This window comes from Salmo trutta, chromosome 28 (assembly GCF_901001165.1).
Source record: "Salmo trutta chromosome 28, fSalTru1.1, whole genome shotgun sequence".
Lineage (NCBI taxonomy): Eukaryota > Metazoa > Chordata > Actinopteri > Salmoniformes > Salmonidae > Salmo > Salmo trutta.
This window is the reverse complement of record NC_042984.1, coordinates 36,033,815-36,105,903: the sequence shown is the minus strand read 5'-3', so window position 1 is coordinate 36,105,903 and position 72,089 is coordinate 36,033,815. Positions and strand designations below refer to the sequence as shown.

The 72,089-nt window shown below is 41.9% G+C and overlaps 1 long non-coding RNA gene and 1 pseudogene across 1 annotated transcript; both read left to right on the top strand.

Annotated features, from left to right (window-relative positions):
* Positions 1-2,524: 2,524 nt before the first annotated feature.
* On the top strand, positions 2,525-3,647 carry LOC115166123 (uncharacterized). The gene is made up of 3 exons (XR_003870276.1): positions 2,525-2,966; positions 3,167-3,307; positions 3,583-3,647. It is a non-coding gene; the product is annotated as an uncharacterized LOC115166123 (long non-coding RNA).
* A 34,346-nt stretch (positions 3,648-37,993) lies between these two features.
* LOC115166375 (TBC1 domain family member 25-like) lies at positions 37,994-53,391 on the top strand (annotated as a pseudogene).
* Positions 53,392-72,089: the final 18,698 nt, after the last annotated feature.

Below are 72,089 nucleotides of genomic sequence, written 5' to 3'. Positions count from 1 at the left end.
TTTAGGCATGTCCAGAATGTCGCTAGTTCGGCATGACCGGAGTCACTGTTTTTGTGTCACGACAATGAAAAAAAAAATCTGAGCTTATTTGTGAAAAATGTTCTAAAATATATTTTTTAGGCCTGTCCAGAATGTCGCTATTTCGGCATGATCGGAGTCATCGTTTTTGGTGACAAAAATAGAAATCTGCAATTTTTTGTGAAAATGGTTTTAAAATGTGTTTTTAGGCCTGTCCAGAATGTCGCTATTTCGGCATGACCGGAGTCACTGTTTTTGTGTCACGAAAATGAAAAAAAAAATCTGCAAATTTTTGTGAAAATGGTTTTAAAATATTTTTTTAGGCCTGTCCAGAATGTCGCAATTTCGGCATGATCGGAGTCATCGTTTTTGGTGACAAAATTAGAAATCTGCAATTTTTTGTGAAAATGGTTTTAAAATGTTTTTTTTTAGGCCTGTCCAGAATGTAGCTAGTTCGGCATGATCGGAGTCATCGTTTTTGGTGACAAAAATAGAAATCTGCAATTTTTTGTGAAAATGGTTTTAAAATGTTTTTTTAGACCTGTCCAGAATGTCGCTAGTTCGGCACAATGGGAGTCATTGTTTTTGGTGAGAAAAATAGAAATCTGCAATTTTTTTGTGAAAATGGTTTTAAAATGTTTTTTTAAACCTGTCCAGAATGTCGCTAGTTCGGCATAATCGGAGTCATTGTTTTTGGTGAGAAAAATAGAAATCTGCAATTTTTTTGTGAAAATGGTTTTAAAATGTTTTTTTTAAGCCTGTCCAGATTGTCGCTAGTTCGGCATGACCGGAGTCACTGTTTTTGTGTGACGAAAATGAAAAAAAAAATCAGCAATTATTGGTGAAAATGGTTTTAATCAACCTGAATCAGATGTCCCTAGTCTGAGTAATGCTGGTCATACAAAGATGGCCTTTGACGTCTACGCAAAGATGTTAGTCTTGTCCTTGAAGTTAGATCCCTGTTGTAGCTGAAAATGGATCAAGTTTAGTGAAAAGTTGATTATATTTTGATGCTGTGACATGTATTGCCTCTAGGGTTGCAAATGGAGGCTATATTACTGGACAATAACAAAGTTTACCTGTAAACTACCAGAATTTGGGTGACACTTAAGTTTTTATTTGTTTTTTTATCAGATTATATCTTGTGTGGCCTTTTTGGGTACTTCAGATTATCTGTAATTATCTCTCGCCCTCTGTGTGGTCTTGTCACATGTAAATATAAAATAACCAAATAAGATGATTTTAAACTAAACATTTGAATGACATAACTGTAAAGCATTATCCTAAATATAAACTATCAACTTAGTGAATACCATTGGTGTTTTAATGAGGGTTTCAGCATGAAATATCCTTAATTTTTTACACACATTTATTTTACTATGTCAATATGTCTTTGTTGTAAATGTTTTTGCACCAAACTGGTGGCAGTTGGGAAAAAAGTAAATAGTTCCTCTTGAACCATATGGTCTATCCACTAGAAACACATGGACACAGATTAAAAAAATGTATACTATATATGAACACTTTTTTGTTGTTCAAGTATAAATTACTGAAGTTACCATAGATTGACATAGATTACCTGTTAATTCTGTTAACTTTGGTAAATTACCAGTAGCTTTGCAACCCTAATTGCCACAGTAGGACATGGTAACCATGCAGTACTTTTCCTCTCTCCCTAAGAGCACTGCCAACATCATTGGCAGATTGACCCAGTCAAGGCCAATAGTTGTCCGCTGCTAAGGCCTCAGCAGAATTTGATGGAAGACCACATCTTTATATTAATTGTCATTAGTCATTAGTTCTGCCAATCCAGTGTCTTTTTTTTGCCTTATTTCCTCCTCTGTTTTTACTTCAAGCATTACAACTTAAAGGCCCAGTGTAGTCAAAAATGTGTGTTTCATATACACTGAGTGTACAAAACATTTTAAGGACACCTTCCTAATATTGAGTTCCACCCTTTTGCCCTCAGAACAGCCTCATTTTGTCAGGGCATGGACTCTACAAGGTGTTGAAAGCGTTCCACAGGGATGCTGGTCCATATTGATTGCAATGCTTCCCACAGTTGTGTCAAGTTGGCTGGATGTCTTTTGGGTGGTGGACCATTCTTGATACACACAAAACTGTTAATTATGAATAACACAGCACAAACCAGTGCACCTGGCACCAACTACCATACCCGTTCAAAGGCACTTAAATCTTTTGTCTTGCCCATTCACCCACTGAATGGCACACATACACAATCCATGTCTCAATTGTCTCAAGGATTAACAATCCTTTAACCTGTCTCCTCCCCTTCATCTACACTGATATAAGTTGATTTAACAAGTGACATCAATAAGGGATCATAGCTTTCACCTGGATTCACTTGGTCAGTCTGTCATCGATAGAGAAGGTGTCCTTAATGTTTTTTTGCACTCAGTGTATATGTCCACACTATGAGATTGGAATAATATTATGATAATAATGCCCTTTTAGTGTAAGAGCTGTCTGAAAAGACCACCTGAAATTGTTGCCTGTTTTTGGTGGGATGGGGTTTTGGCCTGCCTGGTAGGCCAGGCGATTAAATTAGTTCATAGACCAATTAGAATGTGTTCCAAACCTTTCTGCCAATACGTAATTTTTTTTCTCGTTTTCCCCTCCCCACTCAGGACTGTCTCGGAGTGGTCAATCTAAATTCTTGCTTGAGAAATTGCTCTTTGCTAAAAAGCAATTTTTTTTTTTTACAATTTTTATTTTTTAACAATCACAGAAAGGTACTTAATTGCTACCCAGAAATGATTTGATATTGAGATCAAAACGGCTGCATTGGACCTTTAATCATCTTTCCTAGTGACATTTATTATGCTGTCTCCTTGTTGTAGGGCAACCTGTTTGACTTTCTCAGGCTCACAGGATGGAGGGGATCCAAGGTGCTCTACTTTGGAGATCATCTGTACAGTGACTTGGCAGTGAGTCATACTATATTATGTCAGAATTTTTGGTTACTGATACAGGCAGTGTAAATGTGGTTTCAGAACACAAGAAATGCACACATGAATTGATTTTGTTTTAAGGACTGTGCCTCGCATTGTTGTGCTTACAATGTAATAACTTGTGGCATGCTGTGGCTAATCGTTGTACTGGGCTGACTACTCATGCTCTCCTGCAGGACCTGATGCTGCGTCACGGCTGGCGGACGGGGGCCATAGTACCAGAGCTGGAGATGGAGACCAGGGTGGTGAATACGGAGCAGTATGCACAAAGCCTCACCTGGCTGCAGGCACTCACCGGTCTGCTGGAACGCATGCAGGTACACTAATGGGCATTTTACCACATAGAACTCAGCGAACTGTGAGATCAAAGCAATAGGTTAAGTTACACGTCTTGCATTTACCATGACGGGTCCCTTGCCTTTATGGGATGTATTCCCAATCAATTGTACCCACGCAAAAAAAATGACTACAACAAACTAATATTATGATTTTGCTACCCACCAGCCATGCAATTGAGAATGGAGACACTTGACACCATGTTTTTCTTGAATGTTGAGATGAAAGTAAAACATTTTTTATTGAACCTGTGCAGATGCATCGAGATCCAAAGTCAAAGGAAGTTCTACAGGATTGGTTGAAGGAAAGAGAAGAGCTTCGGTGAGTCTAGTTATAGTAGATAAATTAAGTATAATTTATCAAAACTGTCGGACAGCTAGTCAGACCTTAAGGATTCAGTGTAATTTTGACTTGGCAAGCTTCGTACAGACCTATGAACTTCCTTCGGCCCATTCTTTCATTTTCCCCCTCAGAGCTGTGAACAAGAACCTGTTCAACCCTCACTTTGGCAGCATTTTCCGCACCTGCCACAACCCCACCTTCTTCTCCCGTCGCCTGTGTCGCTTCTCTGACCTCTACATGGCATCCATCAGCTGTCTGCTCAACTACGACCTCTCCTACACTTTCTACCCTCGTCGCACCCCCCTGCAGCACGAGGCGCCCCTGTGGATGGACCAGCTTTGCACTGGCTGCATGAAGACTCCCTTTCTGGAGGAGATGGCTCACATCCGCTGAGGGCCACTCCGAGGTTTCACAAACCTCAAACTTGATATAAAGGGGCAGGAACTGAAGCTATGCCGGGAGTAAGGAGAATTGGGGCATGGTGCACAGATCATGAGTGCCACCTCCTGGGTTGTTGTATGCCAGTAGGTAAAGTGAAAAGGAAGGGAAAAGGGGATACCTAGTCAGTCACACAACTGAATGCATTCAACCCGAAATGTGTCTTCCGTATTTAACCCAACCCCTCTGAACCAGCATACAGTAATAGTAAAATAACTGAATATCTGGCTATTCAAGTTACCCAATATAGTTTAGTTACTTAGTTACTTTTTAGGTTAGTTAAGTTGAGGTTGCAACTTGTAATTAAAACCAAAACAATTTGAACAATAACTGTTTGTATATGGTGTGGATATCTGTTACTTGATTACTCTTTTTTTTTCTCTCCTTTTAGCCATGTAGCCTCTTCACTGTAACAGACTGATCTTAGGACCTCATCAGTTTGAGTTATGAGTAATGGATCTTAAGTTTATTGGTGTATAGTCTTGGCTGTTATTGTATTTGAGTATGACCATTCACACTGCAGTATGGTTCAGGGCAAGCTAAGTTGTTGCAGTCACTAGACATCTATTTTGGGTCATTCTTGAATCAGTGGCATTTTTGTAACCATGAGTTAACACTTTAAAATGGCAAATAGTTACACATGTTTTTGTTTGTCAATAATCCAATATAGGCTAATGCAAGTCCTTTATACTGCAAAACTTTAAGTCTCAAATGAAATATCACATCTTTTGTTGCTTAAAAGCTTAATTATCCATTTGTGTCACTTCAAAGTAATAAACAAGTTAAGAGTACCAAATATGACTGCTGAAACACCCTATTTTTATTGTTGTATCTCCCTCTTATGAACGAGAGTTAAGTGATACGAAATAAAAGTGTAATTTAGCTGACAAATGTGTGGTAATGGTTTATATATTTGCTCCTGGCTGTCAGTCTGTCTGTCTCTGTGGGACAGCCAGTGGCGACCCGTCATTCAGGGCAGGTGAGAGCCCCACCTGTTTAAGCCCCACCCTTTTTGCATGTTATTTTGATAATACGTGTCACATCACTTTGCAAACATTGTAAAAAAAAATATATATATAATAATCATTGAGTTAATAAAGCTGCATACAAACATGGTCTATTATTTGCTTTCTTGAGTAAGGCAGCTCCAAAATGCAGGTGTTTTATCATAGTGCTTTCTGTGGTGGTGGGGCAGCCAGTGGAAAATACGGAGCGTAGGGGTTGGTAATGTTCTCGAGTTGCGCCGTGATTGGGTAATGTTTTCTAGTTGCGCCGTGATTGGCTCAGTGTTCTGCCATATCTAATGATGGAGCTTGAAAATTCAAGCCCCTTAGGTGCTGCCATAGTTACATTAGAAGTGCCCATCCAAGAAGGCTCAAGGGCTCCCGAGTGGCGCAGCGGTCTAAGGCACTGCATCACTATAGACCCCGGTTCGATTCCAGGCTGTATCACAAGAGTCGGCCTTCATTGTAAATAAGATTTTTTTTCTTAACTGACTTGCATAGTTAAATAAAATAGATCATTGGCCACAGATAAAATTACATCAAATCACGTTATATCTACAGTAACTTTGATTGGACTGATCATGTCAACATCATACTTTTGAAAATCTTAGCTAGCAGTCATTATGAATCAATTCAACAATCTAATGGCAAAAGCTCTTTAATCCTTGTCATATGAAAATAAATAATAGAATGTGTTGGTGCTCATCGGCCATTGGACATAAACATTACACAAGTTGGAAATCGCAAATTCAACAATGAGTGGTTTGGAAGGAATCAGTGGCGAACTGCAAGCATTGCAAATCAATCACTAGTCTGCTATTCAGTGGAGTGGGTGTGTGGTCACAAGTTTGGGTTTAAGGGTCACTTTTCCAAGCTTAAAAGGATAAACATTCAACATTGGCCGTGCTGACTTCTGCTGCGCTCAAAACTTGAAACTCGGAACTGGGAAATCTAACTTCAGTGAGTTCAAGACAACTGGGAACTTGAGCTCTGACTGGGAAAATACGTTTTGAACGGTCATCCAACTCTGAATTTTTTCAACCTTGTTTTTGTGTCTTGAAAGCACCATAAATCCAGAGAATGCTAGACTTTCATGACAAATTTTGATGACAAAATTTCCCCACGAAGGACTGCTGCTCCACCTTCCTGTTCAAATGAGCACAGCACAAGGTGAGTCCAAAAAAATGTATTGTATGCTGCTGCACAAATTATGTAATAATAAGATGTGTATACTGTAGCTAAGAAAGTAATACTAAGTGAATGTTCTGTAGCAAGCTGTTAGTAGCCCAGGTGCCTCACCGTAATAACTTTACCTACTGTTCTGACTTAGTACCACCTAGGTTGCACATTTCGGGGAATATTCAGAGGTGGAAACTTTCCGTGGGACTTAACGGGAATATATGCAAATTATTATTAATAGCATTTAAATGTAGATGTTTTTTGCATTGGATATATTTATCATATATGGAGACAAACGTAAACCTTTTACCTTATCAGTAGACATAATTGCAAGTGATTAAATCCTAACAATAGAAATAAAAAAAAACTTTAGGTACGAATTGAACTTTAATTAAAATGAGTTGACTCTTCACATGGGATGATTTCACTGAACAACAAAAGGGAATATTGAATGATCCATCGCATCTCCCAAAAATGTTTTCAACATACATCTATAAAATGATAGTCTAGAAACTAAAGCTTTGGTTGTCTTCCTCTCAGGCTTCCATGTCTTCTCCCTGGACCTCTTCAATGTCCACCTCTTAAACATCAGACTCTGAGGCCTCATCTTCACTGTCACTTTCCAACCTTGTTGAGGATGGCTCATTGTCAGGCTCAAGAAATGTATTTTTTTGCCCAGATGGCCACCAATTTTTCAACCCTTGTATTGGTCAGCCTGTTGCGTGTTTTGATGTGTGTGTTCCCAAACAAGGACCAGTTGCGCTCTGAGGCGGCTGATGTTGGTGGGATTTGGAGGATGATGGAGGCAACAGGGGAAAGAGCCTCAGATCCACAAAGTCCCTTCCACCAGATGAGATATGTTGGCATGACTGCCATATTGCATCTCCATCCCAAAGCCCTTGCTTGGAAGTGTACTTCGCCAGACTGCCAAGAACCTTGCATTCATCCAGGCCAAGGTGGTGGGACACAGAAGTGATGACACCATAGGCCTTGTTGATCTCTGCACCAGACAGGATGCTCTTGCCAGCATACTTGGGGTCCAACATGTACGCTGTGGCGTGTATGGGCTTCAGGCAGAATTCTTCACACTTTTTGATGTATTTCAGAACTGCAGTTTCCTCTGCTTGGAGCAACAGTGAAGTTGGCAGGGCAGTATGGATTTATTCTCTTACATCTACAAACAGAGTCTGAACATCAGACAGGATGGCATTGTCTTCCTCAATCCATGCAATGGCTACTGCTATAGGTTTCAGGAGTTTCAGGCTGCTTACCACTCTCTCCCAAAATACATTATCCAGGAGGATCCTCTTGATATGTCCATTTCTTGGAGCGACTCCTTCCCCTCCAGGAGACTGTCAAACATGATGACAACACCACCCCAACGGGTGTTGCTGGGCAGCTTCAATGTGGTGCTCTTATTCTTCTCACTTTGCTTGGTGAGGTAGATTGCTGCTATAACTTGATGACCCTTCACATACCTAACCATTTCCTTGTCTCTCTTGTAGAGTGTTTTCATTGTTTTCAGTGCCATGATGTCCTCGAGGAGCAGATTCAATGCATGAGCAGCACAGCCAATGGGTGTGATGTGAGGGTAGGACTCCAGTTTAGACCAAGCTGTCACCAGACAATGCAAATACCTTCTGTGGTTCAAGGTCATTGATGACTGCCTTCAGAGTAGGTGTGTCCAAACTTTTGACTGGTACTGTATGTGTTGTGATAATTGAGTTGTTTGCGCTAAGTTAGTTCATATGCATTGCGACCCTGATCAATAGGCCTAAGGCAGAGACAATAAGAAGACACAGTGGCAGAATAAATTGAACCACACCGTTGTTTCATACAAAACCGGAGAGCAACCTATGTCCAGTGAAGTCCACAAAGCATATTGCATGTAACAAACCGTTACATAACCTACAGCATGGTCAAGCAAGTTAATGTTTCCGACATTTTCAGACCACTAAACTATTGATTTAGAACCACAGAGAGTTACTGCAAGTCGCATCGAAAACAGGAGCTGCCTCCACTATTCTAGCACCATTTCAACTTAAACATTTCAATATCATCAAATCACCTATGCTTAGTCTAATACAATGACAACTAAAAGATACCAAAAACAATTTACTCCAGTCAATGTAAGCTAAATATGATGTGGCTGTCCATGGTTCTGATTTGTGTGTGTGTGTGTGAGCGTGCAAGTAGAAAAAAAACATGTTGACTCATGCTACTTGTAGGGAAATGTCAATGCCATCCTCCTCTTTCATGTTGACAAAAGAGTATATCACTCTGTCATACAGTACACACTTTTTTTGTTGTCCTAAACTACCTGGCTAAAATGCTTGCTCACTAGCCTACCTTCCTTTCAAGGGAAACATTAGCTAGCATGAGCCTTCTAGCCTACATCTAGCTACATATTGAACTTCCATCCTCTCTCAGGCCAGGGGCACAATGTATGAATTCATGGTTGGATCAGAATCGCTGTTATAATCATTGGCCAGTACGGAGAATTAAGTAAAACTACAAGTCCAAATCCCCATCGCCATTCATGGCTAATTTAGGAAAGGGACAATTTTAGCTAGCTAACCACCGGAGGACAACAACACAACGAGATGCATAATGAATTTCTATCAGTGACGTATACAATCTATGTGATGTGATTGGAGTGAAGCCAAATCAAAACTGGCTTCCCTTGACACTTTTTTTGGGTGCGCCAGACCATTCAAAGTTGAGCTAACTCAGTTTAGCTCAACACTGATTAAAAAAATAGTAGCCAAAGTTTTTTTTTATCAAGGGAGGCCAAATGCTTAGAGGCTTCCCTTGCATTCAATGCTATGGGCGGCAACAATCTAATACTATTTTGGACCAGACAGCATTAGATAGAAGGCCAACACATACAGAGACGAGTAGAGCTGTTTTGCTCTCTTGGATGCTTTCTCTGGTGACATTCATTCAGCCTTTTGCGAATTTAAGGGAAATGTTGAAACAGGCAAAAAGATGTTATATTTAAACACACACACACACACACACACACCACACACACACACACACACCCACTGCCTTTGGCACGTATTTAGACCTCGTATTTAGACCACGTATTTAGACTTTTTCCACATTTTGTTAGGTTACAGCCCTATTCTAAAAATCTTTTTTTTTTTAATCCCTCATCAATCTATGCACAATACCCCATAATGACAAAGGAAAAATTGTTTTTTGAGAAATGTTTGCACATTTTTTTTTATTAAAAAAAGGAATATTACATTTACATAAGTATTCAGACCTTTTACTCACTACTTTGTTGAAGCACCTTTGGCAGCGATTACAGCAGAGTCTTCTTGGGTATGACGCTACCAGCTTGGCACACCTTTATTTGGGGAGTTTCTCCCATTCTTCTCTGCAGATCCTCTCAAGCTCTGTCAAGTTGGACTTGTCCTGAAGCCACTCCTACATTGTCTTGCCTGTGTGCTTAGGGTCGTTGTCCTGTTGGAAGGTGAACCGTCACCGCGGTCTGAGGTCCTGAGAGCTGTGGAGCAGGTTTTCATCAAGGATCTCTCTGTAATTTGCTCCATTCATCTTTCCCTCGATCCTGACTAGTCTCCCAATCCCTGCTCCTGAAAAACATCCCCACAGCATGATTCTGCCACCACCATGCTTCAACGTAAGGATGGTGCCATGTTTCCTTCAGACGTGACGCTTGGCATTCAGGCCAAAGAGTTCAATCTTGGTTTCATCAGACCAGAGAATCTTGTTTCTCATGGTCTGAGAGTCCTTTAGGTGCCTTTTGGCAAACTCATGTGCCTTTTACTGAGGAGTGGCTTCTGTCTGGCCACTCTACCATAAAGGTCTGATTGTGGGGGGCTGGAGAGATGGTTGTTCTTCTGGAAGGTTCTCCACAGAGGAACTCCAGAGCTCTGTCAGAGTGACCATCGGTGTCTTGGTCACCTCCCTGATCAAGGCCCTTCTCCCCCGATAGCTCAGTTTGGCCGGGCGACCAGCTGTAGGAAGAGTCTTGGTGGTACCAATCCTCTTCCATTTAAGAATGATGGAGGCCTTTGTGTTCATGGGGACCTTCAATGCTGCAGACATTTTTTGGTACCCTTCCACAGATCTGTGCCTTGACACAATCCTGTCTCAGTGCTCTACGGACAGTTCCTTTGACCTCATGGCTTAGTTTTAGCTCTGACATGCACTGTCAATTGTATTTGTTTTTACATTTTATACATTTGCAAAAATTTCTATAAACCTGTTTTCACTTTGTCATTATGGGGTATTGTGTGTTGATTCCTGAGTTTTTTATTTATTTAATCCATTTTAGAATAAGGCTGTAACATAACAAAATGTGGAAAAAGTTAAGGGGTCTGAATACTTTCCGAAGGCATTGTATATATATATATATTTTTTTTTTCTTGGTACATTTTTTTAGAGAAGCTTGGTTTCACTTAGCATCCATGAATACATGCCACTGTCCATCAACCATTCTTATATGTTACTAATTACAATTCATATTATATGTTACAAATTTGCAAAATGTACAATATGTTCCGAATTTGAAAAATGTACAAATTCTAGCTAGGTGGCTAACGTTAGCTCGGCTAGGGGTTAAGGTTAGAGAAGGGGAAGGGTTAGCTAAAAGGGTTAGGGTTAGGTGAAGGGTCAGCTGAAAGGGTTAGCTAACACGCTAAGCAGTTCCGAGGTAGCTAAAAAGTAGTAAGTACTTGAAAAGTTTCTAATTAGCTAAAATGCTAAAGTTGTCAGTGATAAAATGTATCATTAAATTTAGTTCAATGGCAATAAAGTTTATTTTGCAAGCGATGTCATTTCGTCAGGTAAAAAAAATCATATTTGAACTCACATTTTACGATCTGAAATAATGGTAGGCAACTTTTTAGGCTTTACATCAGAAATGTAATATTTTTCATGTTTTTTTCCCCATAAATGTTGAAGCACTACTGAAAGAACAGCTGTGTGGGAGCCATATAAATGTCTCTTTGTAGGTGAACAGAGCCAAAAGACCTCGGGAATGCCCATCACAGCTCCTACTTTATGACATAAGCAATATAGTCCACAGGCCAGCAGAAAAATGTGTCCTCTTTGAGGTGGCAAAGGTTTGATGGTATTAAATTGTTCCACACAAGCCCCTGATAGGAAGCTGCTTTTTTTTGGAGAGGCTATCTGTTCCACCCCTTTATACAGTTGAAGTCAGAAGTTTACATACATATAAACTCAGTTTTTCACAATTCCTGACATTTAAGCCTAGTAAGGATTCCCTGTCTTAAATCAGTTAGGATCACCACTTTATTTTAAGAATGTGAAATGTCAGAATAATAGTAGAGAGTGATTTATTTCAGCTTTTATTTCTTTCATCACATTCCCAGTGGGTCAGAAGTTTACATACACTCAATTAGTATTTGGTAGCATTTCCTTTAAATTGTTTAACATGGTTCAAATGTTTCAGGTAGCCTTCCACAAGCTTCCCACAATAAGTTGGGTGAATTTTGGCCCATTCAATATATCCACATAATTTTCCTTCTGATGATGCGATCTATTTTGTGAAGTGCACCAGTCCCTCCTGCAGCAAAGCACCCCCACAACATGATGCTGCCATCCCCGTAATTCATGGTTGGGATGGTGTTCTTCGGCTTGCAAGCCTCCCGCTTTTTCCTCCAAACATAACGATGGTCATTATGGCTAAACAGTTCTATTTTTGTTTCATCAGAGGACATTTCTCCAAAAAGTACGTTCTTTGTCCCCATGTGTAGTTGCAAACCGTAGTCTGGATTTTCAATGGCGGTTTTGGAGCAGTGGCTTCTTCCTTGCTGAGTTGCCTTTCAGGTTATGTCGATATAGGACTTGTTTTACTGTGGATATAGATACTTTTGTACCTGTTTCCTCCAGCATCTTCACAAGGTCCTTTGCTGTTGTTCTGGGATTGACTTGCACTTTTTACACCAAAGCGCGTTCATCTCTAGGAGACAGAACGCGTCTCCTTCCTGAGCGGTAGGATGGCTGCGTGGTCCCATGGTGTTTATACTTGCGTACTATTGTTTGTACAGATGAACGTGGTACCTTCAGGTGTTTGAAAATTGTTCCCAAGGATGAAGCAGACTTGTGGAGCTCTACAAAACATTTTCCGAGGTCTTGGCTGATTTCTTTTGATTTTCCCATGTCAAGTAAAGAGGCACTGAGTTGGAAGGTAGGCCTTGAAATACATCCACAGGAACACCTCCAATTGACTCAAATTATGTCAATTCGCCTACCAGAAGCTTCTAAAGCCATGACATTTTCTGGAATTTTCGAAGCTGTTTAAAAGGCACAGTCAACTTTGTGTACGTAAACTTCTGACCCACTGGAATTGTGAGATAGTGAATGATAAGTGAAATAATTTGTCTGTAAACAATTGTTGGAAAAATTACTTGTGTCATGCACAAAGTAGATGTCCTAACTGACTTGCCAAAACTATAGTTTGTTAACAAGATATTTGTGGAGTGGTTGAAAACAAGTTTTAATTACTCCAACCTAAGTGTATGTAAACTTCCGACTTCAAATGTACCTAGACTGACTCATCATTGAAACAAGAATGTTCCATAGCAAAACTACATATTTGTTTTACTGAAATTTGAGATGCTAATTTAGTAGCATATTGGTTTTATAGTTGCCACCTGTAATAGTCTGTTGTGTAGTAATACTCAGCATGCTAAAATGAAAGGTATGCTCTGTCTTGTTGAATTGTCACAGCAAGTTAACACAAATATTTAGGTAAACCCAAATGATCTCTAAAAAGGAACATTGATGATTATAATCTATTCTGACCATGATCTTAATTTAACCTTTATTGAGACCATGCTCACTGGGCACCAGTGTCAGTTCACTGTCTAGTTTGAATTCACATTTGGTTGAATTGTCAAGTAACATGAATTGTTCAACGTGAAATAAAATAGAAATTCACCCTGTCATTGGATTTAGGTTAAAAGTTGGGGTGAAAAAAGACAACACGCCCTTGCATTGATTACCGTAAATTCCGGACTATAAGCCGCAACTTTTTTCCCAGGCTTTGAACCTCGCGGCTTAAACAATGACGCGGCTAATATATGGATATTTCCCGCGTTCAATTTTTTTTTTCCGAAAAAACACATTCTGTGACGTGCTCAGTTTTTTGGCGGCAATGAAAATGCCGAACGGGTTAAGGTCAAACAACTTTTTAGTTTACTGTTTAGATTAAATCGAGCGCTCTCAAACTTCCCATCATTCTGATTACGGTAGTCATGTTGTCACCCTCATCATGGCAAAGACACGGAGAAATGCATATGATGCAGCTTTCAAGTTGAAGGCGATTGATCTGGCTGTTGGAAAAGGAAATAGAGCTGCTGCACGGGAGCTTGGTCTTAATGAGTCGATGATAAGACGTTGGAAACAGCAGCGTGAGGAATTGACTCAGTGCAAAAAGACAACTAAAGCTTACTGCTAATTTATTTTTTTTGTTACAAGCCGTGTTTCATTAAAGCCTATTTATTTTTGTTACAAGCCATGTTTCGTTAAAGCCTATTTATTTTTGTTACAAGCCGTGTTTCGTTAAAGCCTGTGTAAAGTTAATTTGTTTCAATGTACCGGTAGGCACCTGCGGCTTCTAGACATGTGCGGCTTATTTATGTTCAAAATAATATTTTTTTTTAAAATTCTGTGTGTGCGGCTTATATTCAGGTGTGCTTAATAGTCTGGAAATTACGGTACTTTTTGCAAATACAATTAGTTTTTCCACGTTGATTCAACGTCATCATCACTTATCACCTATATCTATTCAAGATGGCATAGCAGTCAGACGTCCTTTGTCCTCCTCTTGTCGTGTCCCGTGTATATATATTTACATATTTTCTTCGCATATCTTTTTACATATTTTCTTTTATAAAAACTCAACCTCAAAACACTCTCCTGCAACCCGCCTCACCAATTAAAAAAATAAGTATTATTTACCTCAAATCTGAAATCCACAACAGAAGCTAGCCAGAGGTTGGCCAGTTCACTGGCTAACGTTGGAGTTCAGCTAGCCATGGTTAGCGGTCATCAGCTATCCATTAGCTCGAAAAGCTATCGCCAGTTTTGTACAGCGCGACTCAGACCAGAGCATACTGGACCTATTCTCTCTCCATATCCCCGGATTTCTACCACAGGCTCTGGACATTTATACCTGGATCTTGCTAGCTAGCTGCTACCTGAGTGACTATTGGCAAACGTCGGTCCCGGAGCTAACATAAATTATTCCGGAGCTAGCCAGCTGAAGAGTTCCATCATACACTCCAGGGCTACAATCACCTATCCGGACCCGTTTTACTGCCGATGCGGAGCCCCATCGGGCCTTCACGACTGGACTACCGACGTTATCTGCCCGAGGGAGTTATCCAACTGGCCCCTCCGTCGTGACGTAACGTGAACGCCCATCTGCGGCCTGCTAATCGTTAGCTGTCTTATCGGCTGATATCTGATTAGGTCTATCGGATAATTTTCTTGGGCCACTATAACGATCTTGCCAATTGGACAGGTCCCCCCTACCACACGGAACCCCACTGTTTTTAGCACGAGGTGGCTAAAAACAGACCTCCCTCCATCTTCTACCAGCTTGCTACCTATGGCTCGGCTAGCTGTCTAATTCTCACTGGACCCTTTGATCACTCGGCTAAGCATGTCAATATTAATGTCAATATGCCTTGTCCATTGCTGTTCTGGTTAGTGTTTATTGGCTTATTTCACTGTAGAGCCTCTAGCCCTGCTCATTATACCTTATCCAACCTTTCAGTTCCTCCACCCACACATGCTATGACATATTCTGGTTTCAATGATGTTTCTAGAGACAATATCTCTCTCATCATCACTCAATGCCTAGGTTTACCTCCACTGTATTCACATCCTACCATATCTTTGTCTGTACATTATACCTTGAAGCTATTTTATCGCCCCCAGAAACCTGCTCCTTTTACTCTCTATTCCAGACGTCACAGATGACCAATCCTCATAGCTTTTAGCCGTACCCTTATCCTCCTCCTCCTCTTTTACTCTGGTGATGTAGAGGTGAATCCAGGCCCTGCAGTGCCTAGCTCCACTCCTATTCCCCAGGCGCTCTCTTTTGGTTTCATGCATGTTAACATTAGAAGCCTCCTCTTTGAGTTTGTTTTATTCACTGCTTTAGCACACTCTGCCAACCCGGATGTCCTAGCCGTGTCTGAATCCTGGCTTAGGAAGTCCACCAAAAACTCTAAAATCTTCATCCCTAACTACAACATTTTCAGACAAGATAGAACGACCAAAGGGGGCGATGTTGCAATCTACTGCAGAGATAGCCTGCAGAGTTCTGTCCTACTATCCAGGTACCCAAACAATTTGAACTTCTACTTTTAAAAATCCATCTCTCTAAAAACAAGTCTCTCACAGTTGCCGCCTGCTATAGACCACCCTCGGCCCCCAGCTGTGCTATGGACACCATTTGTGAACCACCCTCGGCCCCCCATCTATCTTCAGAGCTCGTGCTGCTAGGTGACCTAAACTGGGACATGCTTAACACCCCAGCCATCCTACAATCCAAGCTTGATGCCCTCAATCTCACACAAATTATTAATGAACCCACCAGGTACCACCCCAAAGCCGTAAACACGGGCACCCTCATAGATATCATCCTAACCAACTTGCCCTCTAAATACACCTCTGCTGTTTTCAACCAAGATCTCAGCGATCACTGCCTCATTGCCTGCATCTGTAATGGGTCAGCGGTCAAACGACCTCCACTCATCACTGTCAAGCGCTCCCTGAAACATTTCAGCGAGCAAGCCTTTCTAATCAACCTGGCCTGGGTATCCTGGAAGGATATTGACCTCATCCCGTCAGTAGAGGATGCCTGGTTATTTTTTTTAAATGCCTTCCTCTCCATCTTAAATAAGCATGCCCTACAAATCAGCCGGGCTAGACAATCTGGACCCTTTCTTTCTAAAATTATCTGCCGAAATTGTTGCAACCCCTATTACTAGCCTGTTCAACCTCTCGTGTCGTCTGAGATTCCCAAAGATTGGAAAGCAGCTGCGGTCATCCCCCTCTTCAAAGGGGGGACACACTCTTGAACCAAACTGCTACAGACCTATGTCTATCCTACCCTGCCTTTCTAAGGTCTTCGAAAGCCAAGTCAACAAACAGATTACCGACCATTTTGAATCCCACTGCACCTTCTCCGCTATGCAATCTGGTTTCAGAGCTGGTCATGGGTGCACCTCAGCCACGATCAAGGTACTAAATGATATCGTAACCGCCATCGATAAGAAACAATACTGTGCTGCCGTATTCATTGACCTGGCCAAAGCCTTCGAATCTGTCAATCACCACATCCTCATCGGCAGACTCAATAGCCTTGGTTTCTCAAATGATTGCCTCGCCTGGTTCACCAACTACTTCTCTGATAGAGTTCAGTGTGTCAAATCGGAGGGCCTGTTGTCCAGACCTCTGGCAGTCTATGGGGGTGCCACAGGGTTCAATTCTTGGGCCAACTCTTTTCTCTGTATACATCAATGATGTCACTCTTGCTGCTGGTGAGTCTCTGATCCACCTCTACGCAGACGACACCATTCTGTATACTTCTGGCCCTTCTTAGGACACTGTGTTAACTACCCTCCAGACGAGCTTCAATGCCATACAACTCTCCTTCCGTGGCCTCCAACTGCTCTTAAATACAAGTAAAACTAAATGCATGCTCTTCAACCGATCACTGCCTGCACCTGCCCGCCTGTCCAGCATCACTACTCTGGATGGCTCTGACTTAGAATATGTGGACAACTACAAATACCTAGGTGTCTGGTTAGACTGTAAACTCTCCTTCCAGACTCACATCAAACATCTCCAATCCAAAGTTAAATCTAGAATTGGCTTCCTATTTCGCAACAAAGCGTCCTTCACTCATGCTGCCAAACATACCCTCGTAAAACTGACCATCCTACCGATCCTCGACTTCGGCGATGTCATTTACAAAATAGCCTCCAATACCCTACTCAACAAACTGGATGCAGTCTATCACAGTGCCATCCATTTTGTCACCAAAGCCCCATATACTACCCAACACTGCGACCTGTACGCTCTCGTTGGCTGGCCCTCGCTTCATACTTGTCGCCAAACCCACTGGCTCCAGGTCATCTACAAGACCCTGCTAGGTAAAGTCCCCCCTTATCTCCGCTCACTGGTCACCATAGCAGCACCCACCTGTAGCACGCGCTCCAGCAGGAATATCTCTCTGGTCACTCTCTGGTCACCCCCAAAGCCAATTCCTCCTTTGGCCGTCTCTCCTTCCAGTTCTCAGCTGCCAATGACTGGAACGAACTACAAAAATCTCTAAAACTGGAAACACTTATCTCCCTCACTAGCTTTAAGCACCAGCTGTCAGAGCAGCTCACAGATCTCTGCACCTGTACATAGCCCATCTTTAATTGAGCCCAAACTACTACCTTTTCCCCTACTGTATTTATTTATTTTATTTATTTTGCTCCTTTGCACCATATTATTTATATTTTAACTTTTAACTTTCTTCAAACTACAAATCTACCTTTCCAGTGTTTTTCTTGCCATACTTTATTTACTCTGCCACCATGGCATTTTTTTGCCTTTACCTCCATTATCTCACATCATTTGCTCACATTGTATATAGTCTTGTTTTTTTTTTCTTGTTTTTTTTTTCTACTGCATCATTGATTGTATGTTGTTTTACTCCATGTGTAACTCTGTGTTTTTGTATGTTGTCGAACTGCTTTGCTTTATCTTGGCCAGGTCACAATTGTAAATGAGAACTTGTTCTCAACTTGCCTACCTGGTTAAATAAAGGTGAAATAAAATAAATAAATAAAAAATAAATAAAAAATATTCACAGCAATACATGAAAAGCAAAACACAATCATAGAAAACAAACACATTCTTCAGTAAAAAAGGTCCTCAATCAGCCTTTTGAATTGCCTTAGAGGCACCAATTCATCATACTTTATGCTCTCTAACCTTCAACCTTACAAGTTATTTAATATGTTATCTAATAATTTTGTAGCCATTAGTTCACTGGCTGGTTGACACATTTTATAGAAACTATGCAATTTGTTATTAGAAGACATCTAGCTTTTTAGCAATATGACCATTGCAGATGCACACTACATCGACCACCCTCAGCAGCCACTAACCAATACATATTTCAGTAGGCCCTATAGGCCTACTACAATATACAATTTTTTACATAAATAGTGTAAATAGACAATCTATAAAGGCTGTAAACGTAATGCTTTAATACTTCATTCGGCTATGTAAGTTGGTGCCATCATCAGGCAGTTTGTTAGAATGTTTGTTGGTTTGTTGGAATGCAGTGTATATGATAGGATTCAAGACATAGATTTTATATTTAGTAGTATGGCAATATTGTATATCATTATAACCACTACAAGCCAGTAAAATATCCTTTTAGGGATATTATGGATACATTTTTAATTGTTTAAAAATAAAATATAGAAATTAAGGATGCAAACACTGACCAAAAACGGTTATATTTATAGTATTTTTCTCATATGTTTTGAACAATTTTGCTAATATACTGTATTACAAAGATTAGATTTTTATTTTGCAAACAATTTGGCTAATTTGATCTACATAACTATAATATTTTTTTCATTATGATTGGGCATATTCCACCTATTACTGAAAGAGTTGTGGCAATGTTAGAGCAATCCTTTTAATACCAATGGAGCAGGTTGGCAGGCATTTGGGAACATATGTACCCTTAAATCAGCAATAGCTAGGCATCATTGTTTAGACTTTCCAAGCTTCATGTAAAGTTATGTACTCATTATGAAGGCATTTTGCAAAAATGGCTTACCTATAGCTATTTGCTCGTTGTAACACATTCCTATGTGATTTCATATAGGGTGCAATGTACGGGGCAGGTTTCCTTGTTCTGTATGAACTTTGAAGTAGCTATCATCTAGGGTACCATGTGGTAATAGAGCACATCCCAATACTGTCCATTATGTCCATTCTACACTGCTAAACACGTATATGTCAAATCAAATTTACAGTGAAATGCTTACTTACAAGCCCTTAACCAACAATGCAGTTAAGAAAATACCAACAACAAAAAAAGTAACGGATAAGAATAACAAATAATTAAAGAGCAGACGTAAATAAGAATAGTGGGGCTATATACAGGGGGTACCGGTACAGAGTCAATGAAAATAAGAATTTGTTCTTAACTGACTTAGTTAAATAAAGGTAAAAAAATAAATAATAATGTGCGGGGGCACCGGTGTCGAGGTAATATGTACATGTAGGTAGAGTTATTAAAATGGCTATGCATAGATAATAACAGAGAGTAGCAGCAGTGTAGTAGAGTCTGAGGGGCTCCGGTACCGCTTGCTGTACGGTAGCAGAGAGAACAGTCTATGACTAGGGTGGCTGGAGTCTTTGACATCTTTTAGGGCCTTCCTCTGACACCGCCTGGTATAGAGGTCCTGGATGGCAGGAAGCTTTGCCCCGGTGATGTACTGGGCCGTATTCACTACCATCTGTAGTGCCTTGCGGTCGGAGGCCGAGCAGTTGCCATACCAGGCAATGATGCAACAAGTCAAGATGCTCTCGATGGTGCAGCTGTAAAACCTTCTGAGGATTTGAGGACTGAGGGGGAATAGGTTGTCATGCCCTCTTCACGACTGTCTTGGTGTGCTTGGACCATGTTAGTTTGTTGGTGATGTGGACACCAAGGAACTTGAAGCTCTCAACCTGCTATGCAACAGCCCCATCGATGAGAATGGGGGCGTGCTCGGTCCTCCTTTTCCTGTAGTCCACGATCATCACCTTTGTCTTGATCACGTTGAGGGAGAGGTTGTTGTCCTTGCACCACACGGTCAGGTCTCTGACCTCCTCCCTATAGGCTGTCTTACTGTTGTCAGTGATCAGGCCTACCACTGTTGTGTCATCAGCATACTTAATGATAGTGTTGGAGTCGTGCCTAGCCGTGCACTCATGAGTGAACAGGGAGTACAATAGGGGACTGAGGACGCACCCAAGGGGACCCCGTGTTGAGGATCAGCGTGGCGGATGTGTTGTTACCTACCCTTACCACCTGGGGGGCGGCCCGTCAGGAAGTCCAGGATCCAGTTGCAGAGGGAGGTGTTTAGTCCCAGGGTCCTTAGCTTAGTGACGAACTTTGGGGGCACTATGGTGTTGAACGCTGAGCTGTAGTCAAAGAATAGCATTTTCACATTGGTGTTCCTTTTGTCCAGGTGTGACAGGGCAGTGTGGAGTGCAATAGAGATTGCATCATCTGTGGATATGTTGGTGCGGTATGCAAATTGGAGTGGGCCTAGGGTTCCTGGGATAATGGTGTTGATGTGAGCCATGACCAGCCTTTCAAAGCATTTCATGGCTACAGACGTGAGTGCTACGGGTCGGTAGTCATTTAGGCAGGTTACCTTAGTGTTCTTGGGCACAGGGACTATGCTGCTCTGCTTGAAACATGTTGGTATTACAGACTCAGACAGGGAGACGATGAAAATGTCAGTGAAGACACTTGCCAGTTGGTCAGCGCATGCTCGGAGTATACGTCCTGGTAACCCGTCTGGCCCTGGGGCCTTGTGAATGTTGACCTGTTTAACGGTCTTACTCACATCTGCTGCGGAGAGCGTGATCACAGTCGTCCGGAACAGCTGATGCTCTCATGCATAGAAGTTATTTAGCTCGTCTGATAGGCTCGTGTCACTGGGCAGCTCTCGGCTGTGCTTCCCTTTGTAGTTTGTAATAGTTTGCAAGCCCTGCCACATCCAATGAGCGTCGGAGCTGGTGTAGTACGATTCGATCTTAGTCCTGTATTGACGCTTTGCCTGTTTGATGATTCGTCGGAGGGCATTGAGGGATTTGTTATAATCTTCCAGGTTAGAGTCCCACTCCTTGAAAGCGATAGCTCAGTGTGAATGTTGCCTGTAATCCATGGCTTCTGGTTGGGGTATGTACGTACAGTCACTGTGGGGACAACATCCTCAATGCACTTATTGATAAAGCCAGTGACTGATGTGGTGTACTCATCAATGCCATCGGAAGAATCCCGGAACATATTCCAGTCTATGCTAGCAAAACAGTCCTGTAGTTTAGCATCTGCTTCACCTGACCACTTTTTTATTATAAGGGCACAGGGCGAGACCCAGATGCAGACATGGGAGGCAGATGGTTGAAGTTGCTGATATTTATTATGATCCAAGGGGTAGGCAAGAGAATGGTCGTGGACAGGCAAAAGATCATAAACAAGGTCGGAGTCCAGGATGGACAGAGTGGCAGGCAGGCTCGAGGTCAGGGCAAGCAGTATGGTCTGACCAGTATGATCAAGGCAGGCAAAGGGTCAAAACCGGGAGGACAAGCAAAAGAGAGATAAAAAAAAACAGTAGCATGGAAAAACACACTGGTTGACAAGACAACACGAACCGGAAACAAACAAACAGGGAACACCGGAATAAATACCCAGGGACGAATGGGGAAAACGGGTGACACCTGGAGGTGGGTGGAGACAACCACAAAGACAGGTGAAACAGATCAGGGGGTGGCATTTATAGACCGAGTCACTGGTGCTTCCTGCTTTAATTTTTGCTTGTAAGCAGGAATCAGTTGGATAGAATTATGGTCAGGTTTGGTCAAATGGAGGGCGAGGGAGAGCTTTGTATGGGAGTAAAGGTGGTATAGAGTTTTTTTCCCTCTGGTTTCACATATAACATGCTGATGTTAATTAGGTAAAACTGATTTAAGTTTCCCTGCATTAAAGTCCCTGGCCACTAGGAGCGCCACCTCTGGATGAGCGTTTTCCTGTTTGCTTATGGCGGTATACAGCTCATTGAGCGTGGTTTTAGTGCCAGCATCGGTCTGTGGTGGTATGTGGACAGCTACGAAAAATACAGATGAAAATTCTCTAGGTAGATAGTGAGGTCTACAGCTTATGAGATACTCTACCTCAGGCGAGCAAAACCTCGAGACTTGCTTAGATATTGTGCACCAGCTGTTTACATATATGCATAGGCCCCCGTCCCCTGTCTTACCAGAGGCTGCAGTTCTATCCTGCCATGTATAAGCCACCAGCTGTATGTTCCTAATGTCGTCGTTCAGCCACGACTCTGTGAAACATAAGATATTACAGTTAATGTCCCGTTGGTAGGATATACATGCTTTCAGTTCGTCCCATTTATTTCCAAGCGATTGAACGTTAGCTAGCAGGACGGAAGGCAGATTAGCCACTCGTCGCCTGATCCTCACAATGCACCCTGATCTTTTTCCACAAATTCTGTTTCCTTCTCCAGCAAATGACGGGGATCTGGGCCCGGTCGTGTGTCTGCAGTATATCCCTCCCATTGATGAAAAACTCTTCGTCTAATCTGAGGTGAGTAATCACAGTTCTGATGTCCAGAAGCTCTTTTCGGTCATAAGATACGGTAGCAGCAACAAAATAGCATGGTTGGTTAAGAGTCGATTAGACGGCAGCCATCCCCTCCAGCGCCATAGAGATATTATTATTTGGAATTCTAATAGGTAAACAAAAGTATTTAATATATTGTATAGATCAATAAAAACAAAGAAGGCTATTAAAATATTATTTTTTCCTTTTTTTCCAAACATAATTTATGTCCCTATGTTTTATGTCATTGTTGTTAACGCCTTGAAATTCACTAATTACAAAGATGTACATGGATCTTGAACATTCGCAAACTGTTATCAGGGACGGGTCTATATTAAAGAAAATGATTGTATGTGACCAATAAAATTTGATTTGAGAGGTCATTACAGGTCTTCCCTGTGGCTCAGTTGGTAGAGCATGGTGTTTGCAATGCCAACATGGTGTGTGCAATGCGAGGGTTGTGGGTTCGATTCCCACGGGGGGGGCAGTACAAAAAAAAATGCATGAATAGTATGTATTCACTTCTATAAGTCGCTCTGGATAAGAGCGTCTGCTAAATGACTAAAATGTAAAATGTAAAAAAATTTACCATTCCTACTGTTTCAAACCTTAATGTGTTGTATTATGAAGTTAATAACATATCAAATTGCCTTAGTTTGAGAAGATTGTTCCCTAATAATACAACATTACATTTCATACACTCAATCCTGTTAGCCCAACTAAACCCATAGGGGTCATCACATATAATGCAGTGATAACCACATTTATCCAACTCCGATACGTGGCAATCATACAAAAATATAACTCAGACATGGACCTTAATTAAAATCATATAATTAAACTTTCAAATCAAATGTTATTGGTGACATACACATGGTTAGCAGATGTCAATGTGAGTGTAGCGAAATGCTTGCCACCCCAAAGGGGTCAAATTATGTGAAATTTGGCCTGCTGGCCCAATGACTAATATAGCCTATTTAGACTTCAGCTGGGATGCTACTTGCTAGCCAGCTAACAGCCTTCGGTGGATCATTGCAACCTGGGAGGTGAAATGCTCTGGGAGTCTTCGTATCAAAGACAGTACGACGTTAGCTAGCATAGTTATGTAGTGATATGTGTTTTGTCCTATATTTATATATTTTTTTATTTTTAATCCCAGCCCCCGTCCCCGCAGGAGGCCTTTAGCCTTTTGGTAGGCCGTCATTGTAAATAAGAATTCATTCTTAACTGACTTGCCACACGTCATCGGGTCTAACGGTCGTGTCGCCCAAACTGCGCATGTGCAGGCCATTAAACGAAAGGCACTCTTTTGATATAAAGTCGTTTTTGACAAAATAAAAAATGTGTCAGTTTGTCACGTTCACAAGGTTGTAGTAATGACAGGTTCAGCTGCTTAAGACATTGGCTCGAATCTATGTTTTGCCTTTAGAATTTGCGAAAATGAACAACTAAGGACGAAGGATTTCTCCCATTGACTTGCCAAAGCCCGGTCTGTTGAGTCTGCTTCGCGAAGCGACTAAAAATAAGAACCGTGAAGTATGACTAACAAAAACGATAAAACATCCAAATGTGTATCAAATCGTACTGTAGTGAATATATACTAACAGCGTAATAACTGGTTTTATAGTGGTTGAATTTTCCTAGCCCTACGTCACTGTCAATGACGTGTCACACAACCATTGGTTGATGCATATAACGTCTGAGCAGGGCAACAGCGACTTGGCTTTTAAGTACTTCATTAAGACAAGCCAATTGCCTTGTCCCGGTAGTGTTGAGTAGAGATGTCGTGACATGTTCTTAGGATTTAGAGATGTCTATTTATTATTTTGAATTCTATAAGGTAAACAAAAGTATAATATATTGTATAAGTCAATAAAAACAAAGAAGGCTATTAAAATACCGTATTTTTTTTTTTTACAAACATAATTTGTCCTTAGGTTTTATGTCATTGGTGTTACCGTCTTGAAATTCACAAATTAAAAGGATATACACGGATCTTAAACATTCCCTTGAGTGGCAAACTGTTATCGGGGAAGGGTCTATATTAAAGAAAAGGATTAGCTAATTACACCCTTTTAGTATATCATACATTTGATGATTGATGACATTTTAAATGTCATCACAGACACCTTAAAAAAATGTAGGAGCGTGGATCAGAAAAAAAGTCAGTATCTGGTGTGACCATCATGCCTCATGCAGCGCAACACATCTCCTTTGCATAGAGTTGATCAGGCGGTTTGATTGTGGCCTGTTGTCCCACTCCTCTTCAATGGCTGTGCGAAGTTGCTGGATATTGGCAGGAACTGGAACACGCTGTCGTACACCTCATTCCAGGGCATACCAAACGTGCTTAATGGGTGACATGTCTGGTGAGTATGCAGGCCATGGAAAAACTGGGACATTTGGCGGATGCTAGGAGAATGCTACCTGCCCCAATGCATAGTGCCAACTGTACAGTTTGGTGGAGGCGGAATAATGGTCTGGGGCTGTTTTTCATGGTTAGGGCTTGGCCCTTTAGTTCCAGTGAAGGGAAATCATAATGCTTCAGCATACAATGACATTCTAGACAATTCAGTGCTTCCAACTTCGTGGCAACAGTTTGGGGGAGGCCCTTTCCTGTTTCAGCATGACAATGCCCAGTGCACAAAGCGAGGTCCATACAGAAATGGTTTGTTGAGATCGGTGTGGAAGAACTTGACTGGCCTGCACAGAGCCCTGACCTCAAACCCATCGAGCCTCTTTGTGATAAATTGGAAAGCTGACAGTGAGCCAGGCCTAATCGCCTAACGTCAGTACCTGACCTCACTAATGCTCTTGTGGCTGAATGGAAGCAAGTCCCCGCAGAAATGTTCCAACATAGTGGAAAGCCTTCCCAGAAGAGTGGAGGCTGTTATAGCAGCAAATGGGGTGACCAACTCCATATTAATGTCCATGATTTTGAAATGAGATATTCGACGAGCCATGTAGTGTATTTTTGTTCAGTTTAGTTGATGTAGAATGGGAAGATGTACCAAAACACATTAAAATAAAACATCTGGAGAATGTATTTTTTCCAAAATGCCATGCCCAAATGCCACCATAAATCAAGCATGGCTCTTTTAACAAAAGGTGTTGTTTTGTAGTGACTCAGAGCTATTGAATAAGTTTATGGATAGCACACTCACCACTCCCTATGGAAGAGGCCCTACGTAGGTATGTAAGGTGAATTCAAGAATTGGAAAACCCTCATTAAAAATAAATGGTTGTTTTCAATTATTGTTTTCCAATCTAATTTAAAATGTAATTGATCGCAACCATGTCACACTAACCGTGACCATATAATAATGATCATTTGTAGATTCCAGCTAAGTAAAATACTGGTGATTTAACGTTCCTCGGCATGCAACCACAACCACAAAAAAAGATTCTGAAGCGTCACTCAATGATGTAATATGTATGAGCGTCATATCCTGATTTCCATTCGTAAAAGTTGAAACTTCAATACTTTTTGGCCAATATTAAAAGTCCTCATTTGTTACCAAGAAAAGTATTTTGACAAATGTTTTAGTAAATCTGTACATTATATCTGTTTTCTGGTACTCAAAACATGTTAACGGAAATAAGAATTGATAATTTGACAAATTAGCTTCGGTGAAGTTCAGTATGGTGTACAGTATGGTGTTTTGAAGACAAGAAGGAACTGGGGGGTTGTCAAATCTTGACGTCAGTGATCTTCAGGTTGGAAAGTCGGAGCTCAAGAACGATGCACGAGTGTCCGACATAGACTTCCGAATTGTATGAATGTTCAAAATATTTTTCCTGTCCAGCTCGTTTTTTCCCCCGAGTTCCCGGTTGTCTTGAACGCGTTGAAGTCGGAATTCAAAGATTTCCAAGTTACCAGCTGTTTTGAACGCGGCATTGTTCTAACGTAATCAACCAACCCTCTTGGATATTCTGACTATAAAAAGTAAATAATTGATTTAAGAAAAATAACGCTAGCTAAACAGATTAGGAATATTCGGTGATTGACAATGGGCTTACTTGCTGATGTGATGCGTTGTGGTCATGCACTAGGAAAATAATAGAAAGCAGAATTGTGAGTCAACCGAGTTTAGCAAGTCTTGACAGTTAGCTAGTAGGCTAATTGTGTTATTCCAAATAATTAATTCAGTGATTCAGAGACAAAACCCCACAGTAACGTGGCAGGATGATATAACTTTAGCTATATGTTTTTTTGGTACAAGTAATTTAGTAAACATCACCACTCCAGAGGTGTATTCATTACGCCGATTCTGTTTTCAAAAAGTTTAGTCTGTTGCGAAAGTTTTGCAACAAACCGTTTTCAAAACGGAAAACGCAAACGAGAGTTAGGTTTTGCAACAGATTCGGCTTAATGTATTCATTATTCGGTTTCCATTGCAAAATGTTTTGTCTGTTACAAAACTTTTTGCAACGGAAGCCGTTTACTCCAAAGTGTAATCGTTTTGCAACGAAAACGAGTTACTTTTATTAGACAAATTGATCCTTTTGTCCCGGTGGGAAAGGGCAGTGTGGAGTGCGATTCATTAGACAAGAGTGTCTTGTCTATGTCTGGCTTTATTTACTCTCAGATTCGAATGCTAATTAGCATCAAAGTAGACATCATGCAAAGCTAAAAATCCCTGAAAGCTCCTGCACATCATCTCTAGCTGACACCTTTGTTAACAGGTATTGTCAATTTAAAACTTGCACAAGACTGTTCACAGTATGGTCAATTTAAAGAAATGTAGCCAATTTAGCACTGCCACCCAGGCAGTGGCAGTGCTGGCAACACTAGCTGTAGTAACCAATGGGGAGGGGGTCACACTCGGACATTCAGAGAGGGGGTATATTATTGTGGCCCTGGTGGCACAAAATCAAACGTCTGACTGCATGGAGATGCTTGGGAATATGGTCAATACGGGGGACCGTGTTGTGGGTGTTTCAGGGAAAAGGGGTACATTTGACCGCCATCTAGGACGTGACAATGGTTAATAAAATCTCCCCATTTCTGCCCATTTTTTTTGCACAGTCTTGCAGGCCTTCTCATACAGCTGCAACTGTATATGCATTTGTAAATCAAGACCTTTCTTGAGTTGGGCTCTGGGATGGTGCAACTGAGAATGTGAGCCTATGGTTGTGTGGGGGAAAAGGGTTGAGTGTGTGTGTGGGTGTATATGCGTATCCCACAACTGTTGCGAAGGAGTAAAAGATTTTAGGGACAATATTGGATGATTCACAATAATTGTTTGCTAATATAATAATTGCTTGCAATAATGTAATTTTGGTAATGTTGAGACTGGTGAGAGGTAAAATACTTTGCATAAATTGCCTACATTACTACAAATATTAATAGCTAATTATTGAAAATAAGAAACAGGATTTTTTTAAATATATTTTTGATGACTAAATACACTGCTCAAAAAAATAAAGGGAACACCTAAACAACACAATGTAACTCCAAGTCAATCACACTTCTGTGAAATCAAACTGTCCACTTAGGAAGCAACACTGATTGACAATAAATGTCACATGCTGTTGCGCAAATGGAATAGACAACAGGTGGAAATTATAGGCAATTAGCTAGACACCACCAATAAAGGAGTGGTTCTGCAGGTGGGGACCACAGACCACTTCTCAGTTCCTATGCTTCCGGGCTGATGTTTTGGTCACTTTTGAATGCTGGCGGTGCTTTCACTCTAGTGGTAGCATGAGACCGAGTCTACAACCCACACAAGTGGCTCAGGTAGTGCAGCTCATCCAGGATGGCACATCAATGCGAGCTGTGGCAAGAAGGTTTGCTGTGTCTGTCAGCGTAGTGTCCAGAGCATGGAGGCGCTACCAGGAGACAGGCCAGTACATCAGGAGATGTGGAGGAGGCCGTAGGAGGGCAACAACCCAGCAGCAGGACCGCTACCTCCGCCTTTGTGCAAGGAGGAGCAGGCCCTGCAAAATGACCTCCAGCAGGCCACAAATGTGCATGTGTCTGCTCAAACGGTCAGAAACAGACTCCATGAGGGTGGTATGAGGGCCCGACGTCCACAGGTGGGGGTTGTGCTTACAGCCCAACACCGTGCAGGACATTTGGCATTTGCCAGAGAACACCAAAATTGGCAAATTCGCCACTGGCGCCCTGTGCTCTTCACAGATGAAAGCAGGTTCACACTGAGCACGTGACAGAGTCTGGAGACGCCGTGGAGAACGTTCTGCTGCCTGCAACATCCTCCAGCATGACCGGTTTGGCGGTGGGTCAGTCATGGTGTGGGGTGGCATTTCTTTGGGGGGCCGCACAGCCCTCCATGTGCTCGATGAGATCCTCAGACCCCTTGTGAGACCATATGCTGGTGCGGTTGGCCCTGGGTTCCTCCTAATGCAAGACAATGCAAGACAATGCTAGACCTCATGTGGCTGGAGTGTGTCAGCAGTTCCTGCAAGAGGAAGGCATTGATGCTATGGACTGGCCCGCCCGTTCCCCAGACCTGAATCCAATTGAGCACATCTGGGACATCATGTCTCGCTCCATCCACCAACGCCACGTTGCACCACAGACTGTCCAGGAGTTGGCGGATGCTTTAGTCCAGGTCTGGGATGCCCAGGCGTTGTAGGGAGGTCATACAGGCACGTGGAGGCCACACACACTACTGAGCCTCATTTTGACTTGTTTTAAGGACATTTCATCAAAGTTGGATCAGCCTGTAGTGTGGTTTTCCACTTTAATTTTGAGTGTGACTCCAAATACAGACCTCCATGGGTTGATAAATTGGATTTCCATTGATTATTTTTGTGTGATTTTGTTGTCAGCACATTCAACTATGTAAAGAAAAAAGTATTTAATAAGATTATTTATTTCATTCAGATCTAGGATGTGTTGTTTAAGTGTTCCCTTTATTTTTTTGAGCAGTATATAATACAAATCGAGGTGAGGGCGATGGAAATGCATTTGGCGGTTGATCTACTTCTGTTCTGTAAATGGCACTGTGTGTTCTTTTCCAAGGATGGATCCCAGTCCCTTCAGGGCTATGGGATACAGGGGGTTGGGGGTGGTCTGCCGGGCATTGGGATGACAACCCAACTCGGGATGAGGAGGGCTTTTAGCGGGTGGAATAGTGTGGACAAATTGGACGTTTACTTAGTAGCAATACAAATATCATGGTACAGCTATATAGACACTCAATCATCATGTTACTTTTTAATGGTACGTTTACAAACATATATATTTTGATAAATAGAGTTGAAAGTTGTCTCATTATGGTAAGTGGTGAAATAAGTATAGCCAGTTATAATTGCAATGGCTTAGCAGATAATAAGAAAAGACGATCAGTATTTACCTGGCTAAAAGAGAAGGAATATAATATATATTGTTTACAGGAAACTCATTCAACAATTTTAGATGAAGTTTTGTGGAAAAAGGACTGGGGGGGCGAAATATATTTCTCCCATGGGCAAAGAAATTCTAAAGGGGTGATGGTATTAATTAACAGTAATTTTGATCCAAATGTGCAAATTGTCCAAATAGATCATCAAGGTAGATGGATTATGTTAAATATGTTATTGGACAATAAACAGATATGGCTTATTAACCTATACGGTTCAAATAATGATCCAAGCTTTTTTGAAAATATATATAATAATTTATCAACTCTATAAGCAACACTAGACTATTTATTATAATTATTTTGGTGGGAGATTTTAATATGGTCTTAAATACCTCTATGGACCGGAAAGGAAATCACACTACAAACTATCACCCTCAGGCACATAAGGAAATCATGAATGTCATGGATATATTGGAATTAGTGGATCTATGGAGGCTTAAATACCCTGACCTTGTGAGATATACATGGCGGAGGCTTAATCAAGCTAGTCGTCTTGACTACTTTCTTATGCCATTCTCTGGCACCAAAAATTAAAGTGTTGATAGCAGACAGAATGCGGTCGGATCATCAAATAATTGTAATATATATTACTCTTACAGAATTTTCACGTGGGCGAGGATATTGGAAATTTAATCAAAGCATACTCGATGATAAATTGTTAAAAACTAGGACAGAATAATTTATAACTGACTTTCAGACATAACATCCCTCTATTGTATGGGACACTTTTAAATGTGCCTTTAGAGGGCATGCAATTCAGTACTCATCTATAAAACAAAAGAAATTTAGATCAAGAGTCCATATTAACAAAGGAAATTGAAGGACTAACACTACAGTTAGATAGCAATAAAAACTGTACCATAGAAGCACAGAATAAGTTAGAGGAAAAACAAAAAGAAATGGAGGAACTTATTCAAGAAAGATCCAGTGTAATATATTATAAAAATAAAGCGAACTGGATGGAATATGGGGAAAAATGCACCAAATTCTTTTTCATTCTTCAATATAGAAATGCTACCAAAAAAATGTATTATTGAAACTTGTTACAAATGATGGAGTCACGCATGATTCACCAAATTATATTTTGAAAGAGGAAGTAAAGTACTTTAAGAATATGTTTTTGTTTGTCTCCTCCATCTCTACTAACCAAAGCTAATTGTATGGATTTTTTCCCTAATAATAATGTAAAATTAACATCTGTACAGAGACTCATGTGAAGACCAAATTACAGAGGAGGAACTTCTTGATGCAATTAAAGCCTTTAAGGCTGGGAAAACTCCAGGGTTGGATGGCATACCAGTGGAAGTATACCAAACTTTTTGTTGATATACTCAGAGGACCGTTATTAGCATGTTTTAACCACTCCTATATAAACGGTAGATTATCAGACACGCAACAAGAAGGTCTGATATCATTATTACTGAAACAGGACCCAAGTGGTGTGTGTGTGTTGTGTTAACACAACACACACACACACACAAGATTCAGTCCATTTAAAAAAATTGGAGGCCTCTTACACTTCAGTGTTGTGATGCAAAAATCCGAGCAAAATGCTTGGTGCATAGAATTAAAAAAAGTTTTGTCAGATATTATTCATCCTAATCAGGCAGGTTTTTTACATGGACAATACATTGGAGATAATATAAGACAAGTACTGGAAACAATAGAATACTATGAAATATCAGGGACACCAGGCCTGGTTTTCATAGCTGATTTTTAAAAGGCTTTTGATAAAGTACGACTGGAGTTTATATATAAATGCCTGGAATATTTCAATTTTGGAGAATCTCATATAAAATGGGATAAAGTTATGTTTAGTAACCCTAGGTGTAAAATAGTGAATAATAGCTACATCTCAAAGTTTTCAACTCAAATATACTAATTGATAAAAAAATACGTATTGTTCGAAGAAATGTTTAAAAAAAGGTATAATTTTAGTGAATGATATCATAAATAGGACTGGTGGAGTTATGTCACACATGCAGCTAACACAGACATATGGAAATGTTTGCGCTGCCCAACTAATTGCAGCATTACCACAAAAAATGGAAGAGGCAAGTAGAAGGGGAAAAAAGTAAGGAACTTGTATGTTGGCCCTGCATTAAAGAACACAAATGGTTAAAGAAAAGTGTGATAAATTAAAACATATACCAATTTCATTTAAGGACCAAAAAACTGACAGCTGTGCCATATAAATTGCAAAAGAGTTGGGAAGAGTCATGGTTTATGAATTAATTGGTTTATGAATTGATACGCAAAACAACGCCAGATTCAAAACTTCAAATTTTTCAATTTAAATTACTATACAAAATTCTTGCAACCAATAGAATGTATCCCCCATATATATAAAAATCTTCCCAGCTCTGCAGATTTTGCTGTGAGGAGGCAGTCATTAGATCATTTATTTTGGTATTGTCCATATGTAGCTCGTTTTTGGTCACAGGTACAGGAATGGCTGAAGAATTACAATATTTGCCTAGAACTAACGCTGCAGATAGCAATACTGGGTGATTTGAAAAGTCATAGTCAATCAATAATATAATTATTTTAGCAAAAATGTTTAATTTTTAATTTACAATCTGCAGAAGCTATGAGAATAGAAAGGTTCAGTACTTTTGTGAAGCATCACAGTACAGTTGAAAAATATATGGCAAATAGAAATCCAAAATGGATGGTGTTAAGAGATAGATTGGAGGGGTTGAATGGAGCTGAAGGGTGGGACTAAACAACAAGATAACCAATGTAAAACATACAGGATCTGTAAAATGTATATTTCAGAAATTTTGTGAAATATCACAGTTACAAATAGAAATCAAACTGGATGGACATCAGAAATAGAGGAAGGACTAAAAACAAACAAAATATAACTATTGTAAAATAGATTGTGTTGTAAGATGTGTAAACTGAAGGTAGAAGCCTAAGTGTTATTGTTTATTAGTTTACTCCAATTAGGGGAAGGGTGGTAGGGTTTGCAGGGGATAATAAAGGTATATTCTAAAAAAAAGTATGTGTGTGTATGTATGCATATGTATATGCATATATTCACCAAAAAAAAGAAGAGCTCTTCACTAGATACCAAAACATTCAAAGGCCATTTTCTCAAAAGTGAGTTTACAAGTTTATCAACTTTCAAAGCAGAATTACTTTCCCATTGTTCCTCAAAGATGCAGTATGATATACCATTTTGTAGCTCTGAGTCTCTACTTTTATCCAATGTAAAAAAAACACCATTTCAAATTTTACTACATAAGACTGAACATACTGTGGTGCTCTATATACAGTTGAAGTTGGAAGTTTACATAGACTTAGGTTGGAGTCATTAAAACTTGTTTTTCAAGCACTCTACAAATTTCTTGTTAACAAACTATAGTTTTGGCAAGTCTGTTAGGACATCTACTTTGTGAATGACACAAGTCATTTTTCCAACAACTGTTTACAGACAGATTATTTCACTTATAATTAGACCTCTACAAGTCTGGTTCATCCTTGGGAGCAATTTCCAAATGCCTGAAGGTACCACGTTCATTTGTACAAACAATAGTACTGTCATGACGTTGGACTGTGGGTAAGGTTTATGACCCCCCCCCCCCCCCCCATAAATAACTTTCTCCCTTCCCCTCTCTTACTGACCCTACTGAAGGACTGCTGTCCTGTTAAATATAGAGAGTCTGGGAACATCAAACAAATGGGGAAAGGAACCATATTTTGGTAATAAAACCAGTTGGAAATATGCTTTGGAACGTAATGAGTATGGATGTCAGTTCAGTTGTCATCTGAGACATTATGACTGATGACAGGACGACATAAACTGTACCTGGGAAAGTATCCACCCTCTAGTTATCAGAGTCACATGGAATTGTTATGCAATTGAAATGTTTGATATTGAAATTGTTTGTTAGGAGATTAAATGTAATTTTAGCTTCCAAATGAGAGATTTAGGTTTTCATAAGGAAAGTGCCCTGCTTGATCAGTGGCCCACCCCTGTGAAGAGGAGGGGTTATAAACAATGAAACACATCCTTCCCCCCTCTCCACTATATAAGCCTTTGACGAAAAGATAACCACGTTGTTCCAGTACGTGAGGTCTGCAGCCTCTACGTTAGAAGGACACACATGTCAAGTACAGAACTAAGCCAACCTCGGCGTGAGCTTTGGTGGCGAATGGTATGAACTTTGAGCGTATTCACTACAGAAGTGATACTTCCTAGCCGTTGAGTTAGCAGCGGCCGCTGTAGACGTGGGCTAGGAAAGGATGGACGACGGATCCAGTCTAACAAACCGACGAAGATACCACCACGTATCCAATGTACCACCAGAGACATTCTTCCGAGGACAGGAAGATCTGTTGGCCAACCCGGCCAGCATCTACGACCAATCTACCGAAGCGCAGCTCAGAGTAAATATTTATTGCATTTTCCTTTTCCAAATGGGCGGTAATTTAGAATGCATAAGATAATGTATTTACGATAGCATAGCTGCTGTTTGTTTGTTCCTAAGTCTTCCCGCTCTTTCATTCAAGCCCAACCCCCTTTCCTTTGTGTAACCAGCCGTCATATCTGTTCCGTCCCCCGGGACGTTTTCTGTATGACATCATTTGTATTCTGTGTATTTGTAATTCTGTGTGATTAGTTAGGTGTTTAGTAAATAAATAATTAAACCCAATTTTGTATTGCTGATTCAACTTGTTAGCCAGGGTTCGTGAAGATAGCCAAGAATTTACAACTTTCATTATGAGACTGAAAATAAGATAAGGGTTAATATTGACTGCTATTGATGTAAAATATTATTAAGTATTTTAAGAGTTTATTCGGAAGATAACGGCTCTATAAACGTTCTTCCGTGGTGCCCCGACTTTCTAGTTAATTACATTTTACATGATTAGCTTAATCAGGTAATATTAATTACAGAGAAAGAATTTTATAGGTTAGCATGTCATATCACTTAATCCGGCATAGCCAAAGACACGACAGTACGTAAGTATAAACACCATGGGACCACGCAGCCGTCATTCCGCTCAGGAAGGAGACGCGTTCTGTCTCCTAGAGATGAACGTACTTTGGTGCGAAAAGTGCAAATCAATCCCAGAACAACAGCAAAGGACCTTGTGAAGATGCTGGAGGAAACAGGTACAAAAGTATCTATATCCACAGTAAAATAAGTCCTATATCGACATAACCTGAAAGGCCGCTCAGCAAGGAAGAAGCCAATGCTCCAAAACCGCCATAAAAATGCCAGACTACAGTTTGCAACTGCACATGGGGACAAAGATTGTACTTTTTGGAGTAATGTCCTCTGGTCTGATGAAACAAAAATAGAACTGTTTGGCCATAATGACCATTGTTATGTTTGGAGGAAAAAGGGGGAGGCTTGCAAGCAAACGCGCACCATCCCAACCGTGAAGCACGGGGGTGGCAGTATCGTGTTGTGGGGGTCCTTTGCTGCAGGAGGTACTGGTGCATTTCACATAATAGATGGCATCATGAGGGAGGACAATTAAGTGGATATATTGAAGCAACATCTCAAGACATCAGTCAGGAAGTTAAAGCTTGGTCGCAAATGGGTCTTCCAAATGGACAATGACCCCAAGCATACTTCCAAAGTTGTGGCAAAATGGCTCAAGGTCAACAAAGTCAAGGTATTGGAGTGGTCATCATAAAGCCCTGACCTCAATCCCATAGAAAATGTGTAGGAAGAACTGAAAAAGCGTGTGCGAGCGAGGAGGCCTACAAACCTGACTCAGCTACACCAGCTCTGTCAGGAGGAATGGGCCAAAATTCACCCAACTTATTGTGGGAAGCTTGTGGAAGGCTACCCAAAACGTTTGACCCAAGTTAAATTTAAAGGCAATGCTACCAAATACTAATTGAGTGTATGTAAACGTCTCACCCACTGGGAATGTGATGAAAGAAATAAAAGCTGAAATAAATCATTCTCTACTATTATTCTGACATTTCACATTCTTAAAATAAAGTGTTGATCTTAAGACAGGGAATTTTTACTAGGATTAAATGTCAGGAATTGTGAGAAACTGAGTTTAAATGTATTTGACTAAGGTGTATGTAAACCTCCGACTTCAACTGTACAGCTCAATGGAGTTGAGTTGCGAAGCGTTTTGGCGGAGTGTAGGCCTACTTCCGAATACAACAGCCGATACTTGTAAAAATGTCCATTCTTTAATGCATTCCTCTTACCTATGTTTGTCCTGTGTATCTGCGTTCGTTTCTTTGGGTGCTGCAATCAATAGTTTTTGACTGAAAAATGATTTTACGCGGCCTCCACCAAAGGAGCTGTTTGTTAACGGAGAGGTAGCAGCCCGTTATTGCACGGCAAGTTTCTGTTTCGGTAAGGGGTGCGTAGAATGCAATTCTTTAAATAAAAAAACTATGCATTCCAACTCCCACTGACAACTCTATGACAAGGACAGGTACGCAGTAAGCCGTAAATAATTATTTCTAAATGTATCGAGTGGTAATGCAGGTTTGGAAGTCGCTAACTTTGTACTCTGTAGGAAAACAGTGGATTAGCCGGTGCAATTTGACAGAGATCACATAGAATAACGTTTTTATCAAACTACGGATTGCAGCACCCAAAGAAAAGACAACAGGTTACCGACTCGATGTAGGCCTAGTCGGAGGTATACTCCGCCAAAATTCATCGCAATTCGACTCCATTGAGAACTCCATGTTGTAAGCTAGTGACACGTCAGCTAGTAAGTTAAAAGTGGGTGTTTCTGCTGTCTTGTGGCACACACAGCCTACGACTTATTTGGTATTCAACCCATTCATTGTACAAAATAAAAAGATTGTAAAAGGTCAGTCTGCCATGCATTAAATTCACATTTTGTTGTTGCCTTTTGGTTCTAGATTGGTAGCCTGGGTTCTAAACTGAGAATTTAGTTACAATACATTTCTAAACTATCACTCTGAAACCCAGGTTAGCCTTTTCATTGGAAAGGAAGAATGACATTGATTCAGTCACATGATTTTGGAGATGATTTGTGGACTACAGGAAAAAGAGGACCGAGCACGCCCCCATTCTCATCGGCGGGCTGCAGTGGAGCAGGTTGAGAGCTTCAAGTTCCTTGGTGTCCACATCACCAACAAACTAACATGGTTCAAGCACACCAAGACAGTCGTGAAGATGACACGACAAAACCTCAGAGGACTGAAAAGATTTGGCATGGGTCCTCAATTCCTCAAAAGGTTCTACAGCTGCACCTTCGAGAGCATCCTGACTGGTTGCATCACTGCCTGGTATGGCAGCTGCTCGGCCTCCGACCATAAGGCACTACAGAGGGAAGTGCAATCGGCCCAGTACATCACTGGGGCCAAGATTCCTGCCATCCAGGACCTCTGACACCGCCTGGTATAGAGGAAGGCCCTAAAAATTGAGACTCCAGCCACCCTAGTCATAAACTGTTCTCTCTGCTACCACACGGCAAGCAGTACCGGAGCACCAAGTCTAGTTCCAAGAGGCTTCTAAACAGCTTCTACCCCCAAGCCATAAGACTCCTGAACATCTAATCAAATGGCTACCTAGACTATTTGCATTGCCCCCTCCTCCTTTACACCACAGCTACTCTCTGTTGTCATCTATACATAGTCACTTTAATAACTCTACCTACATGTACATACATACTACCTCAACTAACCGGTGCCCCCGCACATTGACTCTGTATCAGTACCCCCCGTATATAGTCTCGCTATTGTTTTTTACTGCTGCTCTTTAATTACTTGTTACTTTTCTCTTATTCTTATCCATATTTTTGGGGGGAACTGCATTGTTGGTTAGGGGCTCATAAGTAAGCATTTCACTGTAAGGTCTACACCTGTTGTATTCGGCCCATGTGACTAATAACATTTGATTTGATGATTTACAGATGTTATAAAATGGGCCTACAATTAATGGTTACAATTACATGATTGTTTCTCACCTTCCTCAGAAGTGGGAGGGGATGCTGCCAGTGGAGCTTCGCTCGTTTGCTGTGGATCCTCAGATAACATCACTAGAGGTGCTACAGCACATCCTCATCCGAGCCTTTGAGTTAAATGGGTGAGGAGCATCAACATCATAATGTCTACAGTGTTGTTGATTGACATGGAAAGCAGAATATCGGAGGTGCATAAAAGTGGGCAGCCCCAGGCATCAGTGCTAGCTGCGTTACTACAGATCATGATTCAATACCGAGCTGTGTCGCAGCCGGCTGCGACCGGGAGACCCATGAGGCGACGCACAATTGCCCCAGCGCCGTCCGGGTTAGGGGAGGGTTTGGCCGGCCGTGATGTCCTTGTCCCTAGGGCTGGGCGATATGGCCAAAATATTATATCACAGTATTTGAAAAAAATTGGACGGTATGATGGTATTTGACGGTATTTTTTGTTTTTTAATAATTAAAAGTTCTACATTTGCTTTGAGTAGTGAGTGATCGTAGGATGGCAACACATACATTCTAAGTGATTTCAATGAGTCTTTCTCCATTCTGATTGTTTTATACTGTTCAATTCAACTTCAACCAAACAAATTTCAGCACTTATCATTTCAGCATTTCCTGCACTCAATTACAGTGGTGGAAAAAGTACCCAATTTGTCGTACTTGTGAAGATACCATAATAGAAAATGACTCAAGTGAAAGTCACCCAGTAAAATACTACTTGAGTAAAAGTATTTGGTTTTAAATATACTTAAGTATCAAAAGTAAATGTAATTGATAAAATGTACTTAATTATCAAAAGTATAAATAATTTCAAATTCCTTATATTAAGCAAACCAGATGGCACCATTTAAAAAATATATATATATATTTTTTTTATTAATTTACAGATAGCCAGGGGCACACTCCAACACTCAGACATAATTTACAAACAAAGCATTTGTTTGTAAAGATCAGAGGCAGTAGGCTCAGTTGGTAGAGCATGGTGTTTGCAATGCCAGGGTTGTGGGTTCGATTCCCACGGGGGACCAGTACAGGAAAAACATTTATGAAATGTATGCATTCACTACTGTAAGTTGCTCTGGATAAGAGCGTCTGCTAAATGACTAAAATGTAAATGTAAAAAAATGACCAGGGATGTTCTCTTGACAAGTGCATGAATTGGACCATTTGCCTGGTCTGCTAAGCATTCAAAATGTAACAAGTAATTTTAGGTGTCAGGGAAAATGTATGGAGTAAAAAGTATTTTCTTTAGGAATGTAGTGAAGTACAGCTGTCAAAAAAACTTAAGTAGTACTTGAAAGTATTTCTACTTAAGTACTTTACACCACTGCTCAATTGAGATAATTTCCACACTGCCACGTAGGGCTGCATGATATGGGCAAATAATCAAGGACTTATTTTTAACCAAATGTTGTAATTACGATTTGACTTGCGAATTAGAGCAAAACTGTTGGAATCATAGAAATTGAATGACTTCTATAGTTAGAACATAATAGTGGGCACTTTGATTACATTGTTTGAGATGACAACGAATTAAAATGCCAGGGAGGAGTTATTGTGACAGGGTAGGAACTTAAGTGTTTTCTAGGGGACCCTATAAGCTTTGGCTACATTGGATGTTTTCTCTTAGCTACTTCATGTAGCTAACATATTCTTGCTTTGCATATTCCTCTTTGATTTAGAAGATACTGTTGCACAAACAAGCTGATTTAGTTCTACACAATCACTGGTATTATCAGGATGTATTAACTAGCTATGTTTGCTCTTACTCAGTTAATTTATAAGCTATTAGCGGCTAACAATTAGGGTCTAATTAGCGCTAGTGGATTTATAATAAGAAGTAAAGTGAAAACAGCATTGTTGTCAACAACATTGTTGCATGTGCTGCATTGACCATGCAGACTGAACGCAAGTGTCTCTTGGTTGAAGAACATCAAATGCACTCCTTGAGTGATGGGGGCGTGGCTAGGTCTGTGTGGAAAGTGGCACTGAGACAAAGAGCGGAGAGAGATGACTCAAGTAGCGAAGTTGACATTACATGTGGCGTGTGACATTTAACAAACCAAACATTCAAATACCGGTATAGAAGGTAAAGTAAAAATACAAACCGACCTTGCATGAATTCCGGTATATCATAAAATACGGTATCCCGCCCAGCCCTACTTGTCCCATCGCGATCTAGCAACTCCTGTGGCGGGCCGGGCGCATGCATGCTGACGCGGTTGCCAGGTGTACAATGTTTTCTCCGACACATTGGTTCACCCTTTTGTATATTGTTCTCAGTTACTCTTTTTTTGTGTTGGCATTAGTTAGGGCTGTGACTTTCATGGAATTTTGGATGATGGTATTTGGCCAGCCACATTTTATTTATGTTTTTGACGCACATTTTCTCCTTTCCTCCGCTCCTGACTGCATGTGCTGCCATAGAAATAGAATTGGCGTCCCCGTTCAAGTCAATGATGGCATAATGGATGGACTGGCGGCCATCGCTAGTGTACCCATAGGAACAAGACAGGAAGTAAAAGCAGGAAGTAAAAACCATCAATATGTGCTGTGATTTGTTGATTCAACTCAACTGTCTTTACAAACAATACATCCCATTGCGTGAGCCACATCAGTCATTTGAATCAGAGGTTCTCTTAACTTACAGTATTCTAATTCCTTATTTTAATTAACATTCTACATTACCACTTTTAGGTTCTAAATGAACTAGGGATGCACGATATTTCGGTGAACATATTGGAATCGGCCGACATTAGCTAAAAATGCCAACATCGGTATCGGCCCGATGTCTAGTTTATAACGCCCATGTGCAAAACCGATGTCAAAACTGACAAGCGCTACATATGCAACACATCCATCCTAACCTAGCCTACAATGTCTGCTGTGTGGATCGAACAGTCAACAAGTCGAGCAGTCATTTGAAAGACATTTTCAGCGAGACAACTCAAAGGCAAAATCCATTAACGCCAAGATAATGGAATTCATTGCCCTTGATAATCAACTGTTCTCTGTCGTGGGTGATGTTGGCTTTTGCCAACTGGTCGTGTACCGGTACACATGTTGCCCTACCGGAGTTGCACAGTAATAGTGTCAGTGCTATTAGCTTCACAACATGCTATGGAATACCGTTTGGGTCTTTGCGTGGCAAAAAATAATACGTCAAATATCACTATTTGACACGTCAAATAAGTTTTTAATTTGACACGTCAATTAACACAGTTCTATTATAGAATGTTGTGTTCTGAATTTGCACGTGCAAGCATGGAAAGCCGCCCCTACTATCAGTAGCACTGTCAAAGCTGTACAAAGAAGTACAGCTTTGAAGAAGTACGATGTGTTTTACAATACCGCGTTGGTAATAAAGCATTATTTGTTCGACCGCAACTTCTGGGGTAGCTAGCTTTAGCTTGGTACTTAGCTAGCACCAATACAACCAGCCTGAAAACAATGACCAGTAGAAACTGCAGTCAATTTCGTTATTCTTAGCAATGATTTAGGAATCCTTGTGAGTACGTATTGTTGTCCGCCTATTGAAATTGAACTTTAGTTCATGAAAATAAATGGCTAGCCAGCTACTTAACCCTGTTGCCTAAAGCTAACGCCATAAGCAGCCAGCTAGCTTCATCTGGCTAGTGATGCTCGACCGGACCGGGTTATGTGTTGTGAAGCTAGCCACAATAAGGATTAGACACAATACTGGAATTTGCGGTTTGCCTTCAAAATAAAAGTTTATCTTTTGAACGTGATGCAGAAGATTACAATTGGTGGAATCACGCCATATTCAGACCAGATAATGTTAAACAAGGTTGAAATGTGATGCAATGAAATGGTGTATCAGTCTTCTCAGTGACACCCACAGAACACAACTGTGAAGAGTTGCAAATATTTGCATTGTAGCTCTTATCTCGTGACTGTGTGAAATCACCTCCAATTTTGACTCATCAGTCCAGAGCACCTGGAAATTTTTCTTCCCCCCAGTTCCTGTGTTTCCGTATATAGTTAAGTCGCTTGGCCTTGTTTCCACGTTGGAGGTATGGCTTTTTGGCTGCAAGTCTTCCATAACGGCCACTTCTGACCAGACTTCTCCAGACAGTAGATGGGTGTACCAGTGTCCCACTATTTTCTGCCAATTCTGAGCTGATGGTACTGCTGGACATCTTCCGATTGCCAAGGGAAGTAAGCATGATGTGTCTTTCATCTGCTGCAGTAAGTTTCCTTGGCTGACCACTGCGTCTACGGTCCTCAACGTTGCCCGTTTCTTTGTGCTTCTTCAAGAGCTTGGACAGCACATCTGGAAACCCCTGTCTGCCTTGACATTTCTGCCTGGGAGAGACCTTACTGATGCAGTGTAACTACCTTGTGTCTTGTTGCTGTCTTCAGTCTTGCCATGGTATATGATTTGACAGTAAACTGTCTTCAGCAACCTCACCTTGTTAGCTGAGTTTGGCTGTTCCTCACCCAGTTTTATTCCTCCTACACAGCTGTTTCGGATTCAGTTAATGATTGTGTTTCAACCTCCATATTGATGATCATTAGCACCTGTTTGGTATAATTGTTCAATCATACACCTGACTACATGCCTACAAAATCTCAGACTTTGTGCAAGTGTGCCTACAAGAATTGAATTGACAACGACCCCAAAACAAACAGCGAAAGTCATTAAGAACTATCTTCAGCAGAAGAAGGAGTCCTGGAAGTGAACGTATGGCCCCCACAGAACCCTGATCTCAACAGCGAGTCTGTCTGAGATTACATGAAGAGAGAGAAGCACCTGAGGCTGCTTAAATCCACAGAAGAACTGTGGTTAGTTCTCCAAGATGTTTGGGCGAAGCTATCTGCAGAGTTCCTTCAAAAACTGTGTGCAAGTGTACCTAGAAGAATTTGATGCTGTTTTGAAGGCAGAGTGGTCACACCAAATATTGATTTGATGTAGATTTTTCTTCTGTTCACTCACTTTTCATTTAGTAAATTGATAAATATAATCTATTAACGTGTCTTTTTGAAATCATTCTTACTTTCCAGCATTTTTTCACACCTGCCTAAAACGTATGCACAGTACTGAATGTAAATGCCAACAAAATAACTTGGTGTGTGTAACCTTAACTTGGCAAGTCAGGTAAGAACAAATTCTAATTTACAATGACGGCCTACCCCGGCAAAACCCGGACGATGCTGGGCAAATTGTGCGCCGCCCGATGGGACTCCCAATCACGGCCGATGTGAAACAGCCTGGATTCGAACCAGGGACTGTAGTAACGCTTCTTGCACTGAGATGCAGTGCCTTAGACTGCTCTGTGTGTGTGTAAACTATTTAACTGTGCTAGAATGCTTAAGGCCACTAAAATGTTAAATATTGGTGGCAAGGAAAATATTGGCTATTGATATCGGCCAAAAATGTCATATTGTGCATCACTAAAATGAACCTTTATAAAATTTCACGGACGATTAGCTTAGACCAAGTTTATTCACCCATTGGGTCAATACAGCTGCATAAGACGCTCTTTACCAGACGCTCTTTTCCTCCCATAGGATCCCTGATGGCTAACGATAACATATCCGGACACAATGTAAACGTTATACATTCCCCTCTCTCCCTCAGTGACATGAAGAAGTATATTTAATATTTTCAGAACTCAACACCGTATAAATTATTGCATCACAATACCAAGCAGCCATTGCGAGTGTACCCATGAGTTTACCAGTCAAATTACCAGGGTTAGAGGTTACAAGCCCATTCTATTCATTGTTTGCCTCAACACCTTGCTTGTTTCAGCAAGGAGCAACAGAGTTTCAAGTTAAACCATGTAATTGCAGAAATGAACTCAACTGGGCAAATTCTGGGCGTTTTTTGTTGTTGTAAAACGGTTCTGATGGTTATTTTACGGTCTTCATCCATAACCTTTGGTTAAATGGTAATTATGCCAGCCCTAGCATTAGCACAGTATACATGATCCCAATTTTAGCTCCAAGATGCTGGCTTTATGAAAAGCCGCAATAGTAGATTGTGCTGATTTTATTGGTGCATTGAACCATGTTGCGTGCCGTAGTTTAAACACTTCATGGATAATGCTAAAACGATGACAGCATATCTGAATTCCACCATCTTCATGCAACTTCGCCATTCTGCAGAAAATATTAGAAAGTATTGTTGTGGGAGAAAGCTTTGCCTACAGTAAAGTTCAAAAATAAATTATGAAGAGGGACATGCATAGCATTCGGAAAGTATTCAGACCCGTTCCCTTTTTCCCCATTTTGTTACGTTACAGCCTTATTCTAAAATGGATTAAAAACACATTTTTCCTCATCATTCTACAGACAATACCCCATAATGACAAAGAGAAAACAGGTTTGTATTTATTTTTGCAAATGTATTAAAAATTAAAAAACATTCCTTATTTTACATAAGTATTCAGACCCTTGGCTATGAGACTGTGAATTGAGCTCTGGTGCATTCAGATTCCATCGATCAACCTTGAGATGTTTCTACAACTTGATTGGAGTCCACCAGTGGCCTCCATCGTTCATAAATGGAAGAAATTTGGAACCATCATGACTCTTCCTAGAGCTGGCCACCCGGCCAAACTGAGCAGTCTGGGAGAAGGGCCTTGGTAAGTGAGGTGACCAAGAACCCGATGGTCACTCTGACAGAGCTCCAGAGTTCCTCTGTGGAGATGGGAGAACCTTCCAGAAGGACAACCAGCTCTGCAACACCCCAACAATCAGGCCTTTATGGTAGTGGCCAGATGGAAGACACCTCAGTACAAGATTCTCTGGTCTGAGGAAACCAAGGTTGAACTCTTTGACCTGAATGCCTAGAGTCACGTCTGAAGGAAACCTGGCACCATCCCTACGGTGAGTCATGGCAGTGGCAGCATCATGCTGTGGGGATGTTTTTCAGCGGCAGGGACTGGGGGACTAGTCAGGATTGAGGGAAGATGAACGGAACAAAGTACAGCGAGATCCTTGATGAAAACCTGCTCCAGAGCGCTCAGGACCTCAAACTGGGGCGACAGTTCACTTTCCAACAGGACAGCAGTCCTTAGCCACTCCTGCGTTGTCTTTTCTGTGTGCTTCTTGACAAGTCTGAATGTCCATGAGTGGCCCAGCCAGAGCCCGGACTTGAACCCGATCGAACATCTCTGGAGAGATCTGAAAATAGCTGTGCCCTTACGCTCCCCATCCAACCTGATCGTGCTTGAGAGGATCTGCAGAGAAGAATGGGAGAAACTCCCCAAATACAGGTGTACCAAGCTTGTAGCGTCATACCCAAGAAGACTCGAGACTGTAATCGCTGCCAAATGTGCTTCGACAAAGTACTGAGTAAAGGGTCTGAATACTTATGTGAATGTGATATTTCAATTTATTTTTAATACATTTGCAAAAATGTCAACCTGTTTTTGCTTTGTCATTATGGGGTATTCTGTTTTAGAATAAGGCTTTAATGTAACAAAATGTGGAAAGTCAAGGGGTCTGAATACTTCCCGAATTCGCTGCATATGGAATGCCTTGGATTGGCATGCTTTCTAGAATAGATATCAGCTTTTTTTAAATTTATTTTTATTTCTTGTTTCCTACTTAGCAAACGCAACTTTGGGATAAGTTACCTGTCCCAGGACCGTGGAGGTGTGGAAGTGTATATCTCTCTCCTTTCTGACTGGGATTTAGAAGCTGCTTTTGTCAGTGCAGCTAAACCTTATCTACAGCTGAAGATGGACATTAATCTCTCCGAAGACAGTAAGCCGAAGTTCACTTGTATAACCATTTTAGGTCATTTAGTGAAAGCCAATCTCTGTTTATTTTTTATCTCTGTTTGTGTTCCTTTGGGTCACCACTTTAAGAACTAGTTCAGTCGTTGATTTGGTGTGTGTGTGTGTGTGTGTGTGTGTGATTTCAGTATTAGCCTTATTGCTCTGTATATTTTTGGGGGATATGTGTTAAATTATGCTGAACAAAAATATAAACACAACATGGTTTCATGAGCTGAAATAAAAGATTCCAGAAATGTTCCATATGCACAAAAAGCTTATTGCTCTCAAGTTTTGGGCACAAATTTGTTTACATCCCTATTAGTGAGCATTTCTCCTCTGCCATGATAATCCATCCACCTGACCGGTGTGGCATATCAAGAGACTGATTAAACAGCATGATCATTGGGTGCACCTTGTGCTGGGGACAAAAGGACACTCAAAAATGTGCAGTTTTGTCACACAACGCAATGCTACAGATGTCTCAAGTTTTGAGGGAGCATGCATTTGGCATGCTGACTGCAGGAATGTCCACCAGAGCTGTTGCCAGAACATTGAACGTTAATAAGCCATCTCCAATGTTGTTTTAGAGAATTTAGCAGTACGTCCAACTGGCCTCACAACTGTAGACCACGTGTAACCATGCCAGCCCAGGACCTCCACATCTGGCTCTTCACCTGTGGGATCGTCTGAAACCAGCCACCTGGACAGCTAATGAAACTGAGGGTTTGCACAGCCAAAGAATTTCTGCTCAACTGTCAAACTGTCTCGGGGAAGCTCATCCGTCTGTCTGCCACATGCCTGGTAAAGTTGAATTTTTATCAATGGCAATTTTAATGCACAGATACCGTGACGAGATCCTCTGAGGCCCATTTTGGTGCCTTTCACCAACTACCATCACCTCGTGTTTCGGCATGATAATGTACGATCCCATGCCGCAAGGAACTGTACATCATTCCTGGAAGTTGAACATGTCCCACTTCTTCCATGTCCTGCATGCTCACCAGACATGTCACCCATTAAGCCTGTTTGGGATGCTCTGAATCAACGTGTACAGCACCGTATTCCAGTTCACGCCAATATCCAGCAACTTCGCACAGCCATTGAAGAGGAGTCGGACAACATTCCACAGGCCACAATCAACAGCCTGAATAACTCTATGTGAAGGAGATGTCGCGCTGCATGAGGCAAATGGTGGTCACACCAGATACTGACTTCTTTTCTGATCCACGCCCCCCCCCCCCCCCCCCCCCTTTTTTTTAAAGGTATTTGTGACCAACAAATACATATCTGTATTCCCAGTCATGTGAAATCCATAGATTAGGGCCTAATAACATTTACTGATTTTATATATGAACTAACTCAGTAAAATCTTTGCAATTGTAGTTTGTACAGAGCATCTGTTCCCCGTTAACTTTTTTTGTAATTTAATTGTGGGCCTCTCCTTCATACAGTTCCATTGATTGATCACCTTGTTTTTTTCCACTTTCTTATTCCCTTAAGGTCCCGTTATGGAAGACTGGGACATAATAAGCCCCAAAGATGTGATTGGTTCTGACCAGCTTCCTGGGGATAGGAGGTCCTTGGCTGCTGCCGCCCTTCCCTTCACCCAGTCCTTGCTCTCCCAGGTTACTGATGATGCTCTCACTCTTCACCCTGTCAGACACATTTTTTACCAGCCTGCGCTGCCTTGAGTCAGGTCCTTCTGCTAATGCTAAATATGTCCACTAGGTTAGTGTTGCTTACAATGACCCACCTGGGATTCAATCTCTCGCTGTCTGTCTATGTGTTCAGATGATGGGTCGAACGCTGTCTAGAGTACAGCAGGCCTTGAGCTGGTCGTATGGGGAGGAGGTGAAGTCTTTAAGCCCCCTCTGAGCGATGCCGAGTTCCACAGTTACCTCAACGGCCAGGGCCAGCTGTCCCGGCCAGAGGAACTGAGGCTACGTATCTATCATGGTGGGGTGGAGCCCTCTCTATGCAAGGTAATTGTACATTCGCTGAGCGATTTCAACAGCAAGTCTGCTACCGGACAGCTCTTTTAAACTTCAATACCAGACAGTTTCACAAATATAATTGAAATTGCTTAAATATCATGTCCTTGCAATGATGTCAATGGGAGATTTGAGTTGCGATCGAGAAGGGCTTATGGTCTCAAACATTGACGGGAAGTGTTTACTTATGTCTTTAGATGTTAATAATTTCCCAAAATGTGGATTAGATGTGGGAATAGAGCATTTGGGTGTATCCTTGTTGTACTTTGGAATCTAAACATACTATGTATGTAGGTCATTCAATGTGGACAAGAATAAATGGCACAAAGAAATGCCATTTGGCGGTAGGAGAGCTATATTTTTATATTACTGTGTTGTATGAACGCAGAGATTTTAGAGATCCTGTATGTCAAAAACCCTTTCCTCTGTGCCCAGGTTGTCTGGCGATACCTCCTGAACGTGTACCCCGATGGGCTGACCGGTCAGGAGAGAATGGACTGCATGAAGAGCAAGACTAGGGAGTATGACCAACTGAAGGGGGAGTGGTCAGCGAGGGCCAGTCCAGAGGACCTGGAGTTCATCAGGGGCAATGTACTGAAGGACGTCCTGAGGACCGACCGGGCCCATCCCTATTACGCAGGCTCCGAGGACAGCCCCCACCTCACTGCTCTCACCGACCTGCTCACCACCTTTGCCATTACACATCCACAGGTGTGGGGATCTATTTTTTTTTAGTTTTGCTTTCTTTTTGAATTCCTTGACATGCAGACAAGCTAAGGAGTATGGTGTTAAGTTCAGTGAACAAATGATATGCTCAACACTGGTGTTTGGCATCTTTGATTCTGTGTATTTGCTATTGAGTGAGTTATGATTTGTAAACTCAGTCTGCTTGCAGTGAGTGATATGTAAGCCCAGTTGTTGGTGTTCATATGTCAGGGCTCCAGACTTCGACCATTTAGTCGCATCTTGCGACCCTTTGATTTGGCTGTGCGAGTTATATTTGTAATTGGTTGCATTGATGCGATCTGTACATTCTACATGCTCACCTTACTCTAAACATCCTATTTTTTTTAAAGCTACTATTATCATGATTTGGTCAAACAGTAATGTGCATTATCCTCATGATTCCTGTAATGAAAGTCTCTGCCCTGTGCCTGTTTCGCTGGGGCCTTCTGCTGTGGTTAGCGAGCCACGCACTCCCTCTCCCCCACACTGGGAGAAAAACATTTGTTTTGACTGTAGGCCATAACATTTCAATTACTCTTTTCACTGTTGAAAAGAAGAGATTATCAGCTTTCTGTAGGTACAATTTGTAGTTCTTGACTCTTAATATTGAGCTATATAGCAACTATTTTACAACCAAGATATTTGAAATGGCTTTATGATATGTAGCGTGCTAAATGAACATCGGCCATTGTGAGTGGAGGCCTAATTGCAATGTTTTTTTAGGACATTGCATTTACTATTAGATTAGGGATCGTTCGGTGGGGGGGGATTCAGCATGCTTTTGTGGCACAGTCGATGCCATGCAGGGCTATGGGCCAGAAGGTTGAGGGTTCGCCGACCACCACATATGAGCTCACGATCCCTGCCCGTTTCATTATAGTACGGTCAGAGCCGGCTGCAGACAATAATCAGCTAGGGGGGCATCAGATTTTTCACATTTACTTGATATATTTATGATATAAAATATTCAATAAATCTTCCAGCAACCGGTTTCTGTGCCACTGCACCACGCAACCAATAAGCAAAGAATAGGGCGCTTCAACATCATGGTTTGCGTTTTTAACACCACAATTAAATACTCTTGTGCTCGACAAAGAGTAAATACATCCCTCCTGACCTTGTATCGAAGGCTTAGCTTGACAATCTCCTAATGTCATAACTTTTTAATGTTTTTTTCCCATTCATCAAATGGATGTTGCCCATTGCGCTGTTTGGATGCTGGAATTCTATTAAGAGTGGACGACCGTGCGCAAGTATCCTACAGGAGATTTTCGAATTCTAATCAGATAAAAACACTAACTGGTTGTGTTTATGCTGCATATAAAAGGCCATGCATTTTAAAAGTGAAATGACATTTAGGCAATGTTGAAGCGTCAGGTTCTAAGTGCACGAGGAATAGCCTCTCGGATCGTGGAGGAAGCAGAGCGTGCATTAATCTTTCCTGAATCACTGGGCCTGCTGGAACCATATGTGGCCACATTATTATAGGACACCTTGGGAGAATGATGAACCGCAACAGAGAGCACGTCTCAGTATCAGAAGCAAAAATACAGCCAGACTGGCCTGCTACTGTGCCTTTCTTGTCCTTTAAGGCTTTGGCTCGTGAGACTCCTTTGAAATAAATCTTAATCACCAAAGCGTTATTAAAAGATCAAGTTTGCCAGCAGCAAAACAGTGAGCGGACATCCCTGTTTTGATCTATGTATTGTGCATTATTTTAGCCAGCTCATTATTATTATTTTGGACGTGCTTAAATCCCCCTCCATATATGCCCATCATGAAACGAGAAATTAGATGATGCCAGTGCAGTGACTCTTTTAAAAAAAAAAATGTTTTTTTTTTTTTTAGAAACATTTAATTTACTTTAATGTAACAGCTGCTTGTTTTCCGTTTCACTTGATTAAAAACCAAGCCCTCAGTAGGCTAATCTTACCCTACTATAATGGAGTCTGGTTCAACAGCAATATGTCGTCGGGTGTCTTTCTTTCATCCTGGCATTGCAGCCAAGTAGCCTATCCATAAAAGGTGTTTAAATGGTCCATTCCTGGGAGTGCCTTGAATTGAAAATATACTGCACTTTCTAAAACATGCCTACCTGCATACTTCATTTTGCTTCATGTGTCGATCCTCGTTTCCAAAGAGTGCCTCTCATCCGGGTTACCAAAGACACGCTCCTCCAAATGTATTTAAATTATTCAGTCCTATAACCCGTCGAGAGTAGACCCACAACTGATCCAAATGGTTGCCTTGGATAGATGCAGTTAATTCGGAATGAAACATTCAAATCACAGGTCTTTAGCACCAAATGACATTCACTGCATTTTACAGCATAGAGTAGAATTTTGTACTCATTTTTAAACAATAATGCAATTATTCAATGCATTCTGCTGTTGTAGGCTAGTCTCGGTAGGATAAATGTGCTGTCCCTAAACAAGTTCAATAGGGGAGCTTTTTGAGCAGCGTGTATCATGTTCTTTCATGCACATTGACGCACCTGGCCTCTCCACTGCCTATCAGCTATTCCTCTTTGTTCTTGTGGATTTATATTGAAAATTGGTGCAGCTTTTAATGATTTTGTGTGGTATGATTACTGGTTAGCCGATTTTATATCTGGACAAACAACCCACCTTCCACTAATGTCATGTGGGTATTATGTTTAGCGTTGACGATCTAGCTAATGTGTTTTGAGTTTCCATTTACTCAGGTGGTGAAATAGCCCCAAATAAATTAGCATATGATATTAATGCACATAAAGATGTTGGCAAATGTATCTCTATTGAACAAAATACAATTCTGGACACCTATTTTAACAGTAAAATATAAGAAAAATAGCCTAATTGTCAACACAATTTATAACAAACACTGGGTTAGATTGCAAATCAAAATATCTTGAATCATGCATTCCTGCATGGACATGTTTAGATGAAACAACTTATTTCTTGAATATCATCTCAGTAGTCTAATTACACCTCGTAATCATTCACAGTGCTTTATTAAAACTGGGCTGGTGCCATCAACTGAAAAAGTTAGTTGCACCAGGGAGAAATGTTTGTCTGTAGCCCTGTATATTTTTGCTGGGTTTAATTTATCTGAAATTCTTTGTTTCGTAGGTGTCGTACTGCCAAGGCATGAGTGATATTGCTTCTCCGATACTTGCCGTCATGGACAATGAGGCACATGCATTCATCTGTTTCTGTGGCATCATGAAACGCCTAGAGGGCAACTTCCGTCCGGATGGCCATTTCATGTCCGTCAAGTTCCAGCATCTGAAGCTGCTACTGCAGTACTCAGACCCCGAGTTCTACTGTTATTTGGTGTCCCGCGGAGCTGATGACCTGTTCTTCTGTTACCGCTGGCTGCTCTTGGAACTGAAACGGGAGTTTGCCTTCGACGATGCCCTGAGGATGCTGGAGGTCACCTGGAGCTCCCTGCCCACTGACCCTCCCGAAACAGAAGTGGAGCTTCTTGGGCCGCCGCTAGAAACAGACCAAACCATAGTGACATGTGAGAGTGGTGTTGAAAAGAGGCCCGCCATTACAGGGGATGCTGGAAATGAAGGGGAGCTGAAAGAGAAGCAGCGGAGACGACACATGTTGAGGCCCTCAAGACAGGAGGCAGATGGGGGGAGAAAGATCAAAATGGAGGAAGGAGAGAGGGAGGACAGAGGAGCCAGAAAGAGGGTGAGGGGAACTTTGACATGCCTTACGTGGGAAAGGAGAAGGCTCACAACAACGTGCCTGTTCCTTCCTTCGAGAAGCAGACCAGCTTTGGCGAGTTCAAGTACTACAGTGCACGGAACAAAGACAGCTTTGATTTCGAGGAGAGAGACCCACCAGTGGGTCCTGTTGAGATGGAAGCTGCCTCACACCCAGGGGAGAGAGCGCCTCTTATAAAGGACATTGACAAGTCTTCCAGCCCAGATACAGAGGAGAGGAGCTCCCCAAATGGACAAATAGCCTCTCCGGTCTCCTCGTTTCCTCCTGGTCTGCCAAACTGGAAAAATGTTTCCACTCTGTCTTCAGTCTCCACTCCCTCCCCCTCAAAGTTGGAGAGGTGCCTCCCCGGACACCCCGTCACCAAAGTTCACCTCTCCCATTTTACCCAACGGAAGGATGGTGGTGCCGAATGGAACTGGAGCCAACTCACCCACTACCCCCACAGGGAGGTCCTTAGTTTCCTCTCCGCTGTTGTCTCGAGCGTTGCTCTCCTCGCCAATTTTGTCCTTTGGGAGAGCTCTACCTTCGCTGCCCGTCGGACCGGTGAACAAGTCCTTTTCTAGTAACCTTCAATCTCCTTGCAGCAGAGGTTTCAGCACTGCGCCCCACACTCCAAATTCAACCAAACCAGAGAATAACACCATCAAACCTTGTTCCCTGCCACCTCCTCAAGAGTTTGGCAAAGGAAATCCTTTCATGTTGTTCCTGTGCCTGTCGATCCTGCTGGAGCATCGAGACCACATTATAAAGAACGGCTTTGATTACAACGAGCTGGCTATGCACTTTGACCGCCTTGTTCGTAGACACAATCTGGGCAGGGTGCTGCAGCGTGCCAAGGCCATGTTTGCGGACTACCTGCAGAGTGAGGTATGGGACTCGGAGGAAGGGGATGAGGTCAGCTCGGATTCGCCCACCACAGTCACTGCTGCTCTGTATTCCCCGCCCCCCTCTGCCACCAGGCTTCTTTTTACCCCTTTGTCATCCCCACAACCATCCTCCCCAAACTCCACCTATAACCTGGCTGACACCATACCTTCCCCTTCACCTATCTCCCTCTCTCCATCCTCTTGACTTCTGTCACTATATCCCCAACACACTTGCATTACACAGATTTGAAATGTTGTGTATTTTTTTAATTTCACCTTTATTTAACCAGGTAGGCCAGTTGAGAACATGTTCTCATTTACACCTGCAACCTGGCCAAGATCAAGCAAAGCAGTGCGACACAAACAACACAGAGTTACACGTGGAATAAACAAAAGTACAGTCAATAACACAGTAGAAAAGTCTATATACAGTGTGTGCAAATGAAGTAAGATTAGGGAGGTAAGGCAATAAATAGGCCATAGTGGAGAAATAATTACAATTCAGCCATTAAACACTGGAGTGATAAATGTGCAGAAGATGAATGTGCAAGTAGAGATCAAAAGGAGCAAAAAAAAATTAACAATATTGGGATTAGGTAGTTGGGTGGGCTATTTACAGATGGGCTGTGTATAGGTGCAATGATCTGTACGCTGCTCTGACAGCTGATGCTTAAAGTCTGTGAGGGAGATATAAGACTCCAGCTTCAGTGATTTTTGCAATTCGTTCCAGTCATTGGCAGCAGAGAACTGGAAGGAAAGCCGGCCAAAGGTGGTGTTGGCTTTGGGATGACCAGTGAGATATACCTGCTGGAGCGCGTGCTACGGGTGGGTATTGCTATGGTGACCAGTGAGCTGAGATAAGGCGGAGCTAAACCTAGCAAAGCCTTATAGATGACGTGGAGCCAGTGGGTTTGGCGACGAATATGAAGCGAGGGCCAGCTAACGAGAGCATACAGGTCGCAATGGTGGGTAGTATATGGGGCTTTGGTGACAAAACGGATGGCACTGTGATAGACTGCATCCAGTTTGCTGAGTAGAGTGTTGGAGGCTATTTTGTAGATGACATCGCCGAAGTCAAGGATCGGTAGGATAGTCAGTTTTACGAGGGTATGTTTGGCAGCATGAGTAAAGGATGCTTTGTTGCGAAATAGGAAGCCGATTCTAGATGTAATTTTGGATTGGAGATGCTTAATGTGAATCTGGAAGGAGAGTTTACAATCTAACCAGACACCTAGGTATTCTAAGTCAGAACCGTCCAGAGTAGTGATGCTAGACGGGCAGGCAGGTGTGGGCAGCGATCGTTTGAAGAGCATGCATTTAGTTTTACTTGCATTTAAGAGCAGTTGAAGGCCACGGAAGGAGAGTTGTATGGCATTGAAGCTCGTCTGGAGGTTAGTTAACACAATGTCCACAAGAAAGGCCAGAAGTATACAGAATGGTGTCGTCTGCGTAGAGGTGGATCGGAGAATCACCAGCAGCAAGAGCGACATTGATGTATACAGAGAAAAGAGTCGGCCCGAGAACTGAACCCTGTGGCACCCACATAGACTGCCAGAGGTCCGGACAACAGGCCCTCCGATTTGACACACTGAACTCTCTCTGAGAAGTAGAATTATGAATGAATTGACCAGATAGTCAAATCAATTTATGAAGAATTGACCAGATAGTACTGGCGTACTCTAGCCATTTGTCCCATTATCTTTGCTCGTCTCATTTAGTTCTCCACCCATACCAGACTTGACTGGAAAGTTAATGCTGATAGTTTTCCCTGCTGTCAGTATTGCTCTTCTCTCCATTTCCTATAATAAACAAGTCCTCACGCTTCCATCAAGTTTTCACTGTTTCACAATGTTCTATTTTTGCCTTCTCTTTTAGTTACAGGGATAATTAAATGTTTCAAACACATTTCTTTACTTCTTATGAGGGCCCAGGGCTAGACACATTTATCACATGTTGCCCACAGGTAACTTTGTTTAGAACCTTATGGATAAGCCAGAATTGTGTCTTCTTGACCAAAGATCTGTAGTTGTGTGATCACACTGCTAAGAACCAACACTGCCACTTTGCTAGTCTTGACTTCATTAACGGCAGTGTGTGTGGTTACTTGTTCAAGCCCCTCTATTCCCTGACTTGGCTGCAGTTGGAGGGAGCAGTGGGCACTTGCCATTGGAACTATAGAAAAATATGAATGAGTCATGTGATTCCCTTAAATGCCTTCTTCTTGAGAATATGTAAAATATGCCTATATTTGACCGTACATCATAGTGATTATGAGGACATAACTGAGTTTTGTAAATGTTTTATTCATCAGTCATAATTGCATACTGTTGATCACCTCGGGTGTCATTACCTTTTCTATCAAAATCATTTCAGTTCTCTATATCACTTTGTGTTGTAAGGTCACATTTTCAGTATCAAGGTGAGATTAAGTTCTTTCCAAATAAACTATGAAGTATGGTTTTCTGTATAGGAATCTGAACGGCAAAGAAAAGTTATATTGGGAGAGGCCTTTTCTGAAATTAATGGGTTTCAGTACTGTAGTTTCATGGCCAGTTTCTGCATTTGCTCTCTCAATTGACTTTGTTTGCTTTTAGATCGCATATAACTGCTATGAACTGAACTTTATATTAAGGGGAATGTTTTACTATTCAGGGGTTTAATGAATCAATGGATCATTCAGTCGATCAAACTGTTTAATATGTCACATTGCACAAATTATGCATTTGTCCTGATCATGTATGGCTCTGTGATCATAGGAGATGGATACATTGTACATAGCTACTATATGGTGCTAAAATATTTCATTAGAGTAGGATTTATCATGGCTGTAGGAGAATGGTTATAAATATATGTAAACATGAATAATAAGGATTATGTTAGTCTAGAATTGATTGATTGGTCGAGCTGTACTCTGAAGCGAAACATTTCGCTGTGAATGATATTGCCCGCTTTCAGCAGGGCACAACATTGTGGAACATCCAGATATAAATATATTATGTAGAACAAAAATGCCTCTGACATGTAGAATAATGTTGGATTCATGGAAAAGCCTCATATACAAAAAGTACACTTCAGGAATAGATTTTTTTAAAATAAATATATATTTAGAGCTCTTTCAAAGTCTTGGGAGTCACGCCAGCTCTTTTCATTACATTTCTATCTGCAATGTTCCACAATGTTTGCCCGTTGAATATTACCCTGGTATCATGTGCAGCAGCCATGGAAATGGGGTGAAAGTGCCTCTATCTCCAAATGTTATCGTGCACAAGTAGCATTGATTTAGTTTGTTTTTGTGTGAGCTTGATACTAATCTTAATTGAGTCTTTTTGGCAGAGTAAATCATCTTCATATTGAACAGCTTGTGCATAGCCATTAAGGTTGGTTATCACAAGGCAAATGTATGCCTTTGTGCGACCTACCAAAACCACAGGGTCCTTTTTGAAACATTTTTGTAGGAGTACTTTTTATTTAACCAGGTTTAAGTGCTATGTATCAGACAAGGGCAATGAGAAGGGGGGGTTGATATCAGTTTAAATGCCAACCCAGCACAAAATGCCTTCATCAGGTGAAGTAGTACATCTAGCTGAAGGTGTAGAAATGACATGTGGAAGACAGGCCAGAAAATGGGTTGAGTTGGTGTCTCTAAGTATATTTAAGCAATAAGGCCACAGGATGTGGTATATTAGCCATATTCCACAAACCCCTGAGGTGCCTTATTGCTATTATAAACTGGTTACCTTCATAAATTGAACAGTAAACAAGTATTTTTGCATCATACTGTGGTGTATTGTCTGATGTACACAGGGCTGAAATGCTGTTTCAGCCAACCAGCATCCAGGACCCAAACTACCCAGTTTATAATGTCTATTTCACTGTGAAATCCAATGTCGGAGTGGACTTGTTGCTGGCATGCTGGACACATTTTGAAATGGATCATCATCTCGTAATACACCATGCCTAATGTGAATGATCACATATTGGAAGAAGACGTGGACACATTTTGAAATGGATCATCATCTCGTAATACACCATGCCTAATGTGAATGATCACATATTGGAAGAAGACGTGGACACATTTTCATGAACACTAAGTGATCGTATTGTCTGTCATTTGGATTTTAAAACGTATTAATATAGCAGGTGTAGATGGTGTCATGGATAATGCCCAAACTTAATATTTTAATGGACCAGAAAACATAATCATGATGCCCATCTGCATTAGTCCTATGTGGGAGAAAGCATCTTCTTTTATGATGAAAATGTAATTGCTTTGCATTTTCTCTCAAGTGTTCTATTTTCCTGCCTTTTGATTCTCCCTTCTGAGTGCAATATATTTGTTGCAATATGCTGAACTCCTGCATTTGCATGGTACATTTTTTCGCCCCCCCCCCCCAACAGCATTGACCATATTTCTAACACTTTGATAATGTTAATTTCATCTGAGGTTGTAGAAAGATATGAAAATCAGGATTTTTTTGGGGGAACTGGACCAGACCTTTTTAACAAGGATCAAAAGTTGTTGTCCTGGATTTGGTGTCCTTATGATTTCAAGTGATATGATTATTTGTTTTTGTATGATAGTGTTATAAAGCCTGTTTAAACATTTACCCCTTGAAAAAACTTGCTGGACTGAAATGCTAGCAATATGCGTATTTGTACAATAAACAAACGCAATATTTTACTTGTTTATTTCTTACTTGATATATGCGCAAAACAGTAAACATGACTGACTAATGCAAAATTGACCCCCAAAAATATTATACTTTCAAGAAGCTTGCACTAGATTACACATACTAACAGAGAGAAAGGGTCAGATGAATTCTTTCCAGAACCATAGGCCTAGATTTCCTTCCACTATATGAAGACGATAGCTAGATTTTCATCCACTTGTATATCGATTTTCAAGTGAATTATCTAATATTCGCTCAAAATGATATGTACATTTTACCGGCAGATGTGTGCATTTGTCATTGAGTTTCCATCCATGTACAGGGGCATGACTAGAAGTATTTATCAGTGGATAATACAATGAAAAACCAAAAATATACATTTTTTTATCTATTAACATGGAAATAAACAAAATAAACCTCACTACACACAAGTTTTACATTCCATTTGCAGATACAAATGTAAAAGCATTACATTTGATTTAAAAAAAAACAATGTAAGAATATGTAATTTACTCATTCTAGATATTTTTTGAAATGTTGAAGTAGATATTGCATTTAGGCACAGATTTCAAATATTTGTGTATGAAGAATTTACCAGATACTACTGTATGAAGAAGTTAACATATTTCATAGTAAATACATAGGTCTTAATCAGTTTCAAATTTAGCATGTAAATCTTGGTGGGGCAAAAAAAAAATAAGTGGGATGCATGCCAGCAAAGCCACTACACAACACTAAACAATACATTAATTGCACTATAACGGTGACAAACAGTGCCCAAAAACTGTTAGGTATTTTATTAGGATCCCCATTAGCTGTTGAAAAAGCAGCAGCTACTCTTCATGGGGTCCACACAAAACATGAAACATTACAGAATGACAATACAGAACGTCAATAGACAAGAACAGCTCAAGGACAGAACTACATACATTTTTTTTAAAAGGCACACATAGCCTACATATCAATGCATACACAAACTATCTAGGTCAAATAGGGGAGAGGCGTTGTGCCGTGAGGTGTTGCTTTACCTGTTTTTTGAAACCAGGTTTGCTGTTTATTTGAGCAATATGCGATGGAAGGAAGTTCCATGCAATAAGGGCTCTATATAACACTCTATGCTTTCTTGAATTTGTTCTCGATTTGGGGACTGTGAAAAGACCCCATGTGGCATGTCTGGTGGGATAAGTGTGTGTGTGTCAGAGCTGTGTGTAAGTTGACAATGCAAACAATTTGGGATTTTCAACACATTGTTTCTTATAAAAATAAGTGATGCAGTCAGTCTCAACTCTTAGCCAAGAGAGACTGGCATGCATAGTATTTATATCAGCCCTCTGATTACAATGAAGAGCAAAATGTGCAAAACGTGCACTTTCACTGGCTGTCGTCATATCGATTAACTACAGTAAACATATCTCCCTGGCATATTACATAATTTATGCAGCAGTATACAAGACATTTTTGGACTCACCTTGTTGGGCTGTGCTCACTTGAACAGGAAGGTGGCATGGTGGTCCTACGTGGGCAAATGTTGTCATCAAACTTTGTCATCAAAGTCTGGCATTCTCTGGATTGGTGCTTTTAAGACAACAGGGAACTCTGAAAAAAACAAGGTTGAATCATGACATTAGTGATCTTCAGGTCGAAGCTCTAGAAAGAGGCCAGAAGTCTCGACTTGAAATTCCGAGTTGGATGACCATTCAAAACGTATTTTCCCAATCGGAGCAATATCTTTTTAGAGTTCCCAGTTCTCTTGAACTCACTAAAGTCTGAGATTTCCCAGTTCCGAGTTTCCAGTTGTTTTGAACGCGACAGAAGTCATGCTGGATTGACAGCATTGCCAATGTTGAATGTTTATCCTTTTAAGCTTGGAAAAGAGACCTTAAACCCAGACTTGGACCACACATCAACTCCACTGAATAGCAGGCTAGTGATTGCATTGCAATGCTTGCAGTTAGCCACTGATTCCTTCCATACCACTCATTGTTGAATTTGCGATTTCCAACTTCTTGTGTAATGTTTATGTCCAATGACCGATGAGCACCGATACGTTTTAGATATAATTTCTCTTAATATGTCAGCGATTGAAAAGGATTTGCCAGTACATTGTCGACTTCATGATGATGACTGCTAGCCTGCTAGCTAAGATTTTGAAAGTATGATGTTAGTCCAATCAAAGCTACTGTAGATACAGTTGAAGTCGGAAGATTACATACACTTAGGTTGGAGTCATTCAAACTCGTTTTTCAACCATTCCACACATTTTTTGTTAACAAACTATAGTTTTGGCAAGTCAGTTAGGACATCTACTTTGTGCATGACACAAGTAATATTTCCAACAATTGTTTACAGACAGATTATTTCACTTAAAATTCACTGTATCACAATTCCAGTGGGTCAGAAGTGTACATACACTAAGTTGACTGTGCCTTTAAACTGCTTGGAAAATTCCAGAAAATTATGTCATGGCTTTAGAAGCTTCTGATAGGCTAATTGACATCATCTGAGTTAATTGGAGCTGTACCTGTGGATGTATTTCAAGGCCTACCTTCAAAGTCAGTGCCTATTTGCTTGACATCATGGGAAAATCAATAGAAATCAGCCAAGACCTCAGAAAAACAATTGTAGACATCCACAAGTCTGGTTCATCCTTGGGAGCAATTTCCAAACACCTGAAGGTACCACGTTCATCTGTACAAACAATAGTACACAAGTATAAACACCATGGGACCATGCAGCCGTCATATCGCTCAGGATGGAGACGCGTTCTGTCTCCTAGAGATGAACGTACTTTGCTGCGAAAAGTGCAAATCAATCCCAGAACAACAGCAAAGGACCTTATGAAGATGCTGGAGGAAACAGGTACAAAAGTATCCTTATCCACAGTAAAACGAGTCCTATATCAACATAACCTGAAATGCTACACAGCAAGAAAGAAGCCACTGCTCCAAAACCGCCATAAAAAAAACAGACTACGGTTTGCAACTGCACATGGGGACAAAGATCGTACTTTTTGGAGAAATGTCCTCTGGTCTGATGAAACAAAAATAGAACTGTTTGGCCACAATGACCGTCGTTATATTTGGAGGAAAAAGGGAGAGGCTTGCAAGCCGAAGAACACCATCCCAACCGTGAAGCACGGGGGTGGCAGCGTCATGTTGTGCGGGTGCTTTGCTGCAGGAGGGACTGGTGCACTTCACAAAATAGATGGCATCATGTGGATGTATTGAAGTAACATCTCAAGACATCAGTCAGGAAGTTAAAGCTTGGTCGCAAATGGGTCTTCCAAATGGACAATGACCTCAAGCATACTTCCAAAGTTGTGGCAAAATGGCTTAAAATGGACAACAAAGTCAAGGTATTGGAGTAGCCATCACAAAGCCCTGACCAAAATCTAATAGAAAATTTGTGGGCAGAACTTAAAAAGCGTGTGCGAGCAAGGAGGTCTACAAACCTGACTCAGTTACACCAGCTCTGTCAGGAGGAATGGGCCAAAATTCACCCAACTTATTGTGGGAAGGTTGTGGAAGGCTACCCAAAATGTTTGACCCAAGTTAAACAATTTAAAGGCAATGCTACCAAATACTAATTGAGTGTATGTAAACTTCTGACCCACTGGGAATGTGATGAAAGAATTAAAAGCTGAAATAAATCATTCTCTCTACTATTATTCTGACATATCACATCCTTAAAATAAAGTGGTGATCCTAACTGACCTAAGGCAGGGATTTTTTACTAGGATTAAATGTCAGGAATTGTGTGAAACTGAGTTTAAATGTATTTGGCTAAGGTGTATGTAAACTTCCGACTTCAACTGTATTACATGATTTGACATCATTTTAGCTGTGGCCAATGAGCTTGAGCCTTCTTGGATGGGCACTTCTAATGTAAGTATATGGCAGCACCCAAGGGGATTGAATTTTTGAGCTCTCCCCGTAGATTTTGCGGTGATGTACTGTCCCCATGAGTGACTGAAAACTGAGCCAATCACGACGCAACTAGAGAACATTACCAACCCCTAAATAATAATTGTGCATGTTGTCGTGGAAATTCAGTTCTTCATTTCTTCAAACAATCATCTTTATTTAATATTGATTAATTATTAAAATAATGAGTCTTGACTGCTGGACTGAGAGTCTGAATCAAACAGAGAATACCGGGTCTTTATATACCAAACCTAAAACTGCTTCAACCATGGCTGGCTCCACCCCCCCTTCTCCGGCACTCAATCTTCTGGCATTTCTTCATTTTTCTTCAGATAGCTTCACAGTTCAAAACCCCACCACAACTCATTATCTTGTCCATTTGCCAACCAGTATACCAGCAATGTGAGAGAAGTTTTGGAACAGATCTCTCTCCACGCTCACTCCACGTGGACTTCTGTTGCACTCCAGAGAGAAAAAGGCAGTTGATAACTTCGACTGGATGCTGGCTCAGACTCAGGTCTCTCAATAGAGAGTGGTGCAGGACAAGGCCATAAGTGAACGCTATTTCTTCAGCCGGTTAGAGGGGGTTTTGAGGTCCAGACTAGAGGTCGACCGATTATGAATTTTCAACGCCGATACCGATTATTGGAGGACCAAAAAAAGTCGATACCGATTAATCTGCCAATTGTTTTTATTTATTTATAATAATGACAATTACAACAATACTGAATGAACACTTTTATTTTAACTTAATATAATACATCAATAAAATCAATTTAGCCTCAAATAAATAATGAAACATGTTCAATTTGGTTTAAATAATGCAAAAACAAAGTGTTGGAGAAGAAAGTAAAAGTGCAATATGTGCCATGTAAAAAAGCTAACGTTTAAGTTCCTTGCTCAGAACATATGAAAGCTGGTGGTTCCTTTTAACATGAGTCTTCAATATTCCCAGGTAAGAAGTTTTAGGTTGTAGTTATTATAGGAATTATAGGACTATTTATCTCTACACCATTTGTATTTCATATACCTTTGACTATTGGATATAGGCACTTTAGTATTGCCAGTGTAACAGTATAGCTTCCGTCCCTCTCCTCGCCCCTACCTGGGCTCTAACCAGGAACACATCGAAAACAGCCACCCTCGAAGCATTGTTATCCATTACTCCACAAATGCCGCGGCCCTTGTAGAGCAAGGCTAACAACTACTTCAAGGTCTCAGAGTGAGTGCCGTCACCGATTGAAACGCTATTAGCACGCACCCCGCTAACTAGCTAGCCATTTCACATCGGTTACACCAGCCTAATCTTGGGAGTTGATAGGCTTGAAGTCATAAACAGCTCAATGCTTGAAGCACAACGAAGAGCTGCTGGCAAACGCACGAAAGTGCTGTTTGAATGAATGCTTACGAGCCTGCTGCTGCCTACCATCGCTCAGTCAGACTGCTCTATCAAATATCAAATCATAGACTTAATTATAACATAATATCACACAGAAATACGAGCCTTTGGTCATTAATATGGTCGAATGCAGAAACTATAATTTCTAAAACAAAACGTTTATTCTTTCAGTGAAATACGGAACCGTTCCGTATTTTATCTAACGGGTGGAATCCCTAATTCTAAATATTGCTGTTACATTGTACAACCTTCAATGTTATGTCATAATTATGTACAGTTCTGGCAAATTAATTACGGTCGTTGTTAGGAATAAATGGTCTTCACACAGTTCGCAACGAGCCAGGCAGCCCAAACTGCTGCATATACCCTGACTGCTTGCACGGAACGCAAGAGAAGTGACACAATTTCCCTAGTTAAAAGAAAGTCATGTTAGCAGGCAATATTAACTAAATATGCTGGTTTAAAAATAAATACTTGTGTATTGATTTTAAAGAAAGGCATTAATGTTTATGGTTAGGTACACATTGGTGCAACGACAGTGCTTTTTTTGCGAATGCGCTTGCTAAATCATCACCCGTTTGGAGAAGTAGGCTGTGATTCGATGAGAAATTAACAGGCACCACATCGATTATATGCAACGCAGGACATGCTAGATAAACTAGTAATATCATCAGCCATGTGTAGTTAACTAGTGATTATGTTAAGATTGATTGTTTTTTTATAAGATAAGTTTAATGCTACCGAGCAACTTACCTTGGCTTCTTGCTGCACTCGCGTAACAGGTAGTCAGCCTGCCACGCAGGCTCCTCGTGGAGTGCAATGTTAGGTAGTTGGTTAGAGCATTGGACTAGTAACCGAAAGATCGAATCCCTGAGCTGACAAGGTAAAAATCTGTCGTTCTGCTCCTGAACAAGGCAGTTAACCCACTGTTCCTAGGCCGTCATTGAAAATAAGAATGTGTTCTTAACTGACTTGCCTAGTTAAAAAAATATTAATATCATCCACAATCAGTGTCTAAAAATGCCGATTACTGATTGTTATGAAAACATGAAATCGGCCCTAATTAATTGGCCATTCTGATTAATCGGTCGACCTCAAGTCCAGACCGTTTGGTCAAATGATCACTTAAGGAAAGAAATTCCACAAATGAACTTTTAACAAGGCACACCTGTTAATTGAAATGCATTTCAGGTGACTAACTCATGAAGCTGGTTGAGAGAATGCCAAGAGTGTGCAAAGCTTCATCAAGGCAAAGGGTGGCTACTTTGAAGAATCTCAAATGTAAAATATATTTTGATTTGTTTAACACTTTTTTCTTACTACATGATTCCATGTGTTATTTCATAGTTTTGATGTCTTCACTATTATTCTACAATATAGAAAATAGTAAAAAAATTAAGAAAAACCCTTGAATGAGTAGGTGTGTCCAAACTTTTGACTGGTACTGTAAATATACAGAGCATTTTCCACATTTTGTTAGGTTACAGCCTTATTCAAAAATGGTTTAAATAATTTTAATAGTTTTCCTTCATCAATCTACACACAATACCCCATAATGACAAAGCGAAAACAGGTTTTTAGAAATACCTTATTTATATAAGTATTCAGACCCTTTGCTATGAGACTCGAAATTGAGCTCAGGTGCATCCTGTTTCCATTGATCATCCTTGAAATGTTTCTACAACTTGATTGGAGTCCACTTGTGGTAAATTCAATTGATTGGATGTGATTTGGAGAGGCATACACCTGTCTATTTAAGGTCCCACAGTTGACAGTGCATGTCAGAGCAAAAACCAAGCCATGAGGTCGAAGGAATTGTTCGTAGAACTCCGAAACAGGATTGTGTTGAGGCACAGACCAGGGGAAGGGCACCAAAACATTTCTGCAGCATTGAAGGTCCCCAAGAACACAGTGGCCTCCATCATTCTTAAATGGAAGAGGTTTGGAAGCACCAAGACTCTTCCTAGAGCTGGCCTCCTGGCCAAACTGAGCAATCATGGGAGAAGGGCCTTTGTCAGGGAGGTGACCAAGAACCAGATGGTCACTTTGACAGAGCTCTAGAGTTCCTCTGTGGAGATGGGAGAATCTTCCAGAAGGACAACCATCTCTGCAGCACTCTGCCAATCAGGGTTTTATGGTAGACTGGCCAGACGGAAGCCACTCCTCAGTAAAAGGCACATGACAGCCCGCTTGGAGTTTGCCAAAAAGCACCTAAAGACTCTCAAACCATGAGAAACAAGAGTTGACGAAACCAAGATTTAACTCTTTGGCCTGAATGCCAATCGTCATGTCTGGAGGAAACCTGGCACCATCCCTATGGTGAAGCATGGTGGTGGTAGCATAATGCAGTGGGGATGTTTTTCAGCGGCATGGACTGGGAGACTAGTCAGGATCGAGGGAAAGATGAACGGAGCAAAGTACAGAAAGATCCTTGATGAAAATCTGCTCCAGAGTGCTCAGTGTGATCAAGACTAAGGAGATGATTGTGGACTACAGGGAAAAGGAGGACCGAGTGCGCCCCCATTCTCATCGACGGGGCTGTTGTGGAGCAGGTTGAGAGCTTCAAGTTCCTTGGTGTCCACATCACCAGCAAACTAACATGGTCCAAGCACACCAAGACAGTCGTGAAGAGGGCACGACAAAACCTATTCTCCCTCAGGAGACTGAAAAGGTTTGGCATGGGTCCTCAGATCCTCAGAAGGTTCTACAGCTGCACGTTGACAGCATCCTGACTGGTTGCATCACTGCTTGGTATTGCAACTGTTCATCCTCATCCTACAGAGGGTAGTGCGAACGGCCCAGTACATCACTGGGGCCAAGCTTCCTGCCATCCAGGACCTCTATACCAGGCGGTGTCAGAGGAAGGCCCTAAAATTGTCAAAGACTCCAGCCACCCTAGTCATGGACTGTACCAGTGCACCAAGTCTAGGTCCAAGAGGCTTCTAAACAGCTTCTACCCCCAAGCCGTAAAACTACTGAACATCTAATCAAATGGCTACCCAGACTATTTGCATTGCCCTCTTTTACGCTGCTTCTACTCTCTGTTATTATCTATGCATAAGTCACTTTAATAACTCTACCTACATGTACAGGGGCAAGAAAAAGTATGTGAACCCTTTGGAATTACCTGGATGTCTGCATAAATTGGTCATAAAATTTGATCTCATCTTCATTTTAGTCACAACAATAGACAAACACAGTCTATTTAATCTAATAACACAAACAATTATATGTTTTCATGTCTTTATTGAAAACACTGTGTAAACATTCACAGTGCAGGGTGGAAAAAGTATGTGAACCCTTGGATTTAATAACTGGTTGACCTTCCTATGGCAGCAATAACCTCAACCAAACGTTTTCTGTAGTTGCGGATCAGACCCGGATCAGACCATTCCATGGGATGTCTGGTGTGAACTGCTATCTTGAGATCATGCTACAAAATCTCAAATGGGTTGAGGTCAGGACTCTGACTGGGCCACTCCAGAAGGCATATTTTGTTGATTTACTTCTGTGTTTTGGGTCGTTGTCTTGTTGCATCACCCAACTTCTGTTGAGCTTCAATTGGCAGACTGATAGTCTTAAATTCTCCTGCAAAATGTCTTGATAAACTTGGGAATTTGTTTTTCTGTCAATGAAAGCAAGCTGTCCAGGTCCTGAGGCAGCAAAGCAGCCCCAAACCATGATGCTCCCTCCACCATACTTTACAGTTGGGATAAGTTTTTGATGTTGATATGCTGTGCCTTTTTTTTCTCCACACATAGTGTTGTGTGTTCCTTGCAAACAAGTCAACTGTAGTTTCATCTGTCCACAGAATATTTTGCCAGTAGCACTGTGGATAATCCAGGTGCACTTTTGCAAACTTCAGACGTGCAGCAATATTTTTTTGGACAGCAGTGGCTTCTTCCATGGTGTCCTCCCATGAACACCATTCTTGTTTAGTGTTTTACGTATCGTAGACTCGTCAACAGAGATGTTAACATGTTCCAGAGATTTCTGTAAGTCTTTAGCTGACACTGTAGGATTCTTCTTAATCTCATTGAGCATTCTGCGCTATGCTCTTGTAGTCATCTTTCCATTACGGCCACTGCTAGGAAGAGTAGCAACAGTGGTGAACGTTCTCCATTTATAGACAATTTGTCTTACCGTGGACTGATGAACATCAAGGCTTTTGGAGATACTTTTGAAACCCTTTCCAGCTTTATGCAAGTCAACAATCTTAATCTTAGGTCTTCTGAGATTTCTTTTGTTCGAGGCATGGTTCACATCAGGCAATGCTTCTTGTGAATAGCAAACACACATTTTGTGAGTCTTTTTTATAGGGCTAAGCTCTAACCAACATCTCCAATCTCGTCTCAATGATTGGACTCCAGGTTAGCTGACTTCTGACTCCAGTTAGCTTTTGGAGAAGTCATTAGCCTAGGAGTTCACAAACTTTTTCCAACCTACACTGTGAATGTTTAAATTATGTATTCAATATAGACAAGAAAAATACAATAATTTGTGTGTTATTAGTTTAAGCACACTGTAACGATCGTCGCCTGGTGACGAGGAAGCGGACCAAAACGCAGCTGGGAGCGAACACATGTTTATTGAACACACTGGAATTAAACATGTACACAAAATCAAGAAAAAATGTCGATACGTTACGTGCTCAAAACAAAGAGACAACACCCCACAAACAGCGTGGGGAAAACAGCAACTTAAATGTGATCCCAATCAGAGACAATTAGCGACAGCTGTCTCTGATTGGGAATCGACAGAACCCAACATAGAATTTCCCACCTAGAGCCTACACAAGGTTAAAACCCAAACCAAGGAAAAATACCTAACATGACACACCCTGACCCAATCTACCCGAGTTCACCTGGTCAGGGCGTGACAGAACCCCCCCCAATGGTGCGTACTCCCGGCGCACCAAACTTAAGTCTATTAGGGGGGGGACCCGGGTGGGCGCCTCACCCTCGGTGGAGGCTCTGGCCCCGGGCGTGTTCTCTCCCCAGCCTTCACCTTAACCCTACCCCTCTGGCCCGGACTGGACCACTGTGGAGCGGCATGCTCAGGCTCCGGAGCGGAGCCGTCGACCGGAACAGGATTGGGCACCGGTGGACCGGACACGGGCCGTGCCGGACTGTGGACACGCACCGTGGGCTTGGTGCGGGTAACAGGAACGGGCCGGACAGGACTGTGGACACGCACCGTGGGCTTGGTGCGGGGAACAGGGATGGGCCGGACAGGACTGGGGACACGCACCACTAACCTGGTGCGGGGAGCAGGGACGGGCCGGACAGGACTGGGGACACGCACCACTAACCTGGTGCGGGGAGCAGGGACGGGCCGGACAGGACTGGGGACACGCACCACTAACCTGGTGCGGGGAGCAGGGACGGGCCGGACAGGACTGGGGACACGCACCACTAACCTGGTGCGGGGAGCAGGAACGGGCCGGACAGGACTGGGGACACGCACCACTAACCTGGTGCGGGGAGCAGGGACGGGCCGGACAGGACTGGGGACACGCACCACTAACCTGGTGCGGGGAGCAGGGACGGGCCGGACAGGACTAGGGACACGCACCACTAACCTGGTGCGGGGAGCAGGGACGGGCCGGACAGGACTGGGGACACGCACCACTAACCTGGTGCGGGGAGCAGGGACGGGCCGGACAGGACTGGGGACACGCACCACTAACCTGGTGCGGGGAGCAGGGACGGGCCGGACAGGACTGGGGACACGCACCACTAACCTGGTGCGGGGAGCAGGGACGGGCCGGACAGGACTGGGGACACGCACCACTAACCTGGTGCGGGGAGCAGGGACGGGCCGGACAGGACTGGGGACACGCACCACTAACCTGGTGCGGGGAGCAGGGACGGGCCGGACAGGACTGGGGACACGCACCACTAACCTGGTGCGGGGAGCAGGAACGGGCCGGGCCGGACTGGGGACACGCACCACTAACCTGGTGCGGGGAGCAGGGACGGGCAGGACAGGACTGGGGACACGCACCACTAACTTGGTGCGGGGAGCAGGAACGGGCCGGGCCGGACTGGGGACACGCACCACTAACCTGGTGCGGGGAGCAGGGACGGGCCGGACAGGACTAGGGACACGCACCACTAACCTGGTGCGGGGAGCAGGGACGGGCCAGACAGGACTGTGAACCCGTACTGGTGACCTGAAGCGTGGAGCCGGTTTAGCCACTCGTCCTGGCTGGATGCCCTTCCTAGCACGGCATGTGCTGGGCATGTCCACCGGACGCACCGGGCTGTGCGGGCGCACTGGCGACACAGCGCGCAACTCCGCATACCATGGCTTGGTGCAGGGAGCAGGGACGGGCCGGGCAGGACTGTGGACACGCACCGTGGGCTTGGTGCGGGGAACAGGAACGGGCCAGACAGGACTGTGAACAGGCACTGGTGACCTGAAGCGTGGAGCCGGTTTAGCCACTCGTCCTGGCTGGATGCCCATCCTAGCACGGCATGTGCTGGGCATGTCCACCGGACGCACCGGGCTGTGCGGGCGCACTGGCGACACAGCCCGCAACTCCGCATACCATGGCTCCTCCTCCAGATCTTCCCTCTGCAGGTCCTCAATCAACTGCCTCATCATCTTCGTCTCTTCCTCCGCCGTCATCCCCCACGAGAGCAGTGGTCTGGGCTCTTCCTCTGCCCTTCCGGACCACCCCATTAGCCCCCCCCCAAAATTTTCTTGGGGGTGTTTTCCGGGCCTCCTCGACCGCCGCCTGCGACTCCGTCTACCGGCTGGCTTTTCCTCCTCGACCTGGGAATCCTTCCGCCAGGGTCCTTTCCCCGACATGATCTCCTCCCAGGTCCAGAACTCCTTCCCCTCGCGAGCCCATCTCTCGCGCTCCTTATCCTCCCGCTGCTTGGTCCTGGTTCGGTGGGGTGTTCTGTAACGATCGTCGCCTGGTGACGAGGAAGCGGACCAAAACGCAGCTGGGAGCGAACACATGTTTATTGAACACACTGGAATTAAACATGTACACAAAATCAAGAAAAAATGTTGATACGTTACGTGCTCAAAACAAAGAGACAACACCCCACAAACAGCGTGGGGAAAACAGCAACTTAAATATGATCCCAATCAGAGACAATTAGCGACAGCTGTCTCTGATTGGGAATCGACAGAACCCAACATAGAATTTCCCACCTAGAGCCTACACAAGGCTAAAACCCAAACCAAGGAAAAATACCTAACATGACACACCCTGACCCAATCTACCCGAGTTCACCTGGTCAGGGCGTGACACACACTTTGTTTATTGTTGTGACTTAGACGAAGATCAGATCAAATTTTATGACCAATTTATGCAGAAATCCAGGTAATTCCAAAGGGTTCATATACTTTTTCTTGCCACTGTATATATTACCTCGACTAACCGGTGGCCCCGCACATTGACTCTGCACCGGTACCCCCTGTATATAGCCAAGCTATTGTTATTTTACTGCTGCTCTTGAATTATTTGTTACTTTTATTTCTTATTTTTCATTAGGTATTTTTCTTAAAACTGCATTGTTGTTTAAGGGCTTGTAAGTAAACATTTCACTGTATGGTCTGCACCTGTTGTATTCGGCGCATGTGACAAATAACACTTGATTTGATTTGACCACAGACTGCAATGAAGGTTCAACTTCCAACAGGACAACGACCCTAAGCACACAGCCAGGACAACGCAGGAATGGCTTCGGGACAGGTCTCTGAATGTCCCTGAGGGACCGAGCCATAATAATAGTAATAATAATAATAGTAGAGAGAATGCTCAGCTTTTATTTCTTTCATCACATTCCCAGTGGGTCAGAAGTTTACATACACTCAATTAGTATTTGGTAGCATTGCCTTTAAATTGTTTAACTTGGGTCAAATGTTTTGGGTAGCCTTCCACAAGCTTCCTACAATAAGTTGGGTGAATTTTGGCCCATTCCTCCTGACAGAGCTGGTGTAACTGAGTCAGGTTGGTAGGCCTCGCTCGCACACGCTTTTTCAGTTCTGCCCACACATTTTCTATAGGATGGAGGTCAGGGTTTTGTGATGGCCACTCCAATACCTTGACTTTGTTGTCCTTAAGGCATGTTTCCATAACTTTGGAAGTATGCTTGGGGTCATTGTCCATTTGGAAGACCCATTTGCGACCAAGCTTTAACTTCCTGACTGATATCTTGAGATGTTGCTTAAATATATCCACATCATTTTCCTACTTCATGATGGCATCTATTTTGTGAAGTGCACCAGTCCCTCCTGCAGCAAAGCACCCCGCAACATGATGCTGCAGATGATGCTACCACCCCCGTGCGTCAATGGTGTTGGTGGTGTTCTTCGGCTTGCAAGCATCTCCCTTTTTCCTCCAAACATAACGATGGTCATTGTGGCCAAACAGTTCTATTTTTGTTTCATCAGACCAGAGGACATTTCTCCAAAAAGTACGATCTTTGTCCCCATGTGCAGTTGCAAACCGTAGTCTGGCTTTTTTATGGTGGTTTTGGAGCAGTGTCTTCTTCCAATGTGAGCGGCCTTTCAGGTTACGTCAATATAGGACTCATACTGTGGATAAGGATACTTTTGTACTTGTGTCCTCCAGCATCTTCACAAGGTCCTTTGCTGTTGTTCTGGGATTGATTTGCACTTTTCGCACCAAAGTACGTTCATCTCTAGGAGACAGAACACGTCTCCTTCCTGAGCGGTATGACGGCTGCATGGTCCCATGGTGTTTATACTTGCGTACTATTGTTTGTACAGATGAATGTGGTACCTTCAGGCATTTGGAAATTGCTCCCAAGGATGAACCAGACTTGTGGAGGTCTACAATTTATTTTCTGAGGTCTTTGCTGATTTCTTTTGATTTTCCCATGATGTCAAGCAAAGAGGCACTGAGTTTGAAGGTAGGCATTGAAATACATTCACAGGTACACCTCCAATTGACTCAAATTATGTCAATTAGCCTATCAGAAGCTTCTAGCGCTGTTTAAAAGAAGAGTCAACTTAGTGCATGTAAACTTCTGACCCACTGGAATTGTGATACAG